At 35.5% G+C, this 72,089-nt stretch overlaps 1 long non-coding RNA gene across 1 annotated transcript; it reads left to right on the top strand.

Annotated features, from left to right (window-relative positions):
• The first annotated feature begins 40,792 nt into the window (after positions 1 to 40,792).
• On the top strand, positions 40,793 to 42,830 carry LOC131935772 (uncharacterized). The gene is made up of 3 exons (XR_009385978.1): positions 40,793 to 41,177; positions 41,667 to 41,813; positions 42,203 to 42,830. It is a non-coding gene; the product is annotated as an uncharacterized LOC131935772 (long non-coding RNA).
• The last annotated feature ends 29,259 nt before the right edge of the window (positions 42,831 to 72,089 follow it).

The raw sequence follows: 72,089 nt of genomic DNA, 5'->3' as shown, positions 1-72,089 counted from the left end.
CAGGAGGGACGACAGGCAAACCTAACCTAACCTAACCCAGTTGTGTTAAGGTTCTATGCAAGGTTAGATATAGGGGTCCATGAGATCCTCGTAATTGTAAGTATGTAAGGTGCCAATATGTGGCTACTTAAATTTCTTCGCCAAGCTGGTCATTTTTAAACATCTAACATAGCGAAACACATATAAGTGTGGCACGACACATAGAGGTATGATGACATATTACATACAGGTAAGACACGACACAACACATACTGTGATGACACGATACACACACAGGTATGATAAAAACATACACGTAACACACGACACATACAGGTATGATGACATATTACATACAGGTAAGACACGACACAACACATACTGTGATGACACGATACACACACAGGTATGATAAAAACATACACGTAACACACGACACATACAGGTATGATGACATATTACATACAGGTAAGACACGACACAACACATACTGTGATGACACGATACACACACAGGTATGATAAAAATATACACGTATGACACAATTCATACAGGTACGATAAAAACCATATACACATATAACACGACACATACAGGTATGATGACACAATACACAGGTATGACACGGTATAATTTAGTCAGCACACACCGACCCAATTTTCACAGTCGCCCTGTTTATAAGAGCGACCCAAATATTTCGCTCAGGCAGCCCTCCGTATTAAGTTTCCCGTGTTCATTTTGACATTACAATTACGTTTTAAAGCTGCAATTTAAAGACACATTATTTAAAAAAAAACGTTTTACGAAAACGTCAACGGAAGCCCATGGAAAGGATAATTGATCTCTACAACACAACAGCGCTTCGAAACAGCAATTTATAAAATTAAATCCCGTTTCAAATTTTAGCTTGTAGAAGGTAAATTAAGTAACGAAATTTGAAGGCGAAAATTGATATTCTTAAAATTCTAAGCTATGTGTTATACAAGTGTTCAAGAATGCCACAATAATCAAATAATCTTTTATAAGGGGAATTAGGTCATTGGAAGTTATTAATTCAACTTGCTAATATCAACGCTAACCTAGACCTACCGAAGCCGTTACTTTAATTTCCGACCATAACACGACACCTAAAATTAAATACTACTAACTCGCCTATTTCAGAAGAGTCTATTGTCGGACACCGATAGCACAAATACACCAAATTCCGGATTTACATACAAAAAGAAAAGCTCGCCCAAACCCTATCCCGTTCCTATAATTATTTCAAATTACCCTCAGACAGAAATTATAAATATAACGAGGCATTATTTTTTTCCTAATTTTGGAGTGTTTTTTTTCTTTTTTTTTCTTTTTTTTGGTTTTTTTTCCTTTCTTTTTTTTTTTTTTTTTTTTGACGATTCATATAAACTAAACCAAAACTCAAGCCGTTTATAAAGATAAATATCTGAAACAATTTTTTTTCTTAAATTAAGTACACTCAGGTCCATTTTAAATTTTGTTTATAAACAAGTGTATTTCATTCTTAAACTACAAGCCTTTGATGCAATGGATTGACCCATTATTGACAAAAAGGGGAGGAAGGTTTATCATGTTCGCCCACTTGTCTACTTAGTTGCACTATAAAACAGTTGCTCCCTCGCCCCCCCCCCCCCCCATAAAACAGTTGTTCTTTCAACTTTCACCGACTTCATGGCTACTAGGTTTTTATATCTTTTTTTTTTCAACCTTGTCCTTTCTACCTGGTGGCTTAATCTCGTCGCCTGTCTCTAAGTGTAATTTACAGGTGAAAATATTCCTATAAAGGTGTGCATAAATCTTAATTAGCATTATTTTTTATATCTTTTATTAGCGCCGCTGTTTATAGAAGAATAAAAATAGATATTTGTTCTCTATAGAATTATCTAATTAAAGTGTATTTAAATTTATAAATAGACGTATATCCTCTAACTTTGTTATTACTGACATTCTATTATATGCCATTGACTTGATACTTTGAAATTACTGACATTCTGTTTTATGCTATTGACTTGATAATTAGTAATTTTGATTTTGGACACTTTACATTGTGATACTGACGTTCATAATGCAAGTTACTGAAGGTAATTTTTTAACAAAAATTGCTGTGCACGTCAGCATCGCTACCAGACTGCCGCCATTACAGTTTCAAACAACGGTTGTCTTTGTTGCTCTGCGGTATGAAATGGGGTGCGGGGGTGGGGAAGTTGTGGGGGGGGGGGCATATATACACAGAAGGCGGCTCATTCAAAGTTGAATTTAAACAAGATTTTGAGCTTGTAAATAAACACAGGGAGCCCTAAAGATTACATTAATCACCGGCTCCGTGGCTCATTAATTTTAATGTGGTGTTGCGTCAAACGGGTAGTTCGGTTAGAGGCAAGGGCGGATAACTGCTGCATCAGATTATCGTAGTATATCGCTGGGGGTTAAGAATATATTAAATAATCTTTAAAATCGAAGCGTATAAATCCAATTAATTAACAAGATGTCTAATTAGTGTTGATCAGAAGTGAAATAGTTTTTAATTAAGAGTCAATCGGAGATTTAGCATGTGCATAGTTTCTTGGATAAAACCTATTCTAGGCGTTATTGAGATCCCTGAATTTGTGTGGCCCTTTTGTTCGGGGCTAGCTGGCTACAGCCCTATAAGTTAGACGCAAGTGGACGGAGCTAGAGCCAGATTGGCCAGACATATTTTGAATTGGCTATTAACATGGTCACATGTCTTTTTGGATGTATACCTTCACATTGTGTGTATAGATTATAGATGGCTGGGGCGCTAGTTGGATGGTTTAAAGACGGGATGTGTTGGGTTGGTTCGAATCCTAACTTAACAGCTATGGCATCAAGGTGAAATATATATATATATATATACATATACACACCTGTAGCTGTAACTTTTCATCAACAAAGACCTACATGTGCCACCATACCTGTAGGACCACGACCCACGCTCACCAAGACAAAGAACTGAAGAAATTGTTCCATTCCAGACATAATTAACCTCATCACGACACACCTGATGGTTTCATTTCCCACCCCCCGCCCAAAAACTGACAACAATACTCTCAGATATTCACGGCAACGGTGCCGATAACCAGGTAATAAAAGACGTTTTCTTGGGCCCCAGCAGCCGTTAACGTCACACGCGCATGCGCTGTGATGCCTGAGCCCAATGTACGTCATGACTGGAGTTTTTATCCACGGGCTAAGCAAAGGTACCAAATGTCAGAGTGAGTAGTTAACTGTCGACCGTCAAACAAACAAGCGCGAGCATTTTATGACACACGGCTCCAGACTTAGTCTCTTGTTTTACTTTGGTCCCGGGGAGAGGGAGGGGGGGGGGTGTCTGCGTGGGTGTGGCGACACCCCGGCCATTTACCGCGAAGACGCCAGAACTCTCCACCAAAAGAAACAACCCCGGGCGCTAAGGCCAGACAAAAAGTCGCGCGCCAATCGCCAAGTTGCGTTAGAGATTTCTGTAATGGGGGCTGAATGGGAATAGCCCAAGGGCCTTCAATTTGCCGGCACTGGTGGAATGTAAGGAGGTGTAACATCCACGGATAGATGTTTATGTCTGTTTGAAGATCATTTACGTTGAAGGTTTATGGACTTGTTAACCCTTTACTGACTCAAGTATTATGTTGTGTCTTGTTAGATGTGGCGATGTTGTGTGATGTAGGGTTAAAGAGCTGCATGTCTTAGCGGATGTAGAACTGAAGGTTTAGATGCCGTGTAATTGATGTCTTAGAAGCTTACGAATAAACGACTTAAATCTTGTAAAACAGAAATCTTAATGCTGTAAAATAGAAGTCTTAATGCTGTAAAATATATAAACACACTAGGCAACTGTTGTTTTTTTCTGTTTTTTTTAACTGTAGTTGTTTTATCGATCGAACCGTATTAGTTTAAGTCCCCTTTCGGCTTATGAAAGGATAGTGTGGTCAGCAATATGCCCTGCTGGATTTGCTTTCCCTGACGTGAGTTAGGTACCCACCAGTACCGACGGGTATCAAACTCAGAGAATTTCTACTGGCTTGAACTTGGATTCGAACTCGAGATTTTCGGGTTAGCAGTCTAGCGCTCTACCTCTAGGCCACGCCGCGTCGCAACCGTATAACTTGCTGTATTATAAAACTAACTGTCGCTTCAAGGACAAAGATCAAAAGTTAGAGGGGAAGTTTGAAGTGAGTTTATTTATTTTGTTTAAATGTTGAAGAAAGTATTACATTTCCGTCCGTCACATTTAAAAAGAAAGTCACCGCTGTTGCGATGTGGCTCTTTACAAACCGCTGTTGCGATGTGGCTCCCTACAACAAACATTCAATCTTTCACTTGGTGAGTACAGGCAGCATACGCGAGCTCTGGAAGTGGGTCACATAAACAAAAAGATGGACGGAGACGCGGAAGTACCAGAACAGGCGAGCGACGGGAAAAGTTGAACTTGAGATTCCGTCGAATAAGTAATTGACAAATGGCGGTATCGGTATGTTGTGTATTTGTGGGGTTACGTTTAGAAAATATAGTTCTACCAATTTTATTAGTATCGATTACAAGTTTTCGTATTTAAATTCATCCTAAATTTCGGTTATTTATTAAGTTATTCATTTATTTATCTAAACTATTGTCTTACATTTAAAAAGTTATCAAGATAATAAAATTAATTAGATGGTATCGATACTTGGTAAAGTCCCAGGTACCGCCCGTCATAATTTTGCCAACTTCTCCAGTTTCCAGTTGCGCATGGCAGGAAGTTGTTATGAAATCCAATATGGCTGATGAACCCCGAGCGCTTTCACACGGGAACATCAAGACTCAAGGCGGGGGCTCAGGGGGCGGAAAATATGAAAACATTTTTCTGAAGTTTCCATTCGTCTAACTCTTACACTATAACGGAGAATTATTTTTTTTGAGTCATATTTTTAATAGTTTTAACAGAGAAACAATTTTGAGCTTAAAAAAAAAAAGAAAAAAAAAAAGAAACTTCTAGAATTTGTTTTCTGGAATCTTCACGGTTCACGACTGCCGCGCCAGAGATTATCTGCCGCTACGGAAATTTGTTTTCGAATCGAGAAAGCTCAAACAATTTTTTTTTTGTAGCGAGGCAAGGGAAACTACTCAGATGTAACGTTAGCGAGAGTTAATGAAATCTTTGTCGAGACTCGCGCGCGCATTAAAAACAAATTAATGACATCACTGAGCTGAGGCTTATAACGGGGTTGTAATCTCGTTTAAAATAATAATAACACGTACACAATATTTCGGTGTATGATGTTGTTCTAGAAGAGGAGGTTGGATGCAGTTGAATGACCTGAGTCGTGAATAGGTGGGCCTCGGTACTGAGCAGTCAACTACTGAGCAGTCAACTACTGAGCAGTCAACTACTGAGCAGTCAACTACTGAGCAGTCAACTACTGAGAAGTCATGTCTCGCAGTAAACAGTCCAGTCAAGCTGTGTGCAGTCAAGTCAGGAATAAAAACGTTATATCAAACGACCTGAGTTATATCAGTGAATTTGAGACTTTAGTACAAGTAACAAGAAAAGGTTTACTGCTATTACCACTATAGGTTAGTTTTATCGAAATATTTATCAAATAAAGCGTTTGAATACAGTGGCCGAATTGCCCGTCCAATTGACCTAATTTCCCTTTCATTTGACTTGACCTCCCCACCATTTGACCTAACCTCCCCACCATTTGACCTCACCTCCCCACCATTTGACCTAACCTCCCCACTATTTGACCTAACCTCCCCACCATTTGACCTAACCTCCCCACAATTTGACCTAACCTCCCAACAATTTGACCTAACCTCCCCACCATTTGACCTTACCTCCCCTATATTTCACCTAACCTCCCCACCATTTGACCTAACCTCCCCACCTTTTGACCTAACCTCCCACCATTTGACCTAACCTCCCCACCATATGACCTAACCTCCCCACCATATGACCTAACCTCCCCACCATATGACCTAACCTCCCCACCATTTGACCTAACCTCCCCACCATTTGACCTAACCTCCCCACCATATGACCTAACCTCCCCACCATTTGACCTAACCTCCCCACCATTTGACCTAACCTCCCCACCATTTGACCTAACACTTTCTTCCCATATTCCCTAGCTACCCACTAGATTAGATCAACATCATCGCAACAATCAACTTCCCCTAAATACACACTAAGCAAGGCGCAGTCCTAATTAGACAGATACACGTGCTTTAACCGGTTGGTTTATTCTACACATTCATTAACGTCGAGAGATTATTAGGGGTAAAACAAATAAAATTTATAGGAGATTTAACTGAGCGTGACAGTCATGGGTAACTTTGGGTCGTCGAACAACAAAAACAATAACAAAAACAAAACAACACTATTTTCGATAAACAATGGCGTCCATAAAACAGTGATTACGTGTAATCGGGGATTCAAACATCAGCAAGACTAAAAGTTTTACATCATGAATATATGGTGAATGGGAAATAAATACAAACTTTACATATTAAAGTGTGAAACGGAAAATAAATAAGTATTTTGTTTGTCTGCCATCGTTATTATTGAGTATATTCGACCAAAATATTTCCAATTTTTTTTTAATCTTAAAATTTGAGGGAAACGCCACGTCACACAAACGACAAATCTGATCCTTGGCTTTAACTCTTCTTTCAAAGAAATTTCTAGCGCAGAAAATGAAATTTTTTTTAACTTAATAAAAATTACGCGCGCATTTGAAATTGACGCTAAATTTGCAACCAAATTGCGAAAACAAAGCCAAATGACTGCACGGTAATTTCACCCCGGAGGCGAAAAAATCTGACAAGTTTGTTAGAGCGAACATGACGGGATTATCCCGGTGTAATGTTTTAATGAGGCGTAATCTCCCTCTAAAACCTGTGGCAGTTCTCTAGTGCCCGTCGTAAGGAGTCCGCTAACAATTCTGACATTCTGTTTCACCTTGTGGAATGCAGGCCCAAATAATGGGATTCTAAATAAACACAGCACTTTAGAGTTGGTGTAGCAAAAGCAATAATGATAATGAAAATAAAGATATAGGTGCAGTTTTTAATTGTGACGTATTACTTCAAAAAATCCGAGGCAAATGAGGCTAATTAGCTGGTACAGCGACCTATCTAGGAGAGAAAACTCCAACTTCTGACTGGTAGTTTGTTCTTGGTTGGACAAAGGCTATGGAAGCAAATCTCAAAAGAAAAGCGGGCTGAAATCGGAGTCTACGGCCTATATGGCTCATAACAGGTTGAAATACTTGTGTAAAAGTAAATTTCCGTTCAACATTACGAATTAAGAAAAAAGAAAACTTCAAAAATGTGATTTTTTTTTGGTCAGTATAGTACAAGAAATTTTTTTTCTGAGCTAGGCCTAGGCTTAGGACAAGACCATACAACAAGGAAAGAAGGCCGCCAACCTAGCATGGAAGTAATAGAAATATTGTATATGGAGCCTCTTTACAAAATCTCTGGTTTCCCCATCTTTCTGCTGTGGTCATGTCAGCAATAATCACGTGATTAGAAGAAAGGTACAGGTAAATACCTGAAGTACACATTTCTATTGATGCCACTACAAGTAGATGCCACCAGCGGTACTGACGCCACTGTCAGTACTAATGCCACTAACATTAGTGACGCCACTAATGAAGCCACAACCATGTACTGATGCTACTACCATGCACTGATGCTACTACCAGTTGCAAAAATCAATATTTTAGGCTATATATGTAGCCTCTCTCTCTCTCTCTCTCTCTCTCTCTCTCTCTCTCTCTCTCTCTCTCTCTATATATATATATATATATATATATATATATATATATATATATATATATATATATATATGTGTGTGTGTGTGTGTGTGTGTGTATTTAAAAAAATATATTTATAAATAAATATACATGTGTATATATGTATGTATAGATGATAAACTGTTTTCTTGACGTCAGTTTGTAAAAATACCCATGAACATTTCGTTTATCTTCTCAAGAGACTTAATTATCACACAATTATTTTTCAACCTCCCCCCACACTCAGTAGATCCACCCCCCACCCCCACCGCCCCTCCCACCAGAAACTAATCCCAGACAGGTAGCCTATTCTTCTCCGTCCAGAACTTTCCACGTGCAGCCAGCTAACAGGATGACCCACTGACCTCCATTAACAGAACAGCTTCATCTATCTAACGACCAGCATCCCAGATGAGGTCAAGGTCATGTTTGTTAATTTTTTTTTCAACCCAGATCTTACAAAGCTATGGGTTTGCGTTATTTCAAGATTTAACGTTTTCAGGTATAATCCGATTTTAAAAAAAATGTATAATTCAATTTTCGCATGTCAAGAATGTTCGTTTGCTTCATCGGTATGTTGATTAAATTATCAATATTGTAAAGTAAAATAGTTTCGTGAGGAATGTGGACAAATGTTTTTAAAAAGCTGACTAATCTGTTTTATCAAGTGTTACCGAATATAAATTCTTTCAAGTAGCCTTTATTTAGTTCACAAAGCGGGAATTCATAAGGTTATTTTTAATTTTACAGGGACATAGGTTCGGGTCTTCCCGTTAACTTAATTTTATAACTTTAATAGTTGTAAAAAAAGTTTTTTTTTATTAATATTGTATGTAGTAGCTCTTTAAATGATATAGGCCCACAGGCTTTCATTCATTAACTTTTTAAAAAAGATTTTCAGAAATCATCTACATTATTATCGGTTGGGGACATTATTATCGGTTGGGGCCATCCACCCCCCCCCCCAAGCTGGCGTTTCACACGTGACTAAGGGGTGGGGGGATTTAAGAGTGCAAGGGGAAGTAAGAAAAGTCACAGGGGAAGTAAGAAAAGTCACAGGGGAAGTAAGAAAAGTCACAGGGGAAGTAAGAAAAGTCACAGGGGAAGTAAGAAAAGTGACAGGGGAAGTAAGAAAAGTCACAAGGGAAGTAAGAAAAGTGACAGGGGGAGTAAGAAAAGTCACAGGGGAGGTAAGAAAAGTCACAGGGGAGTAAGAACAGTAAAAATCCCCTAGAGACCTGGAAACAAAACTGTGAAATTATGGTCCTATATTTTAACAGCGTAAGAACTTTACCCAGTGTGGCGATACAAGTATACAACTATGAATATTCCGTGTTTTCATCGGGATGGGTAAAGGTGTGTGGGGTGGGGTATTTTAAGGGGGGTGTGGGGTAGTGTAAGGGTGTGTGGGGTAAGGTTAGGGTGTGTGGGGTGGGGAAAGGGTGTGTGGGGTGACACGATGTATCATTGGCTCCCCATCCCCCAGGATACATAATGTATCATTATCACCCTCCCCCAGGAGATACGATGTATCACTGCCCCTCCACCCCCAGGAGATACGATATATCTTAACATCCCCCACCCATAAGAAACACAATGTATCATTATCACCCCCCCCCCAGGAGATACGATGTATCACTGCCTCTCCACCTATCTTAACATCCTCCACCCTTAAGAGACACGATGTAACATTACATCCCACACCCCACCCCCACGAGATACAAAATATCCTTCCCTCTCTACCACAAGGATACACGATGTATCATTGACTCCTCCCGCCCCACTCACCCCAAGAAGACACGATGTATTATTACATCCCCATCCCACAGGATACACGATGTATCATTGTCTCCCCACCCCACAGGATGCACGATGTATCATTGACTCCCCCACCCCACAGGATACACGATGTATCATTGTCTCCCCACCCCCAGGGAACACGATGTATCATTGTCTCCCCACCCCACAGGATACTCGATGTATCATTGTCTCCCCACCCCACAGGATACACGATGTATCATTGTCTCCCCACCCCACAGGATACACGATGTATCATTGACTACCCACCTCCCAGGAGACACGGGGTTAACACCCCACAGACATGCGCAGACGTGCTCACGGGGCGACAAAACAATGCCAGGTACACCTCCAGCAGGGAGCTACAAATGCCAGACTGGCTCACAAAGGGTTAACCCAAAAAAAACTTCTGTCACAGAGGCAACAAAGCCGGCAACACAACAAACTTCAGGAGCTAACTTCTTGCAGGTACGCGGTGAACACCGAACACAAGTGTATTCAAACAAGTGTATCTCAGTAGATGCCCGCCGTATGATGTACTGGGTGACTTGCCACAACTTCAGAAGACGAGAACATAAGGTCTATGATCAAGAGAACGCGATGACTCTGTATTTTCGTACGTAGTAGTCTATATATATTACATACTTCTAACTACAAAAAGTAAGTTTGTAGCGGCTATGAGAAAATTATATATTTAGTGCGAAACTTAACAAGAAAACATGATTCTTAAGTACAAACTGATTTAAAATTAAAAAAAAAGATTTTTTTCCCCGTGTTATCTGTTTTGTTTCAGGTTGGTTGTGTAAGCCTTAATGAGAGCCGATGGAACTGTTCAAGCACTAATGAGGATTCATCAGTCTGGTTTAAGAATCTTAATTTTAACTGCAATTAGGAACATGTTCTACTAATTACACCTATTACACCAGTTCCAATTCACATATATATGGGACCTATCTTCAGCATCATGTTCCCCTACGTAAATCTATAAGGAACAAACATTTCAGAGCAAGTTCCCTACTTTGAGTATGTTCCTCTAATTTTATCTGTACATATTCCGAAACTTTGTGAGTGTTCACATCTAAACTAAAAGATTGGATAAATAATATAAAAATGTTTACAATTAATTTGCAATTAATTTGTAGATTATGCTGACAGGAAATACTAGCTGTGTATTTAATGAATCACTGACGGCTTGAGTTGACTGGTTATCTCTTCGATAAATCGTTGATTGCTTATAAATGTCGATAATCCTAACAATGTGAACGTGATAATCCTACCAATGTGAACGTGATAATCCTACCAATGTGAACGTGATAATCCTAACAATGTGAACGTGATAATCCTAACAATGTGAACGTGATAATCCTACCAACGTGAACGTGATAATCCTAACAATGTGAACGTGATAATCCTAACAATGTGAACGTGATAATCCTAACAATGTGAACGTGATAATCCTACCAATGTGAACGTGATAATCCTAACAATGTGAACGTGATAATCCTAACAATGTGAACGTGATAATCCTACCAATGTGAACGTGATAATCCTAACAATGTGAACGTGATAATCCTAACAATGTGAACGTGATAATCCTACCAACGTGAACGTGATAATCCTACCAACGTGAACGTGATAATCCTACCAATGTGAACGATGGTTTTAATACAGGAAGTATTTGCTATCGTGAGCGGCGTGCGGATATTAAGATTAAACATTTAAGCCGATGCTAATTAGATAAGATTCTGTTAACGAGCCCAGGTGTTGCTGGGGGGGGGGGGGGGGAAAGCGGTAGGTTATTAAACAAACCGATGCTGCATCGTGCGGTACGGCCGTCAAACGACATCGGTCTTATCTCGAGACGGCACTTGACCCCGGGGGTCGACCAATCCTAAACACCGCGATATCCGATCCCGGTCCTCTTAGCTGGCAGCTTCCTGGAACTCTTGTACAAGACGTAGTTCAGTTTTTGGTATTTAGACGGCCCGAGTTCGTCGTACAAACAGAGTGAGTTAAATCTGCTGGGTCAAATCTTGAAACTCTATGTTATGCGGGGGGGGGGGGGGGGGGGGGGGGGGGTTAGTAAATAATACAAATGAAATGCTATATTCAGACATGAATTGCAATATACAAACGCTCAAAAATTGAAATACATACACACAGTACACACACACATATATATACACAAACACACACACACACACACACACATATATATATATATATATATATATATATATATATATATATATATATATATATATATATATATATATATATATATATATTATATATATATATATATATATGTGTGTGTGTGTGTGTGTACATACTTAAATATCAGAAAAATATGCTTGTGTCGTTTGCTGGGCAACAAAGGGAATTAACACATTAACACACACACACGCACACGAATACTTGTGTCTCATATGAACCAGGCTTGAACCCCATTCGACGAGGTATGTGTCTTACGTATCTATCACCCCACCACGACAGTTCAAGTAATGTCATGTCTTTATTTCCCCCCTCTCTTAGCTGCCTTAAACAGACCAAACCCCCCCCCCCCCCTTCCGAAATTTGAAAGGGAAAAAAATCACAACAAAAGGGAGATAACTGATTGCATACAATGACAGAACTGATTACCACACAGCAAATATGATGAATTCGGGCATTAGGCGTCAGACTAGTTTTATTACATTATTATATTGCCCAATTTCTTAGGTGACAAGGGAATAGAGAGGTTCTGATGGGGAGTGGGTGTAGGGGGTCGGGTGGAGGGGGGGGGGGGGGACGGATTAACACTATATTTGTACAAAAAAACTTGGATATGACACGTTTTTTCTCGAAATTCGAACTTTTATTTAATCGAATGAAAGAAAAAAAAACAAATTCAAAGTTTGCTAAGTAACGTGTGTTAAGAATCGGTATATCCGGATCAAAATGTACTGTATTTCTCTAGGTTGTGTTAAAACGTAGATTTTAAAAAGACTATATACACAAGATTGTTCAAAACTAAGGTTTTATAATGACTTTACGGTTCCCAGAAAAATGCGCAATCGGAAAACTGCTCAACTGAAAGTTGCGTAAACAGAAAAAATGAGCAAATACAAAATATAATAATACGCTTAAATTTTTTCTTGTTTCGTGGAAATATGTATTATCATGTTACAATGTACTTGGTCAATCTTTGTTTATGGCTACAAAACCTCGACTTTAGAGAACGAAAATGCCCTTGCGTACTTTTTTTGTGCGTAGTTTTGCGTTGCGCTATTTTCGGGTGCGCATCTTTCCATTCACCGACTTTATTACCCTGGGTTGTATGAAAGCTATATTTACTTCATATGCCCCATGGACCTCAAGGCTCGAAAGGTAACTTCAACTTTATTATTTATGTGAGAGCATATTGGCAGTCTTTGAGCTTTATACATATTAGGGGTCGTCCATAAATGACGTCACACTCGTAGGGGGGAGGGGGGGTCCGTAATTTTGTGACGATGTGTGATGAGGAGGGGGGGGGGGGTTCAGATGGCGCGACGTCACATTTTTGCATTATAAAAAAGCAATGTTAGAAAACAAATTTTAGACGTTATTTTGCGTTTTAGAAAACTGTTTTAATAAATTGTAATAGGAATTGATTAAAATACTCTATTTTGACAGAGTTCAGGCAAGATTTTGGAAAAAATATCGATGTTTTAAGAAAAATTCAACTGCATGTTTGAGGGGGATTGTAGGCAGTGGCGGATTAAGGGGGGTGCTGAGGGGGCTGCAGCCAGGGGCCCCCGATTTTTAGGGGCCCCCAAATTCCCTTTTTCAATTATAGTAAATTTCCCTTTAAAGTGATATTTTTGGGGTTTTTGTTTTTTTGTTTTTAAAAACAGTTATAGGCCTTTACTTTTAGTGAACGTTAATATTGGGTGTACAGGCCAGGGATGACGTTCTTTAAATGGACGCCTATGGAAATCCATTTTTTTTGTGGGCCTCATAAATGGATGACACCTAAGGATGGAGGTGTGGTTTTTTACGCTTATACCGTGCTTTCTGTTTTAGTTGGGCCTAGTTTAACCTCTGTATGTTATTAATAATTTCATACGTAGAGTGGTTTGAAATTCTTTTTCTCTTTTGCGTTTGCAATCAAACAAGTGCCAACAGTCTTTATCGTCTGATCTATAACGACATAATATTCTCATGGACATTTATATTTGTTCAATGTTAGTCTGCATTTCCAGCTTTCTCATGCCCAATTAAAAATACTTGAATGACAGTTCAATAACTATCGTGACACGGATATACCGGCTCAGGAGGCTTTACTGCCCCCATAACCAGACGCGGGACATCGTCCCACCGTCTGGTACCGGGCTAGTTGATGATCAGAGGTCTTAAACTTCTACAGGCCTAATGTAAACAGTCATGCATTTAGTACTACTGACGTAGCGGATTGATCTCGCCTCTCTGTGTTCTGTTAGTGTGTGTGTCGTGGTAGTGGGTGGGGGCAACATATAATCATGCTAAAAATGTGTACATATTGGTTAGATGTTAGGGGATCGGCGTGGTCGAGTCGGTAAAGCTCGTGGATGCTTAACCGAAATTTCTCGAGTTTAAACCCTCGGGCAGATGAGGCTCGTTAGCTGGGAGTAGCCAAAATCAAACATCTGCTGTAGTTTGTTCTTGGTTGGACAAAGGCTATGGAAGCAAATTAAAAAAAAAAGCAGACTGAGATCGGAGTCAATTGTCTCAATGGCGCATAACCAGTTGACACGTATACTTAATTGTGTTGGAGGGGATCCGTTCCAACACTAAAATAAAGAACGTAGAAAAAGAGAACAAGAAGAAGAAGGCTAGATGTTTGTATCCAATTTACCGCTCATTGAACACAATTGACAGCTTATTTTAAATTAGCAGTTTTGTAAATATCGGTGTTGAATGTTCCTATAAGTTATAATTAATCCATTAATATCTTGAATAGTATGCTGATTAGGATATATATATATATATATATATATATATATATATATATATATATATATATATATATATATATATATATATAATCAGGGGCCCCCAAAAAGTTTTAGCTCGGGGCCCCGCCCAAGCTTAATCCGCCCCTGATTGTAGGCTTAGGTGAGACGTCATTTTAGGGGGGGGGGGGTGGTCTGGCTTTTTGTGACGACGTGTGACGGAGGGGAGGGGGGGAGGTAAAAATCGTCAAAAAAAAGCGCGACGTCATTTATGGATGACCCCTTCTCCATACCAACATATTCGTATCGCTGGGGTGGAACTTAACGTTTATTTTTAAAAATTAGGTTTAGATTTTCGGCTAAGTGTGGTTATATTTAAGACATACTCTCTCAATAAGCAGTGATACATACTACTTTTAAGTATAAGTGGGTACGGCTAACCCACAAGTTGTCCTACCGTGTTTATCTACTGGTCCCCCCAGGTAAGTAAGCTAAAATAATGCTACCAGCATCTCGAGCGCCCCCAGCTTATTTGTTCTGGGCTTCACGGATCAGCCCGAGGGGTGGTTCGTTGACGCTCGGTGTTTAAAATTTACCCCCAGGCTCGGGAAGTTTGTTGGAGTAGCGTCCCTTGGCCGAGTCTCGCGAGGGGCATTAGCAACGTGAGACCACAGCTCTAATTCGAGAGCTCAATCGAGAGGAAGTTTTGGGCCTCTTTCGCCAGTGGGATGAGACGGGAAGGCAAACAAGTGTTTTAATTAAACTACCTGGCGACAACGAATTTAACGGACCAGTGTAAACAGTGTAAATGTAATGTAGTTTAAACTACCAGTTTACGTCCTTAAAAATAACATGTTTTGGGGACAAGATTTAAATAATTGAAATAATTGAAATATAGGGCTTCACATACATTTTTTTGAGAAAAGGTAAAATATTTTTTTTTAAAGCTATAATTTAAGGGGATTTGCGAAAAGACAAACAGCAAAATAATTATAGCATAAGCGTATAGTTCATTATAAATTTTGAAAATTAACCAAAATATTTACGCTACATATAGATTAATGTAGTATACTTCTATATAGACACTTCTATATAAATACACCGACACTTAAACAATGCTAACAGAGGATTTCATTTATACTTATTTTAACTGAATTATATCACTACACTTCATGTTGGTGCACTATTTGATGAATTTTAAGAAAGTAATTTATTTTCTTCTCTTTAAGACAGAAATTAAAGCTTGATATAATAAACACAGTTATAACTTTACTTTTACTTTGTAGCATAGCGCTGGTAGACGATGGTGAAATTTTATTCGCATGGTTTCAGCCAAACATGTGGGATGACTATGAAAGAAGTTAAAAGTTTTTAACAATGTGCACAATTAATAAATATTGTAATGAATGTTGATTTACATATTTGCTCTTACTTTCGACTGCTGCACTAAGTCTGACAGTAAAAAAATGTGCAGACTAGATTTGTCTATATTCGTCTTCGTTATGAGATGAGATCTACCCATGTTAGATTTAAAAGTTTTAATATTTGCTCATCGACTGGTTATGTTAAATTATTCCAAAAATTATCTATGTGAACACATAAGAGACATAGATACGCTGAGCTAGAAATGGCAGAACAAAAAATATTTTACAGTCAATGCAAGTATTTTTGTTGAACACTAAACTTTAATCTAAACACTACGGCGTGAGAAGTTTGTAGCCGACATGTTATGTTGACATGTTAAGTCGCATCATGTAGGACCTGCATGGGACCTTATAGAGGACCTTTGGAGGACCTTTTACACCAGAGACCTTTTCTCCCGCGTGGCCCGGGGACGGGAGAGAGCCCCTGAGAGGAGCTTCAAAAAACAGATCCCCGGGGAGCGTCCCATTCACTGCTGGGGCTGGGTAGCGTGGCGATTCGTGGGGTGTATGCGGTTCAGCAGGAACTTCTTCAACCGCTGTGGTGGATTTGTACATAACTCTCTTATACAAGTCTGGTGGATTTGTATACAGCTCTCTCATACAAGTCTAGTGGATTTGTACACAGCTTTCTAAAGCAAGGCTGGTGGATTTGTACACAACTCTCTCATACAAGTCTAGTGGATTTGGACACAACTCTCTCATACAAGTCTGGTGGATTTGTACACAGCTTTCTAAAGCAAGGCTGGTGGATTTGTACATAACTCTCTCATACAAGGCTGGTGGATTTGTACATAACTCTCTCATACAAGGCTGGTGGATTTGTACACAGCTTTCTAAAGCAAGGCTGATGGATTTGTACATAACTCTCTCATACAAGTCTGGTGGATTTGTACACAGCTTTCTAAAGCAAGGCTGGTGGATTTGTACACAACTCTCTCATACAAGTCTAGTGGATTTGTACACAGCTTTCTAAAGCAAGGCTGGTGGATTTGTACACAACTCTCTCATACAAGTCTAGTGGATTTGTACACAGCTTTCTAAAGCAAGGCTGGTGGATTTGTACATAACTCTCTCATACAAGGCTGGTGGATTTGTACATAACTCTCTCATACAAGGCTGGTGGATTTGTACACAGCTTTCTAAAGCAAGGCTGATGGATTTGTACATAACTCTCTCATACAAGTCTGGTGGATTTGTACACAGCTTTCTAAAGCAAGGCTGGTGGATTTGTACACAACTCTCTCATACAAGTCTAGTGGATTTGTACACAGCTTTCTAAAGCAAGGCTGGTGGATTTGTACACAACTCTCTCATACAAGTCTAGTGGATTTGTACACAGCTTTCTAAAGCAAGGCTGGTGGATTTGTACACAACTCTCTCATACAAGTCTAGTGGATTTGTACACAGCTTTCTAAAGCAAGTCTGGTGGATTTGTAAACAACTCTCTCATACAAGTCTGGTGGATTTGTACACAGCTCTCTCATACAAGTCTGGTGGATTTGTACACAACTCTTTCATACAAGTATGGTGGATTTGTTCATAACTCTCTCATACAAGTCTGGTTGATTTGTATACAGCTCTCTCTTGCAAGGCTCGTGAATTTGTACATAACTCTCTCATGCAACACTTCAAAAACATGAATCGTGAAGCGAACTATACGTTTTGTGGTTATACTAAGGATTTTGATCGGCGTTTAGTATATCCTAACTCTAAACTAGTTATAGCTCAGACCAGAAATTAAACTTAAAAAAAAAGCAACACATTGAAACTGAAGCTAACTCACGCAACAATATAAATAAAACAATAATATAAAAACGAGTAGGCGAAATATACAATTTAAAAAAAAAATGTTTTTTTTTAAAGGTTATTCTTTCCAAAAAAAAAAAAAATTAAAAATAAAATGCTCCCCGAGAAACGAATTTTCGCACTTGTAGCTCTAAGGTACATTTTAGTACAACAGCAGTCTTAGGCTAGAGTGTGAGTTCAACGTTAGAGGCAGACACTGGTACAGAATAAAGGGAATTCAGAGACAGGACAGTTGAGTCAGGCGGGATTCGAACCCAGCACTCGACACCACACTTCACATGGTCTGATCAGGTCAGAAGTGTAAACACGTCGAGGTAACTCTACACAACATACTAAGTTCCTGACCCCCCCCCCCCCACTCCACCCACTCACTTTGTTTACATTCTTTTACTAACGGATGTTTTTAGCCAACCCGACAAAACGGTGTCCAAATCATGTACAATTATAGAACACGAGCCGGCCCGCGGCATATCATACGCCGCTATTTAGTTGTTGTTTTTTCTACTTTTCAGTAATTCATAATTTGTGAATTCGACGGTACCAACGCTGCCACTGAAAATATTTCTTTGAAACACTATAAGTAGCACGTTAAGGACCATAACCCCCCCCCCCCTTCCTTCCCCCCCTCCTACAATTAAAATAGTTTCAAACTAAAATATCTGCCCTAATAGTCGTCACTAAACCCGGCTCTGCTTGTAAACATTTAGAGTGAACCACAGCTCACTAAGACCATGTAGGGGTGGGCAGAGGCGTAGCGACCCTTCCCGGCGCCCGGGGACATACTTTCAATTTGGCGCCCCCCTCGGGAGCAAATTTTCGATTTGCACCCCCCCCTCGAACTTTTCATTTGCACCCCCCCCCTCGAACTTTTCATTTGCACCCCCCCCCTCAAACTTTCAATTTGGCGCCCCCCCTAAGGTCGGCGCCCGGGGACATATGTCCCCCCCCCCCCCTCGCTACGCCTCTGGGGGTGGGGGTGGTAGGGAGCGCGTTTACAGCTTGTTTTCTAGCGTCTCCCAGAAGAGAATTATATATATATAGATTTATGGAAGAAATACACTAACTTACAACACGTTTTATTGGATTTTTCTATAAAGAAAACAACTAATTTAAAACAGGCGTGGTCGGAAGGGAAAGAGTATGATTGCAACCCAAATGTCCGAAGTTCGAATCCCTTAGCAGAAAAGGTTCGTGAACTGGGGCCAGCAACCAATCCAGGAGAGAAAACTCCTTACTCAAACAACTGCTACCTTGTAGTTTGTTCTTGGTTGAACTAAGGCCATGGAGGCCCACAAGGAAAGTGATACAGGCCTGTAGCCCGATATGTCGCATAGCGAGTTGGCTCGTAATGCTTAATTATGTTGTAGGAAATCAGTTCTAATAATATAATTAAGAACGAAGAAGATTTCGTCAAATCCAAACTTTAACTCTCACATTAGTTCTGGATCTTGATCTAAATCTAAACTTAACCCTAATTATATTTTTATTTATTAATAAGAACCCGTGTTTCTCTACAATATCCAAGGAATAAAAGACGTCTGATAATTTTCTCACAATGCTACAAAACCATGCTGGAACATAATTAAGCTGAGAGTTATTGTAGCGTCCGTCTCTTTTGTGGCACAGGCTGTGTTCGCGAGAGAGGAATTTCCGGTAAAATGGCGACCAGTTCCAGAGCAAGCACAGCGCTGATTAGCTCGTTTAATGAACCACATAACTAGACCCAGAGGCGTAATTAGAATGAAGCCGTTCTTTAGACAGCCGCCCAATTAAATACTGGCCGGTCAGTTGGTCGGGGTCACTGTCTGCGTAAGGGGGGGGGGGGGTGTCTAGACGGGGCTATCACGTGATGGAAGAGGGGGGGGGGTTAGTTCTGGAATTGTGATAACAATCCATGTCGTTAACTAGTTGACCTAATAGCGCAGGTCGTTAATTATCTGATCTAAAAGCAAAGGTCATTAACTACCTGACCTAAAAGTCCAGATAATGAACCGGTTGACCTCTCGTCAGAGTTCATTAGGTAGTTAACTAAAAGAAGACAAGACCGCTGGACAAACAGGCTAGGTCATCGCCAGGTGACCAGATCAGGACACCGATATTTCAAATGTAGAACATCCACGGCTATACAAATCTTCCTTCACAAACAATCGCAACAAAAAATTTCAGTTTTAACAGAAAATTTCAGCCTCAATAAATTACATTGATTCCGAAATTTTACTTTTAAAAATAAATTAATCGGTACAAAATAATTTATATAATTTGCTACTTAGAAAAGAAAGGTCTTTTAAAGTTACGATTAATTAAATTAAAGGTAATATGGAAATATCGAGCGTAATTATTCTTAACACGGTGGTGAAAAAAAATAGACAAAACTACAGTTGCAAGTAGTTTTGTAATAACGTTATAAGAAGTAAAAATAAAAGTAAGCAAAAACAACAGGGGAATACATATTTCAAACAATAAAATGTACTTCAATTGGAAAAACAAATGTGCCATGCAAATGATAAGTCATAACCTAAATTGTGTGATAGTTTTAGATCACATGTAGCGTAGCGAATTTAATTTTTTAAAGTGCATAACAACAAATTTAAAGGTTAATTTAAAATTATGCCCTAAAATATACAATCTGTGCACTACTTTAAAAATCAATATAAATATAGTAATTAAACCATTTTATTTAAATAAATTGAAATAAAAGTAAGTGTTGAATGTTTGTATTTTATACACTCATAATGTTGAACATGTACAGTCATTTAGTATCTTATTTAATATATTATAACTAACAAAAATGATGTCTTGTAAGAAATTAAACCAATCAAAAAATGTAATTCATATATTGCCGTTTAAAGAATTGTTTAAAATATGTATGCAATGTATTATAATAATAATAATTGATTAATTAGATGAATTGTGTTTCGAAAATTAGCCGACATTCGTAACAAGTTTAGTAAATATTTTAATGACCTTAACTAGTAGATGACCACGATAACACTGTAATTGATTACAGATGTTATCTAGACATGAATACAATCGGTTTCTTTATTTTTTTATTTGAGATATTGTAATATAATTTCCTAGTGTATTTTTGCTGATTTTTAAAATATGGACAACATTTTAAATTAACACATAGACCTGTTTAAGCGATATCGGCAAATTGTTTGGTTACATTGCGAAAGTAATTGTGAAATAATGACAAACAGTTGTAACGATTGAGTTTCTTTTTTCAAATCTCATAAAGATTAAATTGACAGTCTATTCATTTAGAAATTAATATCTGATTAGGAAAGTTTAAGCTAAGATTAGTTATCAAAATGTTAAAATTTAGATAGTAAAAATACAATTTAAACATTAGATTTTAAAAATTAGAATTTCGTAATTTGGAATCAGATATGCAATTTAAAAATTAGAAATCAAAATGAGATATAGAATTTAGACATTAGAAATGGAATTCCGACATAGCAAATTAGAAAAAACTCATTAGATGTTAGACAAAATTTTTCGGAACACATAGCTGCACAAAATAAAAATAAAAGTAGTTGTAAGAATAATGTGTAGGTCTAATTTTAAAATACCGAAATGTTTGTGATAAATTAATTGTTCATAAACTAATCCATACGGCTGTAAAAACGTATTGTGAACTCTGTTAGTTATCTTAAGTTAATTCATACATTAATTTTAATTACTATAAAACTTGTAAACTGTATTAGTTATCTTTAATCAATTAATTAATTTTAATTACTTACGAAGATTGACTGGAATAAAAATGTCTAACCGTGTAAGAAAAGTGGAGGGAAAATTGTGAACAACGTATTTAAAAATCCCACCTCAACGAAATCAGAATTTATTCTAAAGTAGTTGGAAATTAAATCCGCACAAATGAGTTTTAGCTCACAGAACCACGGAGAGTTGGTGGTAAAATGGTTGGTGTATGGGAACTGTCAAATGTTGTTGTCGTTAGGGTTTAGCTCGAGCTTAGCACGAGGGTGTTGAATGCGTTAGGTACACACGGGAGTGGTTGTTTCATAGGTGTACACAGAGTTTAGTGTACAAGTGAAGACGGGCTATTTATGCACACTAGATGCCTGCAAAGTTTGTTAGAATGTTTTGTACACAAAATGTAATATACATGTTTTTCATACAGCATGTATGTGTAGGCTTACAATAATTAGTTTCACGAGCAAAATACATTGTCAAAATTGATTAATGTAGGGTGTAATATTTTACTACAATTCGTGTGTACAAGTTTGGAGTACACAATTAAAGAATTGATGTACATATTAATATACACGGTATTTATGTATAATTACTAATGTACACATAAATATAAATATCGATGTGTAACTTGGTATATAAAAGAAGTATGTACAAGTACAAGACATGTGTACAGTAATGAGTACAGAAAATTACAGATGATGTGCCACGTAAAATTTGATGCTATTTTAGGACGCATCAACCTGTGTTAAAAATACGACAGGAACCTACTCAAACCCATCTCGTCGGTTGTAGTCTAGTAATGAACTGTGTTCGAATTTCGCGCCCGTTTTATTGATTGATTTTATCGATCGAATTTCTCTTCAAATTTACAGCCGGAAAAATGTTTCGGAACAGCGTGTGGTTTAAACTTCAATCAAACACACGTCAAAGACGTTAATTTACGTCAGAGCGACAGCTTTAGTATTTAGCCGCTTAAACCTGCCTAATTAAGTTATGATAATTAATTAATAAATTACATCTATACCTTAACAAGAATATATAGCACTAATTACAATTACAGTGATGTGTAATAAGCCTGATTATTATTTTTATTGGAGATCTAATACAGAAATACGGCTGCAAAAATGAAAACATTAGTACATTTATCCGTCGATAATTTAATTACTAATTAGTATTTTTTTAATTAGACATGTTGGATATTTCTATACAGTAATGCCAAAATTCTTAGATAACTGCCCCAATTAAAAATTTATATAAATATAAGTAAACTCAAATTATTTTTGAAAATGTAATATATTAATTTGCGCTTTGCAATTTTTAAAAGACTGAATGCGATTTGTTTAGAAATAAAACCTTACTTACTATACATTGTCACACGATGATTAAATATTATTTCTTGATATTTTTAAAATATTTTAAATTTGTAAAATAAGATAAAAAAAGTTTTTATTTTTTAATAATTGTTTTTATTTTTTTTTTTGTAATCGTGAAACTATTGTTACATTTAAAAAAATTCAACTTAAAATAATGCATACAGCACTAATATTTTTAGTAAGTTAAAATATCTTCCTTAATTTTTAGGATTTATTACATTAAATTTTTAAAGCATGCAAATTGTTATGTAATACACAGATTTTAAAAAACAACAACGAGCCAGTGAATAGGTTGGAGAAGTGTGAACCTACCTTGAACACGCTCTTAATCCGAGCAGCGAATCATCAATGAAGCGACCCTTCTCTCTCTCCCTAGACCGGTACAAGCGTACACCAGCTAGCCCGTCTCACACAGGCGACACAAACTCGTTCAGTCATACCAGACTCTTCTCTCTCTCATACATCTTTTCATCCCCCCTTCTCTCCCTTGAATTTTTTTTTTTCATAAGTTTAATTTTTTTCCCCCTTGCCTTCTCCACGAGGGGAACACGAGCGAGCGAGTCGGTGTGTGCTGCAACACGCTCGGCCAGACGAAGGTACGTCACGGTAGCCGGCCCTAGCAGCCTCCCAGCCCGCGTACACACACACACACCACCACCACCAAGATGGTTTTTTTTTTAGTTCTTTGTAATTTATCTTCACTAGCCCCCCCATCTCTCACTCTCGTATACACCCTCGCCCGACCCTTCGCCGATTCGCCAATGACCTTTGAACTAACGCGTTTCGTTTGCCTCACCCATCCCCTGACGCCGTTCCACCAAGTATTGCTTTACCTTACCAGATTTCTTCCCCTTAGCAGGCCAACTTAAAAAAATAAAAATAAAACACCGTTATCCTGATTGGGTAGCATTATGTTTCCCGCTAAATGTTTTTCAGCTGACATATATTTTTTTAAAGTGAGTTTTATTAATTAATAAAACTATGCATTTACACATTAAAAAAAATTTCATTTGAAGTCGTAGAGGTATATATTTTTTAAACTTATAAAAAGAAAAGTTTATGGAGTTTGTGTTCGTTTCATGTTCCCAGCGTTCAGTTCAAGTCTAGATTATATGCTTTATTGCTCCCCCCCCCCCACCCCAACACGACCTGAACGTGTTTTAGCACCAAGATGTGTTAAAACATAATAAACACAACGAGTTACTTCCCTCGAATGGGTGCCAGTGCTTGGCCTTTGTACGCGTAGGCTGGTTCATACATACATTCATCGCGATTTCGCTTTACCGACCGACGCGGCAATATTTTCTTTAATAGCCAAATTACGGTTTCAAAACAATACACACGGCCACTCTTCCTAGCCCCCCCCCCCCTGGGGCGCCGGGCGGCGCTGAGTGTACTTATTCATACACCTTTCTTCCTCCGCGTTTTTTTTTTAATATTTAAAAAATGAAAACGGGATCCGTTAGATAAACTGTACAACTGTACAACCCAAACACCTCTCAAGCAGAAAGGCACAGCGGATTTAAAAAAAAAAAATTCCACGCCAACCCTAACAGACACCACGGCATCGCATGACAGGCACAGGGGAAGCGGTGTGTAGCCTAGTACAACACCGGTTACGGCCCCTACAACAGACGCCTTCTCTCCCCTTCCTCTAGCGGGAAGCGGCTCGTGCAGGCTTCACCTCAGGTGTGTTACGTACAGGATTATCCCATAACCCACCGCTCTGTTCTAGTTTTTTTTTTTTAAAGTAAACAGAACAATACTCGGTACTTATATCTTACACGGCATGGTTACACACCCGCACATTGAATTTTTTTTCTTTCTTCCGGCAACGCTGGGTTAGGTTTAAGGTCTGGGTTAGGATAATATTAATAATATACACAAAAATAACTTTTGGAACACATTACATTTAAATATAATTTTAAATTCGACCCTCGTGACCCTACACACACCACACCGACATAGATTCTAGTAAATAAAACATTATGGTACCCTTTAAAGCCTACATGTAAAGTTGCCTAATCATTTAAACAAAATACTAGAACTACTATCCCTATCCCACTTGACACATTCTAGCCTAAGCTATGGTTAACCCCCCCCCCCCCCCCCCCCCCGCCATTTATTTAAAGTTGGCCAAGGCTAGCTCCACACAATGTGTAAGACCGTACACACCCCAGCGTTAGAAATAACACATCGGGCCGATGGTTTTTCTCAATTTCATGCACCAGAAACTCCCCGGACTAAATGGGGTGTGCGGCGTCGACCTATCGCTTCTGCTTCCGTGGCCCCGGCTTGTCGGGTGGGTGTGATACCGCTCCTGCTCGCTCGCTACTTTTTCAGGGCCGTCTCCGGAACGGAGGGGGGGGGGGGATTTTTTTCCATCAGGGGGTCGCTTATAAATGAATTCAAACTTTTAAAGCTTATTTGACCCCCTATCACTGCCCAGGTAGCTTTAAAAAATCATCAGTTGTCCCGAAAGCCAGACCCCCCCCCCCCACCGTTAATTGGCGCCACACAGTTCTACCACACCCACCTTCACATATAACCACAGCTATAACCAATCGCGATACGGTACTCATCATTTCCTTTTTGTCCTTATAAACGCATTTGGTTACACACTCTCTCCCTCGTCACAATAGTCCGACCCCCCCCCCCCACCCCATTTCCCATAATACAGTATTAACCATTGGCATTGCTGTTGTTTATCTATTTGTAGTAGGCGTGGCGTATCTCATCTAGCAAAATCACCGGTAACGACGCTTTAACACATATACTGACATACAGCTAAACTCATGAAAGGCGAAACTTTTGTAGATGAAGCTTAATGATAAATAATTAAAGACAAAAATTCGTTTGGGTATTTTCACTCCTTATTGAAAGTATAAGTTAATGTTTCTTGTCTTTTAAAGATAATCTAATTGGTTACTCAGTTCTCACTGAATATCGTCTGCTTTCCCATCCTTAAGCATGTGTGTAACCGAGAATGGACACTACCTGACGCGGTTGTCCAAGATCTGCTACCTTCCCCCTCCCCCACCCCACAACAAGATGGACATGACGAAAGCCTCACTATGATCTTCTATCCCCCCCCCCCCCCCCCACAAGCTTGTGTCCAGGACAAGATGGACATAACGCCTCACTATCTGATGTGGTTGTCCACCACTCCACGGTGTTATCGCACATGGATTAGTGACAAGCATGATCAGGAGCTTGGGGGGGGGGGGGGGGGTTGCCGGGACGATTATTTGACAAACACTAAAACTATGAATGCTGTAAAATATCACATTGTCCTCCCCCCCCCCCCATCCCGATTTGTCAATAGGCAAGCCCCTCCACCTCATCCCCCCCACTCCATCGTATGTTGTCACCCTCAGTATAAATCTGCACCCACTCCGTTCTAGAAAATGCTCCCCCCTCTTTCTCCAGTGTATAACGGCCACACTTTTAGTGTCTATTGCTCCCGTAGGTCTATAGTCACACACCCCCCCTCCCCCGGGTCTGTAGCTACCCTCTTGTCGCGTCTATCCCCCCCCCCCCCCCATCTATAGCTAGGACCCTCCCATTCAAGGCTATTTCTATAACCCAGGCCAGCGATGTGAACTCGCATCACGGTTAGATAAACAGCCGCCCCGCCTCGGTGAACAGGGGGGTTCGTCCGTTGCTTTGACGTTCTGTTCAGGACCGTCACTGAGGGGCTCGGCCATTGCTTTGGCATTCTGTACAGGACCGTCGTCTAAAAGATGGGGGGGGGTGGGGGTCTAGGAGTGGGGGCAGGAGGGGTGTCTTGTATTGAAAGTCGGCAAACAGAGAAGAGAATATTGAGCATGATTTCCATCAAGTTTGTGTTGGAGTGTTTAAAAAGGCTGTGGGATGCTGCATACGGTGCCATGTTTGTTCGGTCTACCAGTTGAATGCCGGGGCCCTGGACCTCGGTGTATTAGCATTGTCAGACGGCATGCTTTAGTTCATTAAGTTGCCAAGACCTGTGGACTAACCTCGTCTGGGGAATTCTATTTTGTATTTTCATTTTGTCTGACGAAGGCCGAATGTCGAAACATTTTTTTTTTTTTGCTTATTTCTTGAGGCACTTTAATTTTTTTTTTTAAATTTAGTTTTTCGTTATTACAGAATAGTGAATGAATGTTACTTGAGTTTCAAGTTGTGTTATTTTGAGGTAAAAAATATCTAAGGTTTTAGTGTGGTGTTGCCTGGAAACATACTGAGAAAATGGCCGAAGATGTGCGGTCTCTACTCCTGCAGCGGTAGTGAATAAATAAATGAAGGTATAAGATGATGTTTAGGGTTGAGTTTTGTGTTATGGATATGGTTGTGCTAAGGTTATGAAAATATTCAAAATATAAAGTACTGATATTGTTATGTTAGCGTGCAGGGTGGATAGGTAGGGTTATGGGCAGAGCTATGCTAGGGTTATGGCTAGTTATTTATTAAAATTCTGGATTGTGGGATGACGTGGTTGGTGTTTAGCAGGGGCGTAGCGAGGGGAGGGGGCGGAGGGGCGGACCGCACCGGGTGACCACATTTAGGGGGTGACACCAAGGCAAAAAATAGCAAAATATATAGAGAAAAACTTGAGGGGGGGGGGGGTGCAAATCGAAAGTTTGAAAGAAGGGGGGGGGGGGGTGCAAATCCAAAATTTGAAAGTTTGTCCCCGGGAAGGGTCGCTACGCCTCTGGGGGGGGGGGGGGTTGACACCATTGAGTGCCGCACCGGGTGACACCCGACCTCGCTACGCCACTGGGGTTTAGATCCCAGATTCAGCAGAACGGGTATCAACCCAGGTGAGATGGGCTCCTGGCGTTAGGGAGAGCATCTGTGGCTGGGCATAGAACTGACCACACTATCACCTCATATGCCTAGGTGAAGAAACTGAAAAAGGTGGACTCAAATTCATGTACCATTTTGTCCGTTAGAACAGAAAACATCCCTGTAGTATATATTCGAAAGAAAGCTTTATGGGTAGGCTATTGGTGACTGGATTACAAACAAAGAATGCGGGACTTGTCACTGATTTACTTACTTGACTTATCCTCTTTGATCCTTGTGAAGCATAAGGCTCCAACCATACCCTTCCATTTTGTCCGGTCCCCGGATGTCGATTTTTCAGCCTCCCAAGACATCCCTGTTGTCTTGAGTTCTTCAAGAAGACTCCGCCTCCAGTTCTGTCTTAGGTAAGGATAATCTGGTACTCTCTAACGGAAAAGAACCATTTAAACTTGGAGATTACCTAACATCAGCGCCAATTTTTCGAAAAACCAACAAACCGAGTTCTGATCCACAATGAAACAACAACCGTTTTTATCCGTTAGCCAATAGATCAAAAGCGTACTTTCGTGCCGCACAAAGACGCACACTCTGCACTGACAGACGTGTGCAGCTGTTTAATTTTTTTTCCGTCTGCACTTGTTCATTAAAAATGTAAAAAAAAAATAAAACAACAACCCAAAAACACTTTATGTGGTAAGCGAATATGAGGGAATGTTTACTACATCCAGATGACTTCAGGTGAACACTAGGTCTAGATGACTTCAGGTGAACACTAGATCTAGATGACTTTAGGTGAGCACTACATCTATATGACTTTAGGTGAGCAATACATCTATATGACTTTAGGTTAACACTAGATCTAGATGACTTTAGGTGAACACTAGATCTAGATGACTTTAGGTGAACACTGAACACTAGATCTAGATGACTTTAGGTGAACACTAGATCTAGATGACTTTAGGTGAACACTAGATCTAGATGACTTTAGGTGAACACTAGATCTAGATGACTTTAGGTGAGCAATACATCTATATGACTTTAGGTTAACACTAGATCTAGATGAATTTAGGTGAACACTAGATCTAGATGACTTTAGGTGAGCAATACATCTATATGACTTTAGGTTAACACTAGATCTAGATGACTTTAGGTGAACACTAGATCTAGATGACTTTAGGTGAGCAATACATCTATATGACTTTAGGTTAACACTAGATCTAGATGACTTTAGGTGAACACTAGATCTAGATGACTTTAGGTGAGCAATACATCTATATGACTTTAGGTTAACACTAGATCTAGATGACTTTAGGTGAACACTAGATCTAGATGACTTCAGGTGAACACTAGATCTAGATGACTTTAGGTGAACACTGAACACTAGATCTAGATGACTTTAGGTGAACAGTCTGAACAGACCACCAAATGTGGGGGAGTGTATAGTACATTTAGATGACTTCACTTGTAGTGAATACCAAAATGCCTTACGTGAACCGGTTTAAGGTTTAGGTTAGGTCTGTTGAGCTTAGAGAAAAAACGAAACTTGTTTAATGGTTAACGAATTATGGTTAGAGTTTTAGGTTAGAAGTTTAGGGTTGCGATTTTAAAGTTAGTGTAAGAGAAAGGTTTATGATTTTTAGGATTGGAGTGTGTGTTTAAGACATGAGGTCAGAAGGAGGGTTAGAATTAAAAGTAAATATTGTGTGGTGTCACCCATCCCTCTCACAAATGAGTCATTCCAATGCCATTCATTTTTACAGGTCAACCTTAATATTAAAGTTTGGCGGTGTCTCTCGGTCTATGGACTTTATAGCTAGGGGGGGGGGGGGTCGTCCATAAATGACGTTACACTCGTAGGGTGGGGTCCGTAATTTTGTGGGGGGGGGGGGGGGGGGGGCGCGGGCCGAATGCGGCCTCTCAGCCGGCCCGCGGAGATTGGTTTGTCCACGGAAAAAAATGTTCATGGAGGTTGCTGATGAAACATTCAAAACAAATTGAAAATGTAGCATTGAGTGCAAAAACGTAAATGTAGCCAGCAAATGACCTCATTAAAAACAAGTTCAAATAAGGGCGGGTGGGTTTTATAAGTATTTGCCCAAGGAAGACTTTCCTAATATTAAAACTTTTTTATTAAAGTATTTTTAAGAAACGTTCTTGGGGGAGGGCGGAGGGGGTGGGAAGGGCTCCGCCACCTCTAAAAGATGTTGGAGTAGAGATGCCTGGAAGAAACTCTGGCCCCCGAACTTATATTTGACAGTTAATGCGGCCCTCGGGCTGAAAAGTTTAGAGACCCCTGAGCTAAACTAAAGTTAGCTGCATCCCCTACCTAAAACTACCCTTTGTCTAATAGACCGGCCATTAGCTAAAACTACCCGTCTAGTTGGCTCGGTCATACCAAATGTCTCTCTTTTGCTGAAAACATTCACAAATGCCCAAATCCCGTTTCACTTTTAATATTTTAATGGACATGTTGCACACAGACACGGCTTACAGTATAAGGTCGTGTTTCTCTTTCAGACCGCAGTATACAACGTACAATTTTAGTCCAAGGGGGATGACCGAATGTTTGTTTCACAAAAACATGCAAGACTTATCCCGCTTAAAATGTTTACACTAGATCATTTCTGTACATAAAATACGAATTGTTGCGATCAGTCCAAAGCTTATATCCCGGGTTGTGGGATAAATAATGTAGTATAAACTTATTTTATTTAATATAAAGAGGGATATAAGTGTTTTTGTTAATACCGATATTGATATTGTACAAATGTAGTATCTTTAACTTAAACTTTAAGTTAAAGACTGCATATTTTTTTTAAAAAAAAAAAGGACGGCTACTCGTTCATTTTTTTCAACAACGGTTAGGCAATTTAACAGTTATCTATCTTATATTCTTAAAGAATTTCGCATAGTTAAATACTTGCAAATTTATTTTTAAAAAATATTAAAAAATAGATCAAGAGTCTTTTACTTAAAAAAAATTACTTATATTAAAATCTTTTATTTTTCAAAGCTTATGTTAAGAAAAGAGAACCAAATATGAATTCTTCATTATTTCATTGGTGTTCGTTCCCTACGTACTTTGTTAATTATGACGACGTTTAGTAAAATAGATGAAATATTACAAGTACAATCTACAAAGGTAATAATTTAAATATGCATGTACTTTAAGTATTTTATTTATCCCCCCCCCCCCCCCCCCTTCAAAACCAAACAACAAACAAAAAACCCGTGAAAATTGCTAAAATTTACAAGTGTTTAAGAGCGAAATTTAATTTAAAATGCCAACCCTTCCCCCGAGAATCATATATGAAGTCCATACTAAATGTCATATTAATGGTGCTATAAAATTTATTGATATCAGGTTAGTAGGTTACATCTGCATATTTTATTTTAGCTTGCCAGCTTCCTAAACGATTTTTTGGAAGGCAAGCCTTCTAGATCTACAAAGACAACTGTATTGGCAGTTTTGAAGAAAGGACACAATTTATTTGCGACATCCGGTTCAAACCCCAATTTTTTTTTAAAATAAAAGAATAAAAGGTAGATTCTAGACCCGTTGTTCACCCCAAAGAAACTTTAATAAATTACACTATCACATTAGATCTAAAGAAGAAAGCAATTTTGTTTTCCACCAAGCTGGTTTTAATTATAAAAAAAAAAAAAACGTAATGTGGAATTCTTGTCATTTTGTATGCAGGGTAGAATCTACACGCAATCAGAATTTAATAACAGAAAAACTCAGCCCCTTAGGCCTTAATTTACTTGGCAGATGTTCAGGAGCTTAAACGTTATAATTTGTAAACTCATTAATTAATCCCCCAGAAATCGGACCACCAAACTAATAAAGGTATCTAGAATCTAGATTTTCTAGATCTAAATCTAGATCCATAAATAAACACGGATCCAATTCTTCAACCGTTCTTTTAATTCGACTACACACAGATTTACTGTGCGGACAAATGTACATTTATACTAGAATCTAGATCTAGGCCTAAAGAATATAGACTAGATAGACGCACCGTGAAACATCACACTTGAACGCAGACGAGTGCACTGTGACGTCACAACAGTCGGTTGATTTTCTGATTCATAACAACAACAAGTAACAAGGGTTGAACAAATCCGTATGAAGTAACTATGAAGATGGACTTCCCAGAAAAGATTTCTAGATCTAGATCTACTAGATCTAGATTTAAATCTAGGAAAAATAGATCTAGTCTTTCAAGAACTCTATTTAGTATTTAGATCCTACAGATTGGAACGTTTTATTGAAATTTTATTCACATTCAGGTGGTATATCACTCTTCTTCCAGTCTTCTACTCCTGTCTTTACCACCACTCACTCTGTGACTCTAGCTTAGCTAGCTAGACTAGGCACTCTAATCACTCTCTTAGTGACGTCTTAGGTCTTAGTCAGTCTTTGTACTTTGTACTAGTCTTAGTGACTCCAAGTCAAGGCTTACTCTTAGCCTTACTTAACTCTTACTGTCTCTTAGGGTTTAGGATCTAGACTCTAGATATTTAGATCTAGATTTCTAGATCTAACTTAATAAATTAAAGTTTAAATTTTAAAAATTAAAGACGAGTGCAGCTGTGCTAGTGAATTCAATCAACGTCATCAAATTGAAAATTAGCTATAGAATCTAGATTCTATATATTGACATATTGAAATTAATTAATTAATTAAAGCTTAATGATTATATATAGATACCTGTGTCAGATAATAGACTCTCCCCTCTTCCATAAAATAGGTGTGTTGGGTTGTTAGTAGTATTGTAATCTCGACTAATTTTATGGTTAGAAATTAAAATAATTAGGGTTAGGCGTATGGTAGGACCAGGGTTGGGGTTAGGGACAAGGTTAGCATTGACATTAGCCAGCCATGTGTGTATTTAGTTAACTACCAGTAACCTAACACCCCTTTTTTAAAGAAGATTCCATTATCGGACACCGGTGTAAAAATTCTCCCGTTAGGCCTAACTGTAGGAGTAAGTAGTACTAGTAACTGGCATGTTTAAAATTGTTTTGGATATTTTAAGTCGACCCTTTATATCCCTCGAGTCTATATTCTATAAGAGTTATATTACTTATAGGAGTATAATCTAGATTACCTACAACTTACAATAACGTAGCTAATCTAGGGGAGGGTGGATAGGGCGTCCGAAACCCTTTGGGAGCGCAGAACGGGGTAGAAAAAAAGTAAAAACTCAATCTGAGCTTCAATTGCAATATAATTCTAATTCTATTTATATATATAGAATACATCTAAAGTTGAGAAAAATAGACTGATACATGGCTTCTCAGAATGATTTTATTGTTTTCTACATCAATTGTGAGACACCTAAACAAAAACTGTTAAGTAACAGTGGCTAGTAAAAAAAAAAGCAGTCCCAGACAGGGAGGGAGGAAGAACTTTTTAAAAATGTAAATATCTAAATCTAAATCCAGGGGGGGGGGGGGGGGGGGGGGGCAACATTGATAGTTTGCCAGCGCAATACAATTTTATTTAATCTAGTAATTAAGTTTAAGTAGCCTCATTCAGTAATTCTTCTTTGTTTTTAATTAGATTTAGGGCCTGTTCTATACTGTTGGTTTAGGATTTTCTCACACATAATTAAAAAGAAAAGCATTAGGTTAACATGACAACTTTTTATCATTTTTATGCCACATATAGTAGATCTAGATCTCTATTCTTAGGCTTAGAGTTTTAATCTGTCTAGATCTATCATATTCTAGAGCTCTTTCATCTCCACGACTGAACTAGACATAAGATCTTTAATTCTAGATCTGTCAGTTTTCAATGAAGGTCAGAATTTAGTAATAACAATGATAACTCATGTCAACTCAATGCTGAGTTCAACTTGACAATTAAAATACATTTATCATTTATATAACCTCAATAATGCATATTGAATGGCACAGTAATTACAACTAGACTAGCCTTTAGTTATAAGACAATTACAGTAAGTCATTTTTTAATGAAATAAGTGTTCATCATAGTTCATGCATATTTAGGCTACCATCCTACTGGCATAAAAGCAGATGCAATTTGTCAATTTACTATCAAGACCAATTAAGATTTATTTATATTGTAATCTATATTAAAGATTATCTACTATTATTTTTTATTAACCCACACTAATTGTAAAGTTTTTATTTTAATATTAAATATTAATTTACATATATAACATTATTCACATAGTCCTTATTTATTGTAATCCTTCCACTCTAACTCTAACAGAAAATTTGCTATTTAATTAAAATTAAAATAGCCACTTTATTTATGAAGCAATTTTCAATAATCTTTTAAAGCTATTTTTACCAGGAAATAAGATTGTATCTGGTATCTAACAAAAAAGTCTCGCATTGAACATTACTTTTAAAAGAATCCTAAACTTTTGAACAGGTTTAAACAATATAAGCCCTTACTAGAAGTTAATTTTATTTATATATAATGCATTTTTATGTAGGCCTGTAAAGTAATGTGTTGAAGTAACTTAAATCTTTTAAATTCTAAATTCTTTTAAAAGCCCTTGCCTTTAGTTAATTGAAGTTTTTAGACTCATTTTGCTACAATATAGGTGATAACTGTAATCAGCTAATTTTGTCTAATTTCAAAGTTATGTCCCTTTTAAAAAAATCAACAAAATGCTAATGCTTACATTAACAATGTTAATACTATTACTAATAATATAATAGAATCTACATCATATTTACCAGTATAACATAGATATTCTTTAAAAAATTAATTTAATTTTGAATATATTTGTCTTTTTATTCAGACATTATTTATTTAGGTCTCCATTATACCCACATTAATATATAGACCTAGCTTTTACTCTTAAAGGAATTAATTAGTGCACCTATTCTGTCTTCTATTTTTGTTAAATATTATATAATATTAAAATAAGTGCATATAATTAATTCCCCAACCTATTCATTAAATACAGTGATGTAGGAAGTTTTCTGCTTTTTTAGCGCAATTTCCATTCTGGAGAATTGCGTTTATTAACTCGTCTTTTATGGGAATGGATGGATGGATGTGTGTCCGCAGCTTTAAGTCGTATCTCCTCCTCAACGAAGCAATATCGAGGACTAGTTCCAAAGCAATTATGTTAAGCAAGTTACGAGGATGAACATAGGCTATAAAAATTCCGGGTTTCTTTCATGGATTTCCCGGAAAAGCCAAAAAACCTCGAAAAAATGCAGTTTTTGGACCATATCTCGGCAACCAGACCACTTAGCGACTTGAAACATGTAACAATCGATTCCTGCCATAATTTAGAACAATATTGCCGAAGAAAGTTTTCAAAAATATCCTTTCGTTCGGTCACAAAAATTTTTTTGAATTAATTAAAATTTGGACCGAATTAGTAGGCATTTTATGCAACCACACCACACGCGTCATCACGTTCAATAGCTGCGCCATCACGTTCAATGGCTGCGACGTCACGTTCGGTAGCTGGGCGCGCAATGGTTTTTAGTCATGTTACTGTATTGTAAATAAAACATGTAAAATACTGAATTTTTTTTTAATAAAAAACGTTTTAATAACTAACCAATGGTTTTACTAACCCTGCTCTTGATTTACGCTACGACAGAGCTATTTTTAGATAACACAAGGAAATTGCGCTAAAATTGTCACTAGACTTTTTTTAATTACTTGTTTTAACCAAAATCACTTTTTTCTTATTGAAAAAGAATCCAATATTTTTTTGCAAACCATTTCCAAAAAAATAAGATAGAAAGCTAAAACACATGTTTCTATTTTGTATTTAAAAAATAAAAAGGAAAAGTGAAATTTATTGGCAAGACTAATTTGTGTATGAAACAAAAGTGGTGAAACATGGACAATTTTCATTATGTTATTTTGACACAACTTATACACGCTTCTCTGTAACCCAACCTTCCGTCATTCTTTTCTCATGGTTGTGCTAGTGACAAGACCAAGTTCTAGTATACTGACCACATGAGTACAGTCATCTTTGGACAGTCTCAATTCTACTAGCACTTCTTGAAATTTCTAAGTTTCATGAGATTGTTTCTGGATAAATTATTAATTTATTATACTTGACCCTTTTTGAGTTAATTAGTAACTCTAAGACTGTACAAAACCAAGATGCAGCACATACATTCTTTCAACAAATTGAACAAGTAAAATGAGATTAACCTTTTTATTTTCCTGAAATATTAATGAAAAAATGCTCTAGTCAAGGTTGTGACTTTATACCCCATGCTTGGGCAAGTTGACACAAGGCATAGGACATAGGTTTGGAATGGGAACTTAACTTCTTTTATAAAGCTTTATTAATTTGGATAAGTAACTAGTTCATGTAACAGTTTAAATAGATTTTTAAAGCACCACCATACATTACACCACAAGGTGACCCCTCCCCCCCCCCCCATCTCATGCAGTGACACCGCTGGGTACAAAGAGAATTCCTTGTGAACTATAAGTGTACTGTCCTTAAGCCTTCACATTATGTTAAAGAAACTACTGATAAATAGACCTATTGCTAACAGTTGCTAATAAAACCAGCAATTATGATCTTTACAAATAATTTTCAGGGTTTATTATATTAATGATAACCAATGGAATGATCAAAATAGTTTCAAAATTCTGTTTGGTATTTTTAAACCTTAGTTTCTTTATCTACTTGTGTAGCAGCGTCTTATTACTCTACACATAAAAATGATTTCTTTAGTTAACTAGCTGCCCAGGTAATCGAAATATATATCCTATGTCTTTAGCCTAATTATATATAGTTGTCTTTGAGATGGGCAATCTGTTCTCCATCATGTGCTAAATAGTCCATTAAAAAAATCAACCAAAAACAGTTAGTTTGGTAAAAAAATTAAGTTATATTGTGCATTGTTAGTTTATTATTATAATATATTTGATACTAAAAATTGCATAATACATGTAGGCCCTGTTGCATAAAGAACAATTAATTTAAAAGATAATAAAACTCATTAAAATTCATAACAGTGAGTTATAAATTGTAATCAATTTAATTTTTAAACTTTGAGTTATACTTATACATCACTGTATTATTTAGTGCACTTGTAGCCAGTTTATTAGTAAAATGTTTTCCCTCTAGTCTATAAAGCCGTAATAGTAAACTGTTCGGCCTACTGTTAATTATTGCTTGCAGGGACCTAGATCTATCAGTCTTCTTGGATATGACACTCAGTTTGTCCCTAACCATAATTTGTAACCTGATTATATCTATTGCCCTAACAGTGACAGTTGTAGGCTGCAAACAAACAACCCCAACGGGGCTTACTCTGTTTCTATACCATTTGTAATGTGTGATGGCATAAATAAACTTACAACAAGCAATGCATGGTAGGCAACTTCAAGAACTTTAATATTTAACTAATTTTACTGGGGGTCACATTTTATATGTGCCTGTAACAATGATTTTACGATATTGCTTTTTCTTTAAATTTATGTGATCTTAACTGTAACTGTAAGTGTAAATGATAAATTCTCTGCTCTTTATTGACATCTGGGGCTGGCTATTGTGTGTGAAAAAATCAGTACACCCAACTTACCTTAATCACCTTGCTGGTGGAAGGAGTGTTATTTAAATACATAATTTTGTCGTCTCACTTTTTGTTACTGAATACAATTTTTTAATGACTAATTTAATTGGATTGAAAATGAGATATTCTTGTGTTATCATCATAAACAAATGGATCTGCCTGCAGAGCTTTTAGTAGAAGTTGGTCAAAATTGTTGTATTACAAGATTTGACCACACACAGATTGTCAAACATAAGCTAAGAAAAAACTTGTCAATATAAAATCATTTTTTTTGCCAAGTATATAGATCTAATTTCGGTGCTGTATAGTGGTTTCAGCTTAAATTAATCACCAGTAAGAGAGAAACACCAACAATGATCATTAACTAGACACCAACAATGATAATTAACTGCATAAGCTGTTTCCATACTTAAATAACAGCTTTTAGTAATTTAGTTATTGCTGTGATGTCACTTTTTTAATAACTTATTTCAAATTGAAACATGTTATAGTAAATGACAAAAATGTTTGTGTACAAAAAACTCAGTCACAACCATCCCTAACCAATGTCATAGTTCTCCTACTCAGATCAGCTGTTCCTTTTCAAAATGGCATAGACAAAAAGAGCTCCGTCTAATTGTCCCGACAAAAGGACTCAGTCTGAGTCATATAGGTTCCTGTCATTTAGGCTGCTATAGTAGGACCCCATCATCCATGCTGTTCAGTGTTAGCTTGGCAAACATCCTTAAATAATACACATGTAGCTCTTGTTTGGCTGGCCTTATTTTTACGTTATTTAATTTAATTTGAGAAATAGTTTGTTTTCTCATTTTAAGGGTTATCTAGTTATGACATTAATTTAACTAGTTCGATTGTGTGCTATTCCAACTCAGTATGTGATGGGAGTCGTCCATGAGGTACATTCAACTTTAGTGTTTATAGGTTATCAAAACAAAACATCTTGTTTATACTGAAAGAATAATATATACTAGATCTAGGCATGTCATACATTTAAACTACAGATCTTCACTGGCACTTTACTATTAAGAGATCCATTTGGTTGTGAATGCTGTTGATTCATGAAGAAGTTTTTCATTCCGGTATTTAAAAGAGGTTATGGTTGTAGTACTGGTAGTGGGGGCAGGCAGTGTGTGTGGTTGGTAAAAAGTAAAGTTCCCTTTTCAAACCTGACGGTCTAAAGGGCAATTGTGATGTAGAGTTCACTTGTTTATGTGACCTTGGCATATGAAAAGATAGTGTGATCAACAGCCGCCTTTACTTTCCTTAACGTGAGTTAGGTACCCATCAGAGTTGGGTCGTGGACTCAGGGACGGTCTACTGATTTGAACCCGGTTTCGAACTTGAGACTCACGGGTTAGCAGTCCAGCTCTCTACTGCTAGCCCACTCCGTCATGTGGTTGGTGGGTTGGATACAAATAAAATGTTTATTTGTCAAGAGCCAATATGTCGTGACCCCATCGGGTAATAAACACATATAATATATCGGAAGCCCATTTGACTGGAGCCAATATGGCGGGGCTATTTCAACTGCGTAGTTTTGTCGGGGCCGTTTTGATGGTACACTGAAGTTTCCATATTTTCCGATGTCTTAGTAAAGCACCGTCAAAAAGGCCCATGGCAATGGACCTATTTTTGTGTGCCCGCCGGTCACCTTTAAAAAAAACCCCGACAAACCAGCACCCTACAAAACGACCCAGTAAAAAAAGGGCTTCCGACAAAAATATTCGCGACTATTAGGCTCCTATCAACATGGCTCTTGTGTTCCCGATGTGCTGGCAACATACTGGCTCCGGACATATTGGACAAATGGGCCCTGACAAAATGATTACAAAATGATTGTGTCTAGACTAGTTTTGGTATAGATCTAGACGTCACCAATTCACCTAACCCTCCAACTATACAAGCAGTTTCGGCCTCCTGCTGTTTTAAATACAGTTGCAATAAGTTGAATTCGGATACTCATCAGTATCAGTTAATTAAAACGTATGCCCATCTGTTTAAAATCAAATGTTATAGTCTTTACACATTAAGCCTAAACAGAATAGTTTATTTTATCAAGTAGGCCTATTTATTAAGATTATATTCTGTGTATAACTAACAGAATAGTTTATTTTATCAAGTAGGCCTAGTTATTAAGATAATATTCTGTGTATAACTAACAGAATAGTTTTAAATTTTATCAAGTAGGCCTATAGTTATTAAGAAAATATTCTGTGTATAACTAACAGAATAGTTTATTTTATCAAGTAGGCCTAGTTATTAAGATAATATTCTGTGTATAACTAACAGAATAGTTTATTTTATCAAGTAGGCCTAGTTATTAAGATAATATTCTGTGTATAACTAACAGAATAGTTTATTTTATCAAGTAGGCCTATAGTTATTAAGAAAATATTCTGTGTATAACTAACAGAATAGTTTATTTTATCAAGTAGGCCTAGTTATTAAGATCATATTCTGTGTATAACTAACAGAATAGTTTATTTTATCAAGTAGGCCTAGTTATTAAGATAATATTCTGTGTATAACTAACAGAATAGTTTATTTTATCAAGTAGGCCTAGTAATTAAGAAAACATTCTGTGTATAACTAACAGAATAGTTTATTTTATCAAGTAGGCCTAGTTATTAAGATAATATTCTGTGTATAACTAACAGAATAGTTTATTTTATCAAGTAGGCCTAGTTATTAAAATAATATTCTGTGTATAACTAACAGAATAGTTTATTTTATCAAGTAGGCCTAGTTATTAATATAATATTCTGTGTATAACTATAACGTTATCAAAGATGAGTCCCGTAACAATAAATAAATAAGGCCTAGATTTTATATTTTTATGAGCTATATCACTTTCCATGTCTATGTAACTATGTGTAATGTGTGTTGTGGTTTCATTCCTGTTTAATTTCTAAGAAGTCTGTGTAATTCGGTAAAATCAGTTGGAATAAAGGGTGGTTATATTTAGAACTACGATGGCGGTGTTGACTGTTTACAACAGAGACGGTTTCTATCCGGAAAAAACTGGTTTTGTTAGGCCGTTGGCAAAGGCGTATCTTTATATTATGCACTGGTGGAGTGATTCTAAAAGTGACCATTAACTCTCTGTTCCTGTATTTTCAATATACTTCAGTAAAACTTTCAACATAAATAAAGTTTTCAGTCGCTACATTTATTGGTTGAAGACAAAAAACTGTAAAAACGTATTAAAATTGCGCACTCGTTTTTCTACGCATGTACGCCTCTGGAAAACTTCCTGGTAAATTTCCAATACTGCTACGTGGAGCTGAGTCAGGTCATAACGTTACTTGTGCGTTTTGGCTGACGCATATTCTAAAAATAGGGCTGAGGTTCTGTATAGGAAAATAGTTTTTAAAATCTTATTAGATATTATTTGTATAGTTTATTTTGTATGTGATATTAAAAAAAATAATAAATTTCAACATAATTTTTAATCAAATATCATAAATACTTAATTTAAAAAAAAGAAAAAAGATAAAGTTTGTAAAATGGAACCTCAACGACACCAGGTTCCGGTTTTTATGTTAATGATGGAAACGTCTGGACGGCTGCGAGGGTATATAAAGACCTTTGGGCGGTCGGCAGCGTTACTTTGCCTCCACAATTTCATCGAAGCCGAAGATATGCCAACAGTTGTGTTAAGATAGCTAGTTGATAGCTTTTATAAAATAAGCTTTAAAATGTATTATGATACGATCAGTGGCCAACTCATGGTTGGCCACGAAAATGCTAATGTGGCAAGTCCACAAAACCCACTAAAGTCGGGTTTATTTGGCGAAGCAGAATTTAATTTAGACTTAGTATGAGCTTTAAAAGTTTTTCATTAAGACAGAAATGTCGCTTAACTACAAATTAGTCGTCAAAAGTTAGCCTAGATCTAGAATCTAGATCAAATAGTTGAGGCATCAAGATCATAATCAGAATTGATCTGAAGACCACAAGGCCAGGTAATGGCATAAGGTAAGTGTGTAAGACCATTCTTGCAATAATATTCAATCAACAGTAGATGTATAATTTTTGTTCTTGATTAATTAAAGGAGCCACTTAACTCTTTTTGCCGAGAATGTCTTTACCGTTTAATTGTACTCTGATACTGCATGTCGCCTTTACTTCAAATTCAAACTTGTATACCCTTAACTCTCTAACTGAAATATAAATCCAAACTTTGCCTATAAAATTATAATTATAGTCTAGTAGTCAAAAAAAAACCATTAGAAAAACTTAGGCCTATTACTTGTTTATCAGTGAAATATATTTATATAATAGGCCTACTCTACTAATACAATCTTACTAGCAAACTTATTCTGATAAAGATAATTTGCTAGGGCCTATTTAACCAATAATACTTATTTTCTGTTGTTACTCTAGTCTAAGAGCTACTTATAAAAATGCATATTAATTGAATGACCATGTACAGTAAAACTTTCAATCATTCATCATTTGTTTCAGAATTAAGTGTATGTCTAGACCTATCTCAGCGTGCTTAAATTTCTCCTAAGTGATCGGGCTGGGTAACCATGATATCTTGTCTACCTGATGTACACAAAGATTGTTGCTAGATCAGCATCAATCAATCACAGTATTTTAAAGTCAAAGGTGCATATTCCCTATATTAGTGTAACTCTTAAACAAAATTCTGTTTTTTCAGGTGGATATAAACTAATTTGTTTTATAAAGCGTAAAATTTTGAATAGAAAGATTTAAGATGTATTATGTCCACCGTAAATAATTAAAAAATTTATAGATCTATCATGTATATTGCCGGAGACTGATTTAAAGCAGGAGTGACTGGATGCTTTACCTTTTGCCACATTTTTTGTGGCATCAAAGAAATGTGCTTTTTTGAGCTACCTATGTAAATAGTTTATTTCCCTTAAAATGGACTGTTCACTTAAGTAGACAACTTTTATCTCAGTCACTCCTGTTATAAACATAACATGAATAAATATTTTTGTAATATTCTTCCCCCCATGCTGGGTATACAGGTTAATGGCGCGATGACAGTAGCGAGGTATAGCGTGACATCGCCGATTTCCTGTTTATTGTGGCTACAAGCCACAAATAAGCTCGTTTAACGTGGCGTCGGCTTAAGTAAGACGTTGCATCAACTTAAATTGGTTCGAAGTCACAGAAACAGTCTTTCAACTCCCAGTTGCACATTTACCAGCTTATTGTGTAGGAATGTCCTCTTCCTTTCAAGCCTGATTGCTGTATGGAATTCTGTTTTCAAAACAAACTGTATTATACTTCACAGACTGTTTTAGAAATATTAGGTTTCATTAAAATATAGCTTCACCACATTTTTACATGTCCTGTTGACAAATAGTTGATCATAATACCTGCATTCTACCTTCTGAAATCATTCACTTAATCATCTTGGAAACAAGTTTTTGTAATTGTCAATTTGTAACCACAAATAGCACATTACAGCAGCTCCAACAAACCAACTTACACACTTATCAGTTACACAGGCATCAGTTTACAAAAATGTACATATAAATTTGTATTGTGGTTTTGTAAAAAAAAAAACATGACTCTGCGGTTTATTGTATGCCGTTAGTTGTATCCCTGTACCCCTGAAGGTTAACAGAATAAAAGAATTTTGAAATGTTATACTTTGCCGTACATATTTCACTTTCACATCATGTTTAGTGTTGTGGTCTAAGGTTGTCTCATGGGCTGTTGTTATTCTTAGTTCTCTCTGAACAGAAATATTGATTACAATAAATTTATCTATCACTTGGCAAAATATTAGTTCCAGAAAGTAAGGAAAAAAAACCACTTCTTAAACCATTTGTTATTACATAGTATAGTTTGCAAGTGTTAGATAAGTTTAAAGTCTTGATAATAGCAAAACTGCTGTACTTGTTGAATCAGTACTAGTTGTTTCCTAGGGTAAAGTAAATAGCTTTCACTTTAATTCAGTGCATTATCTGCCTGTAATAAAAATAATTACAGTACATGGTTTCTTAGTGTATAGAAACTATTACAATAGATGTTAAGAAAGAGTTAAGTTTCCAAAAGAGAAGAATCTGCACAAATCTTTCATTGTTAATGAATATTAGGTGGGGATCCTATCCTTGCTTCTTTAATGGCTAGAAGTTTAATAAAATTATTTAATAAAATTATAATGAATCTGTATAGCATTAGTAGTTAACATAGCTACACATTATTTATTAATAAATAAAAATAGGAATTTTGAAAGTAATAATACATTAAATGAATCTAGTCAAAACATGAGCAAGCTGGCTACATAATCTAATCCTATTTATACACAACAAATTTTTTAAAATCTGTTAGAGAAATATAAAACTGTTGACCATTTACCATGACTCCCCTGAGCTCATGCAAAAATTGATTTTAAATCTTTTCTTGTTATTTTAAAAATTAAAATAATCCATAAAATTAAAATAATCCATAAGATTCTAGATTAAAAATGCTGCAGTAATAAATATAGGTATTCTTTATAGTAGCTTCTGATCTCTTTAAATTAGTGTGTAATAAGTTTAAAGAAATAATAGACTAAAATTTAATGTTCAATTCACTTAAGATTTATTTTTAAAAAGTAAATAATTATTAAATGCTAAGAAAATCGTATAAATTAAAATAATTGGGAAAGCCTTAAGTAATAAGGGTGCAAGCCTACCTAAGCCAGTTACTGGGCCCTGCTCTTCACTGACACGTAGAGAAATCTGGTCCTGATCTACTACTAGTGGGGTGAAAAGAGAGCTTGTTGTCGACTTAAGAAAACCATTCTGCTGCCTGTTCTGATGGGACCTTTCCTGTTTTGAGGGTAACATTCTTCTTGTTCCAGGTTAAGTACCCCACTTGTAAGTAGTTTTCATTTGAAAACAAGACCTTAACATCCGTTTTTTTTAGAAATTATTACATTCTTGGCTCATTTTTAAGTTAGTATAGTTAGTTTTTTGCGTGGAAAAATAACTTTGTTTTCAGCCTGAAAAAGTTTCTTGCAAGACAAGTGTAGCCGATGTCTGGATCCCCATCCAATCTCATGAGTGTCCTTAAATTGGCTTCTTCATTTCCTTTGCTGAAGTTCTTCCATCAATATAGTGGGTAATGGGAAACATGCAATGGTTCATGATTGAGAAATATCCTAACTTTAATGACTTTCATGTAGGACTTTCTCCAGGTAAATTCTGTATAAAAATTTAAGGTAACTTGCCATTTCCTGAAGTGCATGTTTGTAGTTTTAGTCACCCATAATTTGGTCTCGTGTTCCCGTTCTACTATGCAAACTAAAAACTTTGTTGCAGGTGTACATCAGAATTTTTGTTTCTCTTTACTTTTACGGTCTTGTATATCAGCGAACTTGTGGTACCGAAATACTGACTGTTTTGACTGGAAGACTTAGTGTAGACCATTGCACATGAAAGATTCAAGAAAAAGTTGTATGGTTAAAGGTGTGGTTTTGTTATTTTCACGTTTATTCAACTTGTCTAATTAATATTTTAATAATGAACATTAATAATTTTCAGTGACTAAAAATATTTAAAGGTTTGATCTTCATTATTTCTTTCTATAGACCTCTAAACCTCCCAATGAACAATTTATTTTTATGTATGCATTAATGAATCTATTGTTGGGCTATTTACTAATTTAGCTTTAATTATAAAAATTGCTTTGTGTATGAACATTATATTTACAGAAATCTTCGCTCGCAGGGCCAAACTTTTGCTGTTAAGAACATTCTCTGCGATTTCTACGACCTACAGCTTCGTTAGCTTATCATCTGAATATGAAATGTTTATTTTTGGGTTGTACACAGGGTTAAATTTATTTATGAAAAGGAAATTACTAATGTTTCACTGTTTGTCCTGTCAAAACCGTTGGTTTGCATTTGAAAAAGAGTACTTCTGATAATGAAAAACTATGCATTTATGATTCTATATACTGGTTTATTGATTTATTTATACACTGGATATTTGTAAATGCCAAACTGTTGCTGGGTAATATTTGTGTGGTGTCATCAAACTATATGGGTATACATGTGCTGTTGCTCAAACACCCGCCCCATTTTTGTATATCATGAACAATGCATTGAAATACTTTTTTAATGAAGTGTTTTTTTTAAATCAATTATTACAAATACTTGCATTTGAAATTTTTTTGTCTGGTTAATTTGACATTTTCTTATTCAAATACTTGCTGTATAGACTTATTCTTTTCTACAGTCTGCAAATTGCTTGCTACATGAACTAAATTTAACTCATATTTGCGCTAAAGGTGTATTGACAGAACTATTTCTGTTCCCCTGTCAACTTTACCTTAGGATGACTACTAGGTATAGAACACAATGAAATAGTTTGAACCCCCTGCCCCTGAATATTTACTAAAAAACTTTGTGTGTTGCTTTAATTAAGATCGTAGAAGGTTGCCTCTGGTTACTAAAATGATGCCCAACGTTTACTTGCGCTACTTTGTAACTACTATGATATTTAGATTGGACTGCACTGTTATACCATTTTTATATTACCCAGAAACGATGGTTGATAGCTCCACTTGCTGCTTTGTTGCCCCTTTGGACCAGTTTATCTATTTTTGTGAGAAAGCTTAACAATATAATGTGCATCTCTAGCCTGAAATAGCTGTAAAAATATACTTCGTCAACAGTAGTCAAAGCTGCTTGCTTGACTATATAATTGGATGGTCTCTCTGTTATGCAGCTATTGTCTGCACATGTAAAAGGGGTGTGTTAATTAGATGAATAAAATGGTTTCACTAGAAATGATTACTATTTAGGTAATATATACGCAAATAAATTTTATAGAATTTGTGGAACAAGAGCTTGATAAAAGACTTGTGAAGAAATAAATCTTATAATTGCCCACTAACAAATTTAGTATATGGTTTAAGAAATGTGGTTGATGGTGTTAGTACATAGATATCCAGGATTTATAAGTAAAGTAATGCCATTAAAAAAATATATTTAGAGAATATAATGTTTATGCATGGATGAAGTTTTTATACTTGCTGTATCAATGGTAAACAAATTAGCATGTATTCTTCACAAATTTAACATAAATGTGCCTTTAGTTGCTTAGCGTTTTTCCGTAAATACTTATTCTAATTTGATCATAAATCTTCTCTACAGTCTGGTGTTTAAATAATTAACATCTGAAATGCATTCTTAAGATAACAATCATTATTTTAAAAAACTAACAAAGAAATCATACAGGTGTTACTTCTTACACAATTTTTTTTTTATCTAACTTTGTTAAATTTAATTGAATTGCACTAAACCAGTCAATTTATAAATTACACAAGTACTAAGTACTAAATAATTATTGGTTGGATGTCCTAAAATCTTAATTGCTGTTATCTTTATTAAGCTAATGAATTTAATAAGGTTACCTTCAATAAAGGTTAACATAAGTTAGCTTATCCTTTCATAACTGTTTATATTTATATAATGAAGAAAAACATTAACATATATTTATATAATGAAGAAAAACATTTATATAATGAAGAAAAACATTAACATATATTTATATAATGAAGAAAAACATTACCATGGTATAGAAAATACTAAAGGTTATGTGAGGTGCATTTTAAAACTGTCCGGCATCTTGGTTGTTACTCTTATAAAGAAAAGAAACTGGGCATCTACCATGTTATTATGGTTCAATATACTTACAAAATTGTTTTTAATTGTCTAGTGACACATATTTCCCAAATTGACATTTCCCCAATTTAGGATACATAAAAGGTTTTATCTGAGTAACCATGTTAGGTAGAGTTAATATTACAATATTCATTATTCCAAATGTTTAGAATATGGTACAAATAAATAATTCCCCAAGGTTTTATAATGGTTAAGACAAAAGATAAATAGTTCTTCTAGAGGTTTTGAGAATCCATAATGTTAGGTAGTGAACAAGTGTATGTGATTTACCGTATCTATTATTCTGATGTTGCAGAGTCCACATTCTATTAGAAAGTTTGATTTATGATTACAAAAATATAAAAGTAAACATTCACCAAGTTACATCATCAAATGTTAGGTGAGAAAAAAATGAGGTTCTGAGCATCCTCAATGTTAGTAATGAGCTAATGTTAGGTAAGGAAAAATGTAATCTTGTTTCAGAGGTTCTGAGCATCCTCAATGTTAGTAATGAGCTAATGTTAGGTAAGGAAAAATGTAATCTTGTTTCAGAGGTTCTGAGCATCCTCATTGTTAGTAATGAGCTAATGTTAGGTAAGGAAAAATGTAATCTTGTTTCAGAGGTTCTGAGCATCCTCAATGTTAGTAATGAGCTAATGTTAGGTAAGGAAAAATGTAATCTTGTTTCAGAGGTTCTGAGCATCCTCAATGTTAGTAATGAGCTAATGTTAGGTAAGGAAAAATGTAATCTTGTTTCAGAGGTTCTGAGCATTAATGTTAGAAGTGAGTTAATTTTAGGTAAGGAAAAATGTAATGTTTCAGAGGTTCTGAGTATCCTCTATGTTAGGCAGTGTATAATTTATAATATTGGTAATAATTATTCTAATGTTGCCAAAAAGAGGTTTTATTTTAATTTTGCTGACAAATCTCAATGTTAAATTAGGTAGTACAGGTGTTATGATTTATGGTATCTAATATTTCAGCAAAGCCTATGGTAAACTGCAAAAAATATTTATTTTAAAAGTAGAAATATAATTTATAGTAACCATAATTCCATATTTACTAATAGTGACCAATTTTGGTATAACCTAAGACCAATGTAAATGAGGTTCTGAGTATCCTCATTCTTGAATTAGAGTTACGTAAGGAAAAAATTAGTATGAATTTATGTAAAGAGCTTCTGAGTAACACCGCAAAGAACTAGTGTATACAATTTTTGGTATCCATTATTCCAATATTATTACAGAGTATAACCAATTTTGATTCCTATTATTTCAAAAGTTATGATTATAATAAGTGAATGTTAGTAAAATATCCCCCCATGGTTTTTATCCTAATATCAATGTTAGGTAAATATAAATTAGAGGTCTGAGCATCCTCAAGGTTAAGTAAGGAAAAGAGTGATTTTATTATTAATTATATATTTGTCCAATTTTCTTACAAATGTTACTTAAGAAAGAAATCTTTCAATTAGGATGTCATGTAAAATTGAAATGAAGAGGTTCTGAGGATCCTCAATGATAGGTAGACAACTTGTGTCCATTTACATTTATATATATATATAACAAATAATAACACCTACTAACGTAACAATCTTAAGTAAGTGTAATGAATTCCCATGGTTTATATTGAACATCATTCCTATTTTCCTGAGTATGACCAATGTTTGGTATGGAAAAAATTACCAGGTTCTGAGTATCCTCAATGTTAGGTAGAGATTTAGTGTCTATAATTTATGGTAATTTTATTATAGGTAGTGTACTAAGGTCAACAATTTGTTTCTATGCATCATTCCAGTTTCTGATTGTAATCTATAATCATTGTTAGGTAGTGAACTAGTTTAATATGATATATGGTATCCATCATTCCTATTTTACTGAATGACGGTTAGGTATAGAAAAACATTAAGATTTTCAGCATCCTCAATGTTAGGTGGTGATTTAGTGTATAATTTATGGTAATCATTCCAAATTTGCTGACTTAACCATCAGAGTTTCTTCCAGGCATCTCTTCGGGGGGGCTTTGCCCCCCCGAAAATTTTTTACCGCCCCCCCCCGAACGAAATGAAATTTATATAATTTATATAGAAAATATATACTTTTAACAGTGTCCGCCCCCCCGAAGAAAGTTTACCGCCCCCCCGAAGATTTCAAGTGCCCCCCCGGAGAAAAAAGTCTGGAAGAAACACTGTTAACCATTAAGAATTCTGAATAAAACAAGTTTGTGAGTAAAAAATTAAAATAAAGAGGTTCTGAGCATCCTCTGTTTGGTAGTCATCCAGTGTTTCAGAGTATTACCTATAACCAATGTTAGGTAGTGAATTATGGTATATTATTTATGGTATCAATCATTCCAAAGAGTATGACAAATGTGATAGAGGTTCTGAGTATCCTCATTCTTGAATTAGAGTTACGTAAGGAAAAAATTAGTATGAATTTATGTAAAGAGCTTCTGAGTAACACCGCAAAGAACTAGTGTATACAATTTTTGGTATCCATTATTCCAATATTATTACAGAGTATAACCAATTTTGATTCCTATTATTTCAAAAGTTATGATTATAATAAGTGAATGTTAGTAAAATATCCCCCCATGGTTTTTATCCTAATATCAATGTTAGGTAAATATAAATTAGAGGTCTGAGCATCCTCAAGGTTAAGTAAGGAAAAGAGTGATTTTATTATTAATTATATATTTGTCCAATTTTCTTACAAATGTTACTTAAGAAAGAAATCTTTCAATTAGGATGTCATGTAAAATTGAAATGAAGAGGTTCTGAGGATCCTCAATGATAGGTAGACAACTTGTGTCCATTTACATTTATATATATATATAACAAATAATAACACCTACTAACGTAACAATCTTAAGTAAGTGTAATGAATTCCCATGGTTTATATTGAACATCATTCCTATTTTCCTGAGTATGACCAATGTTTGGTATGGAAAAAATTACCAGGTTCTGAGTATCCTCAATGTTAGGTAGAGATTTAGTGTCTATAATTTATGGTAATTTTATTATAGGTAGTGTACTAAGGTCAACAATTTGTTTCTATGCATCATTCCAGTTTCTGATTGTAATCTATAATCATTGTTAGGTAGTGAACTAGTTTAATATGATATATGGTATCCATCATTCCTATTTTACTGAATGACGGTTAGGTATAGAAAAACATTAAGATTTTCAGCATCCTCAATGTTAGGTGGTGATTTAGTGTATAATTTATGGTAATCATTCCAAATTTGCTGACTTAACCATCAGAGTTTCTTCCAGGCATCTCTTCGGGGGGGCTTTGCCCCCCCGAAAATTTTTTACCGCCCCCCCCCCGAACGAAATGAAATTTATATAATTTATATAGAAAATATATACTTTTAACAGTGTCCGCCCCCCCGAAGAAAGTTTACCGCCCCCCCGAAGATTTCAAGTGCCCCCCCGGAGAAAAAAGTCTGGAAGAAACACTGTTAACCATTAAGAATTCTGAATAAAACAAGTTTGTGAGTAAAAAATTAAAATAAAGAGGTTCTGAGCATCCTCTGTTTGGTAGTCATCCAGTGTTTCAGAGTATTACCTATAACCAATGTTAGGTAGTGAATTATGGTATATTATTTATGGTATCAATCATTCCAAAGAGTATGACAAATGTGATAGAGGTTCTGAGTATCCTCAAACTTAAGGTAGACAACTAGTGTTAGGTAAGGAGGACAGTAATTTGAAGTTACATTAAAATCTGAGCAAATCAATGTAGTGTGACCCATGTTAGGTAGAAAAAAAAGACTGCAAACATCTCTACTTCTCATAGGTTCTGGTTAAAAACAATTTAGGGTTTGTTGTCATATGCTAGGTAATGAAAAAATAGAGGTTCAGAGTATCCTCAAATGTTATGTAGGTAACACAAGTTACTGAGTATGACCAATGTTAGAAAAAAATAAGGTTCTTGAGTATAATCAAACTAAGGTATTAGTGTAGTAGTGTCTAAAATTTATGGAAATAACTATTTCAATTTTACTGACTTCAACAAAACTTAAAATATTCTGAATGTAACAATACATGTTTATTTAGCAAAATGAAAATGAAGAGGTTCTTAACATCCTCTGTTAGGTCGTGAACTAGAGTGTATGATTTATAGCATTAGTATCCATTGTTCTAATAAAGATAAGTATAACATTTTATTTGGTAAATGCCTGTAAAGTATGATTTCGAAAGATAACACCACAAGGTTCTACCCTTCGAGAACGATAAAGTAAAAGAGGATCTGAGCATCCTCAATTGTGTTAGCTAAATTATAAATACAATAAATAAAAGTGAACATATTTCCCCAAGGTTTATTCATGAATGTTAGGTAAGGAATAAATAAAATGAGGTTCTGAGTATCCTCAATGTTAAGACGTTAACTATTGTTAGGTAAGAAACAATGAAAAATTATTTTAAGAGGTTCTGAGTATCCTAAATGATAGGTCAACTATTGTTAGGTAAGAAACCCTAGAAACAAACATTTTTTAAGTGGTTCTGAGTATTTACAATGTTAAAAAGTTTAAAAAAAATTATTTAAGAGGTTCTGAGTATCCTCTATGTTAGGTAGTGTAGAATTTGTATAATTTATGTTAACCATTAATCTACTAATGCATTAATCAATGGTTTGGTTAGGAAAAAATTAAAATGAGGTTCTGAGCATCCTCTGTTTGGTAGTCAACTAGCGTTTCAGAGTATAACCTAGAACCAATGTTAAGTAGTGAATTAGGGTATATTATTTATGGTATCAATCATTCCAATAAGTATGACAAATGTGATAGAGGTTCTGAGTATCCTCAAACTTAAGGTAGACAACTAGTGTTAGGTAAGGAGGACAGTAATTTGAATTTGTTGAAATCTGTGCAACATCAATTTAGTGTGACCCATGTTAGGTAGAAAAAAAAGACTGTAAACATCTATTCTTCTCATAGGTTCTGGTTAAAAAGAATGTAAGGGTTTGTTGTCATATGCTAGGTAATGAAAAAAAATAGAGGTTCAGAGTATCCTCAAATGTTATGTAGGTAACATAAGTTACTGAGTATGACCAATGTTAGAAAAAAATAAGGTTCTTGAGTATCTTCAAACTAAGGTATTAGTGTAGTAGTGTTTAAAATTTATGGAAATAACCATTTCAATTTTACTGACTTCAACAAAACTTCATAAATTCTGAATGAAACATGTTTATTAAGCAAAATTTAAATGAAGAGGTTCTCATACAGAGGTTCTCAGCATCCTCTGTTAAGTCATGAACTAGGGTGTATGATTTATAGTATTAGTATCCATTGTTCTAATAAAGATGAGTATAACAAATTTTATTTGGTAAATGCCTGTAAAGGTTCTAGCCTTCGATAAGGATAAAGTAAAATAGAGGATCTGAGCATCCTCAGTTGTGTTAGCGAAATTATAAATACAATAAATAAAAGTGAACATATTTCCACAAGGTTTATTCATCAATGTTAGGTAAGGAAAAAATAAAATGAGGTTTCTGAGTCTCCTTAATGCTAGAAAGTCTACCATAGTTAGGCAACAAAAAAAAATTAGTTTAAAGTGGTTCTGTTAGGAAGTCTACTATAGTTAGGTAAGAAACTAAGAAAAATTATTTAAGAGGTTCTGAGTATCCTCTATGTTAGGTAGTGTAGAATTTGTATAATTTATGCTACACCATTAATCTACTAATGCAGATTATAATCAATGGTTTGGTTAAGAAAAAATTAAAATAAAGAGGTTCTGACCAATGTTAGGTAGTGAATTAGGGTATATTATTTATGGTATCAATCATTCCAATAAGTATGACAAATGTGATAGAGGTTCTGAGTATCCTCAAACTTAAGGTAGACAACTAGTGTTAGGTAAGGAAGACAGTAATTTGAAGTTATATTGCTATCTCAGCAATATCATGTAGTGAGACCCATGTTAGGTAGAAAAAAAACATCTGCTAGCATCTATTCTTCTTCTCATAGGTTCTGGTTAAAATGAATTTAATGTAGTTTTAAATGAGGTTCTTGATTATCCTCATACTATGGTATCGGTGTAGTATTTGGTAAATGCCTGTAAATTATGATTTCTAAAGATATCACCACAAGGTTCTACCCTTCGAGAACGATAAAGTAAAATAGAGGATCAGAGCATCCTCAATTATGTTAGCGAAATTATAAATATATTAAATGAAAGTGAGCAAATTTCCCCAGGGTTTATTCATGAATGTTAGGTAAGGAATAAATAAAATGAGGTTCTGAGTATCCTCAATGTTAGGAAGTTAACTATTGTTAGGTAAGAAACTAAGAAAAATTATTTTAAGAGGTTCTGAGTATCCTCTATATTTGTGTAAAATTAATGTAATTTATGTTAATCATTAATCTACTGTTGCAGAGTATAATCGATGATTTGGTTAGGAAAAAATTAAAATGAAGAGGTTCTGAGCATCCTCAATGTTAAGTAAATTAGCATTAATGATTCATAACAGCCAATATCCAGTCTCTGAGTCAAACCTACCAATGTTGGGTACTAAAAAATACTTGCAAATTACTAATTATTAACCTACCAATGCCTGGTGCTAAAAAATACTTGCAAATAACTAATTATTTAAAAAATTCTGATTTTTAGAAGTTGAAGATAGTAAAACAATTATCCCAGGGTTTGATCATTGATAGCAAGCAAAAATTAAAATAGAGGTTTTGTAATGAACGAGTGTCTGATTTATGAACTTGTTAGCTTTAAATTATGAAATCATTGACTTTAAAAGTAAAAGTTCTGAATAAAACAAAACTTAGGTAAGGAAAAAGAAATGAAGTACTGATTACATTACATTCACAGGCATATGTAGAGTAGTAGTGTCAATAATTTATGGTAACCATGAACTATATTTACTAACTGTAACCTATATTAGTTGGTGTACTAAAATCCACAATAAATCCACAATAAATCCTCAATGTTAGGTGGTGATTTGTGTTAGCATCCTCAATGTTTGGTGGTGATTTGTGTATAATTTATGGTAATCATTATTTCGAATTTGCAGACTTAACCAGTGGTTAAGAATCTTGAATACAATAAAAGTTTGTAAGGAATAAATTAAAATGAAGAGGATCTAAGTATCCTGTATGTTAGGTACTCTGTTACGTAGTCAATCTAGTGTTTCTGAGTATAACCTAGAACCAATGTTAGGTAGTGAATGAGGGTATATTATGGTATCGATCATTCTAATGTTATTGAGTATGGCAAATATGATTGAGGTTCTGAGTATCCTCAAACTTAAGGTAGACAACTAGTGTTAGGTAAGGAAGACAGTAATTTTTTTTTAAGTTACATTAAAAAATCTGAGCAACATCAATACACTGTTACGTTGAGAAAAAAACTGCTAACATCCATCTATTCATAGGTTCTGGTTAAAAAGAAATTAATGTAGTAAAACTATCGCCCTAAGGGTTTATTAGAGGTTCAGAGTATCCTCAAATGTTAAGTAGGTAACAATAGCTACTGAGTATGACCAATGTTAGAAAAAAATAAGGTTCTTGAGTATCTTCAAACTAAGGTACTAGTATGGTAGTGTATAAAATTTATGGAAATCTCTATTTCAATTTTACTAACGTCAACAAAACTTTAAAAATTCTAAATGAAAAGTGTTTATTAAGCAAAATTAAAATGAAGAGGTTCTCAGCATCCTCTTTTAGGTTGTGAACTAGGGTGAATAATTTATAGTATCTATTGTTCTAATACAGTTGTGTATAACATTTTATTTGGTAAATGCCTGTATATTATGATTTCTAAAGATATGACCCCAAGGTTCTAACCTTCGATAAGGATAAAGTAAAATAGAGGATCTGAGCATCCTCAATTGTGTATAGCGAATTATAATAAATGAAAGTGAACTAATTCCCCAAGGTTGTTCATCAATGTTAGGTAAGAAAAAATAAAATGAGGTTCTGAGTATCCTCAATGTTAGGAAGTCAACTAATCTAGTATTAGGTAAGAAACTAAGTAAAATTATTTTAAGAGGTTCTGAGTATCCTCAATAGTAGGAATTCAACTATTGTTAGGTAAAAAAGTAAGAAAATTTGGTCTAAGAGGTTCTGAGTTTCCTCAATGTTATGTAATGAATTAGTGTCTGATTTATGGTAATGATTATTCCAACTTGTTAGTTTAAACCCAACGCATGTTAGGTAGCAAACAATGTTTAAATTATGGAATCATTGACTTTAAATATAAAAGTTCTGAAAAAAATGAAAATTGGTTACGGAAAAAAGAAATGAAGTACTGATTATATTATATTCTCTCAGGAATAGGTAAATAACTAGTATGTCATTAATTTATGGTAACCATATTCTATATTTACTAACTTATCTTAGATGGTGTATTAAAATCCTCAATTTACTTAAAGCATTACTCCATTTTTTCTGAGTGTAACATAACTATTGTTAGGTAGTGAATATCTGTTCGTAAATTATTCCACCTTATCTTAGCCGACCTAACCAATGTTTGGTAGTGAAATAGTGTACATATCATGATTTATGGTATCCATCATTCCAATGTTACTGAGTATGAACAGTTTTAATTATTAAAAAAAATGAAGTTCTGAGTATTCTCAATGTTAGGTAGTTGACCAATGTTAGGTATGAAAAACAGGTACTGATTATCGCAAAATTTAGGTATTCAACTAGTGTTAATTAAGAAGTTTTTAAGAGCTTCTGAACATCAATGTTAGATAGTGTGGCCAATATTTAAAAAACAAACAAATGCAAATTAAAAATCTTATTTTTTTCATAGGTAATGGTTAAAATGAATTTTTATATATTTTTCCTAGGTTTTATCCTCAAGTTAATTATTAAAAAATAAAATGAGGTTCAGAGTATCCTCAACTTTATGTAAGTAACTACAATTATGTAAGGAAATAAGTACAAGAAGTTAGAGTGAGCAACATTCATCAATGTATAATTCCACTGATTCTAAGCCTAACCTTAAACAATGTCAGGTGGTCATAGTGTTGATTTATTAATGTATCTATCCTAATGTTTCTCAATAAGACCAATGTTGGGTAGAAAACAATCAACTGAATTAAATGAATTGTGAGGTAGAGAACTAGTGTATCTGAATTATGCAATCATTCCCTTATTTCTGAGTACATCCCATAACCAATATGAGGTAAAAAAAAAAACTTGTGTTTATGATTTAAGGTATCTATCATTCCAATGTTACTGAGTATAACCAATTTTAGGTGGTATGTCTGCAAATTATGATTTGTATTGTTTCATAAGTTCTGATCACAATGAATGTATGCTAGTTAAAGATATAACCCCAAGGTTTTTTATGTTGCATCAAGCAAAATAAGTAAAATAAAGAGGTTCTGAGCATCCTCAATGTTAGGTTGAGTATAATTTATCGTAATATTTTAAAATTGCTCTTTATAACCGATGTTCCAAAATTAAGAATTATATCTAAATTATATTATTTACATAAGGTACTGAGTAAAATGAAATATAGGTAAAAGTAAAATGATGTTTTGAGTTTTCTCAATGATAGGTAGGGAACTTGTGTCTAATTTATGGCAACCAAAATCTATATTTACTAACTGTTAACCAATCATAGGTAGTGTACTAAAATCCTCAGTTTGTTTCTATGCATTATTCCCTTGTGTCTGAGTGTAATCTATAACCAATGTTAGGTAGTGAACTAGTTTATTTGATTTATGGTATCCATCATACCTATTTTACTGAGTGACCAATGTTAGGTATGGAAAAATAATGAGGTTCTGAGCATCCTCTATGTTCTGTAGTGATTGTCTATTAATTTATGTTAATCATTATTCCAATTTTGTTGACTTTAACCAATGTTAGAAACTTCTGAAACTGTATTTAGGGAAAAAATTAGAGGTTCTGAGCATCCTCTATGTTCTATAGTGATTGTCTATAATTTATGTTTATCATTATTCCAATTTTGTTGACTTTAACCAATGTTAGAAACTGAATGTTATTAGGGAAAAAATTAAAGAGGTTCTGGGCATCCTCTATGTTAGGTAGTGATTGTCTATAATTTATGATTATCATTATTCCAATTTTGTTGACTTTAACCAATGTAAGAAACTTCAGATAAACTGAATGTTTATAGGGAAAAAATTAAAGAGGTTCTGAGCATCCTCTATGTTCTGTAGTGATTGTCTATAATTTATGTTTATCATTATTCCTATTTTGTTGTATAACCTAATACCATTGTAAGGTAGTATACTATTGTAATATACTTATAGTATCCATTATTTCAATGTTACAGAGTATGACCAATGTTTTGAAATGAAACAATAAAATAAGGTTCTGAGGATCCTTAATGTTAGGTATTGAATAGTAATGAATATAATTTATGGTAAATATTATTCTAATCTTGCTGATTATGTTAGGTAGTAAACAATATTATGAGGTTTCAAGGATCCTTAATGATATTTAGTGAACTGTCTATAATATATGGAAACCATTATTCCAAATTCACTGACTATAACCCTTGTTGAGTAGTGTAATAGAATCCTACAACTTATGTAAAGTAATGAATGAGTGTTGATGATTTATGGTTTCAATTGTTCCAATATTATTGAGTAAATCCAATTTTAGGAGGTAAACACATTTATGCAAATAACTATTTCTATTATTTTAAAGGTTATGATTATAATGTATAAAATTTAAACATTTTTACCCAAGGTTTTAACCTTTATGTTAGGTAAAGATAAATTAAAATATGATGTTCTGAGCATCCTCAGTAGTGAGTACAAGTATGTTTTATGGTAATGATTATTATTCCAAATTTTTGGTAACCATTAATTTGACTTTACTGGCTATAACCAATGTTAGGTAGTGAATGAACATCCTCAATTTGTTATCCATTATTCCAGTTTCTTAGTAACCTTTAAGCAATGTTACGTAGTGAAGTAGTGTATAGGTCAAGGTTTATGGGTTAATGGTATACATCATTCCTATGTGTCTGAATATGACCAAGGTTATGTATGAAAAAACATGAGGTTCTGAGTATCCTCTAGTCTAAGTCATCCAGTGTATCTAATATATTGTACTGATTATTCAACTATTTCTGGGTATAACATACAACCAATGTTAGGTAGTGAACTAGTGTAAAAATTATGGTATCCATTATTCCAATTTCAGTGACAAAATGCGATGTAGGTATTTAACAATCATCTCTAAATTGTGACAATGTAGGTTAGCAAGATTAAAATGAAGAGGATCTGAGCATCCTCGAAGTAGTGAACTAGTATCTTATGATCTTATATAATCTGTTGATCAAATTTTAGGTGGTAAATAAATACCTGAAAAAATTATTTTTCAAAGGCTCTGATAGATATTACCCCAAGGTTTTATTCTTGATATTAACAAAGTTAGAGGTTCTAAGCATCCTCATATTATGTTATTTTATCATCAAATGTTAGGTAAGGAAAAATGAGGTTCTGAGTATCCTCTGTTAGGTAGTGAACTAGTGATAGGTAAGCAAAAATAGTTATTTTTAGAGGTTCTGAGCATCCTCAATTTTAAGGTAGTGAACTGGTATATATGATTGATGGTGTTCACTATTCTTCTGTTTCTGAGTATAACCTATAAACAGTGTAGTTAGTGTTGATTTATTATGGTATCCATCATTCTTATGTTTCCAAGTATGACCAATGTTAGGTAGAAAACAAATATGAAACAAATATAATAAAACAAATATAATGCTAATATCTGTCTTCAAAGGTTCTGGTTAAAATGAACTAGTGTTTATGATTTATGGTTTTCACGGTTTCAATATTAGAGTATAACCAATTTTAGTTTGTAAACAAGTATTTACATATGATTTGTATTACTTCAAAGGTTCTAATTATATTAAATGTGAAGTAGTAAATATACTTCCCCAAGGTTTTACCCTTTATGTTAGGTAAGGATAAAGTACAATAGAGATTATGAGCATCCTCAACGTTAACTGTTGTACATTAAATGGTATCTGTAATTCTACTGTTTCTGAGGTATGGACTCCGAGCACTTAATGTTGGGTAGTGAACTAGTGTTTATAATTTGGTATGTGTTGTTGCAATGTTTCTGATTATATATGAGTATATCCTAAAACCAATTTTAGGTAGTGAACTAGATGTTACGTAGAAAGCAAATAACCACTAATATCTGTTATTTCTATGGTACTGGTTAAAAAAATGTTAAGGTAGTAAAGTTCAATTTCCTGAAGGTTTTAACCTCATGGTTAGATAATGAAAAATAAAATGAGTTTGAGATTTCCTCAGTGTTACGTAGGATAAGGAAAAAAGTAACATAAATAAGTAGCCTACCCCACTGTTAATTTGTGTTGATGACTATAATTTATGGGTAACCATTATTTCCAAGTTACTGACTATCTAGTATTAGTTAACTTTATTATATCTTTGATTCCTGGCATCCATAATTTAATTGGTTCTGCGTATGACTTGAAAATCCATGTAGGAACATAAATTATCATAGGAACATAATTTAAATAGAGACTATATCGTGAGACTATAAGTAACCGTCCAATGGAGGAATATAGATAACCATCCTTAGAAAATGTTTGCATAGACAAAGGAACATATACCAACTGTTGGGCATCGTAGGAATATAAAGAATTGTACAAAATAAGAAATAAATACTGTTGGAGAAATGTAGAAACATAAAGACAGCTGTGGGATATATATATAATCAACCATTGGATAATTGTAGGAATATGAACGGAGGACAAACTTATGACTATATATAATATATATCATAGCAACATGACTGTTGTGTGGACTAAAGTAGGAACATAAGCAACCGTAGGAACATAAGCAACCGTAGGAACATAAGCAACCGTAGGAACATAAGCAACCGTAGGAACATAAGCAACCGTAGGAACATAAGCAACCGTAGGAACATAAGCAACCGTAGGAACATAAGCAACCGTAGGAACATAAGCAACCGTAGGAACATAAGCAACCGTAGGAACATAAGCAACCGTGGTCGCATAAGCAACCGTAGGAACATAAGCAACCGTAGGAACATAAGCAACCGTAGGAACATAAGCAACCGTAGGAACATAAGCAACCGTAGGAACATTGTAGGAACTGTAGGAACATAAGCAACCTTAGGAACATAAGCAACTGTAGGAACATAAGCAACCTTAGGAACATAAGTAACTGTAGGAACATAAGCAACCGTAGGAACATAAGTAACTGTAGGAACTGTAGGAACATAAGCAACCTTAGGAACATAAGTAACTGTAGGAACTGTAGGAACATAAGCAACCGTAGGAACATAAGTAACTGTAGGAACTGTAGGAACATAAGCAACCGTAGGAACATAAGTAACCGTAGGAACTGTAGGAACATAAGCAACCGTAGGAACATAAGTAACCGTAGGAACTGTAGGAACATAAGCAACCGTAGGAACATAAGCAACCGTAGGGACATTGTAGGAACTGTAGGAACATAAGCAACCTTAGGAACATAAGCAACTGTAGGAACATAAGCAACCGTAGGAACATAAGCATAAGCAACCGTAGGAACATAAGTAACCGTAGGAACTGTAGGAACATAAGCAACCGTAGGAACATAAGTAACCGTAGGAACTGTAGGAACATAAGCAACCGTAGGAACATAAGCAGCCGTAGGAACAGAACATAAGCAACCGTAGGAATATTGTAGTAACTGTAGGAACATAAGCAACATAAGCAACCATAGGAACATAAGTAAATGTTGGAACATAAGCAACCATAGGAACTTAAGCAACCGTTGGAACATAAGCAGCCGTAGGAACAGAACATAAGCAACCGTAGGAACATAAGCAATAAAATGTATGGACATAGGAAGATTGTCACCAATAGGATTATGAATAAAGAGGAATCGCTAGTTATAGAATTATGCGATAAAGCATTTCATTGATTAACAGTAGTGTCAGTATGCGTGCCTATTAGTATTAGTTTTCAAAATTAAGTTACATTTACTGTCTCAACTTATGGGTTTTGAAGTACTGTACCGTATACTAAGACAGCTCTACTCATTAAATTGACTGAACCTGCCCTGCGTGAGAGTCATTTACTCACCCTAACAAAAAAGCATTGTCAGTGACAGGAGAGATTCACATACCCAACATAGCTTTGTCAATAACTAGATAAATTACACGTCAATGACTGGACAGATTCACCCACCCAACATGCCAACGACTGGACAGATTCACCCACCCATCATACCAATGACTGGATAGATTCACCCACCCAACATGCCAATGACTGGACAGATTCACCCACCCAACATGCCAACGACTGGACAGATTCACCCACCCATCATACCAATGACTGGATAGATTCACCCACCCAACATGCCAATGACTGGATAGATTTACCCACCCAACAGCATTAATGACTGGATAGATTCACCCACCCAACATACCAACGACTGGATTCACCCAACAGCATTAATGACTGGATAGATTCACCCACCCAAAACAGCGTCGTCAATGACTGGATAGATTCACCCACCCAAAACTGCGTCGTCCACGACTGGATAGATTCACCCACCCAAAACTGCGTCGTCCACGACTGGATAGATTCACCCACCCAAAACTGCGTCGTCCACGACTGGATAGATTCACCCACCCAAAACAGCGTTGTCCACGACTGGATAGATTCACCCACCCAAAACCACGTCGTGCACTACTGGATAGATTCACCCACCCAAAATAACATTGTCAATGACTGGGTAGATTCACTCACCCAACATGTCTACAATAACTGGATAGATTCACCCACCTAACATAGCGTCGTCAGTTAATGGGTATATTCAATAATCCAACAGCTTTGTCAGTGACTGAATAGACTCGCTCACCCAACATAGCTTCGGCAGTGACATGATAGATTTAACCACCTTGTGAAATTAGCTCTTAACAGCTTTGTCAATGACTGAACATAGTGTTGTCAATGACTGAATGGACTCAACCACCCAACATGGCATTGTTAATGACTTGATGAATAAATTGATTTATTAAAATTGACCCAAAACCCGCCATAGAAACAATTATTCAGCAGTTATCTCTCTAATATGTGTAGTTTCGTGTGTTACATAATGGTCATTAAGAAATGATTACGGTATAAGGTTGTCAAAACGATGTTAATAATAATTGGTATCTGTTAGACATTGCTTATGCAAAAAATGTATGGCCTAATAAAGAGGAAATGAAATGTGGAACCGGAAAATAGTGAGGAAAAATGTGACGAATTTGAAATATGTAGGAACATGAGAATTAGGTAATGTGGTAAAATGTCAAAAATAAAATTAAAATGGCCCCCAATTGCAACATACTTGTGCGTTATAAATTGCGTCAAAATACTGGCATTGTAATTGGAATAAAGTATGGACTTGACACAAAGTTTAAAAATTGTAGAAAAAAAATCTTAAAAGAATATTATTCTAAAGTTATGAATAAAATAAATGTATAAATTAATCAGGCCAAGGTTATGATGTTGGGTTAGGAAAAGATGAAATGAAAAGGTTCTGAGCATCCTCAATGTGAGTGATTTAGTGTCTACAATTTATGGTTATCATTATTCAAATGATACTATTACCAGTGTTAGGAATTTCTGAATGAAATGAATGTTGGTAAGGAATAAGTATAATGAAGTAGCTCTTTATGAGCATCCTTAATATTAGGTAGTAAACTAGTGTGTTTTATGATATCCTTTGTTCCACTGGTTCTGAGTATAACCTCTAACCATTGCTAAATTGTGAACTAGTGTATATGATTTATGGTATTCATTATTCCATTGCTAATAAGATAAGGTAGTAAACATACATTAAATTATATCTGTTATTTCAAAGGTTTTGATTGAAATGAATGTAAGGTAGTAACATTATTTTCCCCAAGGTTTTTTCTCAATGTAACTAGTAAGTAAGGAAAAAGTAAAATAGAGGTTCTGAGCATCCTCAATGTTAGGTAGTGAACTAGTCTATTATTATTGCCAATCTTTGATTCAGTATTGTCTAGCCTTTAGTATCCATTACTCCAATGTTTCTGAGTATGTTAGGTAGTGACAAAAATCTGCTCAATGATGACCATTATGATTAAGAATATAAATAGATTGTAAAAAATATTTCGCCAAGGTTTTGGTCTCAATGTTATGTTAAGAGTAAAATGAAGAGGTTCTGAGTAACCTCAATGTATGGTAGTTAGGTAGTGACTAACTTTTGGTGATTTTCATTCTTTTTTTGCTGACAACCAATTTTAGGTAGTAAATCTCTTGGAACATAATTTTTAGCCAAATTAACAACTTATTTGTAGTTGGACAATGTAGGACAAACATTCGAACATAACCTAAGGTTAACTATAAACTTGAACCACCGTAGGGACTTGAACAACTGTATTGCGTAGGGACTTGAACAACTGTATTGCGTAGGGACTTGAACAACTGTATTGCGTAGGGACTTGAACAACTGTATTGCGTAGGGACTTGAACAACTGTATTGCGTAGGGACCTGAACAACTGTATTGCGTAGGGACCTGAACAACTGTATTGCGTAGGGACCTGAACAACTGTATTGCGTAGGGACCTGAACAACTGTAGTGCGTAGGGACCTGAACAACTGTATTGCGTAGGGACCTGAACAACTGTATTGCGTAGGGACTTGAACAGCTGTCTGGGATTTAAATGTTATCATAAGGAATTTAATGTAATAAAACAATTTCTCCAAGGTTTTATCCTCATTCTTAGGTTTGAATTAAAATGATAGGGGTGCTGAGCATCCCCTAAGGGGTGATTAGTAAATATGATTTATGAATTTATGGTATCCATAATTCATTTATTACTAAGTATAACCATTATACCAATGCTAGGTAGTACACAAATTGTATTTATCATTTCAAAAGTTCTGATTATAATAATGAAAATATTTCCCAAGGTTTTATCCTCTGTTTAGGTTAGGAACAAATATTAGATAGGGAACTACTACTTGTGATAGTTAAGATATGTTATGAAGTTCTAAGCATTTTCAGTGTTTGTAGTGATGAAGCGTCTATAAATTTTGGTTTTCGTTATTCCTATTTTGCTGATTATCACTTAAACTTACAAAGTTCTAAATGAATGTTTGTCAAGAAAAATAAAATAAATAGGTTCTTAGTAACCTCAATGGTAGATAGTGAACATGTGTATGATTTATGGTATCCATCAATCTAATTCTGCTGAGAACTGTTAGTGAAAAAAATGTGCTAATTATGTCTATTATTCTCTAATGTTATGGTTTTATGGTGTAAGGACTATTTTCTAATTTATCGCCAATATTAGGTTAGCAGTAAAATGAAGAGGTTCTAAGCAACCTCAATGTTAGGTAGTGTAGTCAACTCAATTATTGGTACCATATAAATATAACATTCATAGAAAGAAAAAATAATCATAGGTAATGGTACTAGGAATATAAACAACCATTGGACAAACTTATAGGAACCTAAAATCGTTGGACAAAGTTGGGAACATAAAATGTTGGACTAATCTAAGAACATAAATAGCCTTCAGACAAATGTACGAACATAAATTTTCAATTGGATAAATGTACAAACAAAAGGCCGTTTCACTATCATAACATAAAATATTGTAGAAGCAAAGATACTGCTGGAAAATCAATGGCATATACACTACTTCGGAAAATAAATTGGAACTAAATCTACCATTGAAAAAATATCAGTAAACAATTGTAAGAACAACAAAACAAAATATTGGACAAGTAGACGTAACAAACCGTAGGAACATGCATGACTCTAGGAACATAAGCTATGCAACCGTAGGAACATATATAGCCGTAACCGTAGGAACTTTGGCTACCGTAGGAACTTTTGCAACCATAGGAACATGCAACTGTAGGAATGTTGAATGCAACCGTAGGAACATGAATGCAACCGTAGGAACATGAATGCAACCGTAGGAAATGTATGCAACCGTAAGAACATGTATGCAACCGTAAGAACACGTATGCAATGGTAGGAACACGTATGCCACCGTATGCAACCGTAGGAACATGTATGCAACCGTATGCAACCGTAGGAACATGTATGCCACTGTAGGAACATGTATGCCACCGTATGCAACCTAGGAACATGTATGCCACCGTATGCAACCGTAGGAACATCACCACCGTATGCAACCGTAGGAACATGTATGCCACCGTATGCAACCGTAGGAACATGTATGCCACCGTATGCAACGTAGGAACATGTATGCCACCGTATGCAACCGTAGGAACATGTATGCCACCGTATGCAACGTAGGAACATGTATGCCACCGTATGCAACCGTAGGAACATGTATGCCACCGTATGCAACCTTAGGAACATGTATGTTACCGTATGCAACGTAGGAACATGTATGCAACCGTATGCAACCGTAGGAACATCACCACCGTATGCAACCGTAGGAACATGTATGCCACCGTATGCAACCGTAGGAACATGTATGCCACCGTATGCAACGTAGGAACATGTATGCCACCGTATGCAACGTAGGAACATGTATGCCACCGTATGCAACCGTAGGAACATGTATGCCACCGTATGCAACCGTAGGAACATGTATGCCACCGTATGCAACCGTAGGAACATGTATGCCACCGTATGCAACCGTAGGAACATGTATGCCACCGTATGCAACCGTAGGAACATGTATGCCACCGTATGCAACCGTAGGAACATCAATTTGCGGGGAAAATAATGCAATTAAAATGAACATGGTTATTAATAACAACATTGGAAAAATGTTACAAACTGTTACTGCTGTTAGAAAGAAATGAGAGGAAACACTTAAACATGCTTAAGCAGAAAAATTATGTACTGCACGTCATGCATGTAAGGAAAAAAATGTGAGGAATTTAAGGAATTCAAAATACTTACGAACATGTCCTTGTGGAAGAATTGCGTACTATGGTAACAAATTCTGAATAGAAAATAAAGAATGGCCCCCCACATTATTATTTGAAGGAAAAGCGTTGGCGATGCACTAACAGCTAAAAAGATTAGTGGGACAGATTTGGAAAATTGTTAAATTAGGGATTCACTTATGCGAAGATCAATTTGCCTCTAAGTACTGTAGTGGATACAATCAGTATGGACTTGATTCAAAATTTGAAATGTGTAGCATATCCTGTTTCAGCATAATAATGCGTACAGTGATAAAATTACAACCTTGAGTTAGAATGAAACTCTCAGGTACTTGATAAGATATATTTTTACTTTAAGGTTCTGACAATACTGAGTTCAGTTTTACATGTGGCTTTGCATATTTAGTATTAGTCCATAAGAACACAAGTTAATCAGTTTCGAATTGTGATAAACTAAGATACATAGCTTGAGCACTAAGTTTGCATTTATATTGGCAGTTTACTCACTGTCTAGATGTACTTTTCAGCCTGACTAATTTTTACAACCACTAAAATTAAATGAAGCATTGACCAAATAGACCCATCCACCCATCGACATCAGTGTCATTGATAGGACAGAATCATCCACTCTTGATAGCTTGTCAGTAACTGATTATAACCGTATACCCACCCAAAACATTAATGACTGGATAGACTTGCCCTCCTGAATATCCTCAATGACTGGATAGATTCACCCACCCAATATAGCATAGTAGCATTCTCACTAACTGGATAAAACCATACACCCACCTAATATGGCGTATTACTGGATATACCCATACACAGACTAAAAGTGTCCACATCAAATTACATACACCAAATAAACATAGTGTCTACCCATCATAGCATCTTAAATGACTGGAAAACCCACTTAACATACTGTCTACTTGACTGGATAGATTCATCCACCCATGATGATTTTGTCAATAACTGGATATAGTCATATACCAACCCACTCACCCAACATATCAGTAACTGGATATACTCATCCCCCCACCTAGCATAACATTGGCAATGACCGGATAGGCTTGCCCACCCACCATTACGTAATTAACTGGATATGCTCATCCACCCAACCAACATAATATCGCTAATAACTGGATATACCCTGTCGCTAATAACTTGATATACCCATTCACCCACCCAGCGTAATATTGCAATGATTGGATAGGCTCGCCCATCAACTGGATATACCTATACCTATCGACCCTTAACGTCAATAACTGGATATACTCCTCCACCCACCCAACGTCCCAATGACTGGATAGACTGCTCACCCACTATTCTGTAATCAATAACTGGATATACCTATCAACACACCCAACATAACGTCGCTAATAATGCTAATAACTGGATATACCCATCCACCCACCCAGCATAATATTGCAATGATTGGATAGGCTCGCCCATCAACTGGATATACCTATCGACCCTTAACGCCAATAACTGGATATACTCATCCACCCACCCAACATAACATCTATTTCTGGATAGGCTCGGGCACCCACTAAAGTACACCCATCCACCCACTCACCATAAACACTCACCATAAAATCGTTAATAACAGGATATACCCATCTACCCAACATAACATCTTAAACAACTGGATACCCATCCACCCACCCAACACCGTCAATGAGTGAATAGGCTCGCACACTCACCATAACATCAACTAAATTCTCATCCATCCATAACTTCAACAACTGGATATACCCATCCATCCACCCACCCAAAGTCAATGACCAGACAGGCTCGCCCACTCACCATAACATCAACTAAATTCCTGTCCACCCATAACTTCAACAACTGGATATACCCATTCATCCACCCAACATATCAATGACTGGATAGGCTCGCCCACTCACCATAACATCAACTGAATTCTCATCCACCCATCAACTGGATATACCCATCCACCTACCCAACGTCAATGACCGGATAGGCTCGCTCAATCACCATAACGCCAACTAAATTCTCGTTCAACCATAACTTCAACAACTGGATATACCCATCCACCTTCCAACATCGGCAATGACACAGGATATACTCAACAACCCACTGTCTCTGACTGGATCGACTCCCTTCCCCCCCTCAGCGCCACCCATCCACCCACCCAACATTAGCAATGGCTGGATAGTCTTGCCCACTCACCATATCAACTCATCCCACCTATAACTTCAACAACTGGATATACTCAACAACCCACTAAATGTCTCAATGACTGGATCAACTCCTCCCCCCCCTCAGTTATGTCAATTAATGCATGTATGTATCCACCCTCCCAACATGTCTCAGTTAGTGGATAAACTTGCCCACCCACCCAACATAACATTGGATAGGCTCGTCCACCCACCATAGTCAAAAACTGGATATACCCACCCACCTAACATCTCAATGAATAGAATAGACTTACCCACCCACAACAGTTATGTCAACTGGATATACGCATCCAATCCTTCGTCTCAATGACTGGATAGACTGGCCCACCCACTGTAGCGTTGTCAATAACTGGATGTACTCATCCACCCATCGTTGTCAATAACTGGATATACCTACCTACCCACCTAAATAAGCGTCTTCAATGACTGGACTAATCCACTCAACATAACGTGGTTAATTACTAGCTTAACTTGCCAAATATAACGTTGTCAATAAAAGACTTACCAACCCTAACACCATGAGCAATGATTCAATAGGAGTGGGAAATTTATAAAAATTTAAAATATTACAATGATTTACTGTTGCAGTTGGAAAATAGATAGGGAGATGGTTGGATTATTGGGATCAAAAGGAACTAGCTTATGGTTAATATTGTCGGTGTAAAACCATTTTAAAAATCTACCAAATAGACGGTATGAATATGCTTGTGGAAAAAAAAATTGTTGATTAAACAAAAAAAATCAATATTCAGATGGTTGGAAATTGAGTGGTAGGAACATGCTTCTGTGAAAATAATGAACTGTAAAATAATAGGAAATATTTGAAATTGTCAAGACAGAGAGGTTAATATGAAGAAAATGGTTGCAAATGAAATTTAGAAACATTTTTAAAATGATTATATGAATATGGTTGCAAAAAAAATTATGTCCGTTTATTATGATCGAATAATCAAAATCAAGATGGTTGCAAAATTGTTATGTAGCATCATGTTTGTATGAAAAATATTACATCATATGTATAATTCATTATTATAATGGTAAAATATGAAGATGATTGCAAAATGATTATCAGGATCAAGCTTGTCTTATAACAACTGCATTGATGATGCGTCAATGTTGGTATTTAAACAATCAGTTAAAACATGTTTGCCAAATGATTTAGGATCATGCTTGTGCGAAAACAATTGCATCAAAGTATAATAAAATGAAAAAAAGATGGTTGCAAAAGAATTATTTAAGGTCATACTTTTCATGTAAATAAGCATATTGTCTATGGTAATATTTAGGAGCATACTTGTGCGAAAACAATTGCGTCAGTGTAAAACGTTAAAATAATAGCTGATGGTTGTAAAAAAAAACATTAAAATAATAGCAGATGGTTGTAAAAGGAATAAGGTCATGCTTGTGCAAAAACAATTGCGTCAGTGTAAAACGTTAAAATAATAGCAGAAGGTTGTAAAAGGTATTAGGTCATGCTTGTGCAAAAAACAATTGCGTCAGTGTAAAACATTCAAATAATAGCAGATGGTTGTAAAATTAATAAGATCATGCTTGTGCGAAAACAATTGCGTCAGTGTAAAACGTTAAAATAACAGAAGATGGTTGTAAAATGAATAAGGTCATGCTTGTGCGAAAACAATTGCGTCAGTGTAAAAGGTTAAAATAATAGGAGATGGTTGTAAAAGGAATAAGGTCATGCTTGTGCGAAAACAATTGCGTCAGTGTAAAACGTTAAAATAACAGCAGATGGTTGTAAAAGGAATAAGGTCATGCTTGTGCGAAAACAATTGCGTCAGTGTAAAAGGTTAAAATAACAGCAGATGGTTGTAAAATGAATAAGGTCATGCTTGTGCGAAAACAATTGCGTCAGTGTAAAAGGTTAAAATAATAGCAGATGGTTGTAAAAAAAACGTTAAAATAATAGCAGATGGTTGTAAAAGGAATAAGGTCATGCTTGTGCGAAAACAATTGCGTCAGTGTAAAACGTTAAAATACTAGCAGATGGTTGTAAAAGGTATTAGGTCATGCTTGTGCAAAAAACAATTGCGTCAGTGTAAAACATTCAAATAATAGCAGATGGTTGTAAAAAAACGTTAAAATAATAGCAGATGGTTGTAAAATGAATAAGGTCATGCTTGTGCAAAAACAATTGCGTCAGTGTAAAACGTTAAAATAATAGCAGATGGTTGTAAAAGGAATAAGGTCATGCTTGTGCGAAAACAATTGCGTCAGTGTAAAACGTTAAAATAACAGCAGATGGTTGTAAAAGGAATAATGTCATGCTTGTGCGAAAACAATTGCGTCAGTGTAAAACGTTAAAATAACAGCAGATGGTTGTAAAATGAATAAGGTCATGCTTGTGCGAAAACAATTGCGTCAGTGTAAAAGGTTAAAATAATAGCAGATGGTTGTAAAAGGAATAAGGTCATGCTTGTGCGAAAACAATTGCGTCAGTGTAAAAGGTTAAAATAATAGCAGATGGTTGTAAAAGGAATAAGGTCATGCTTGTGCAAAAACAATTGCGTCAGTGTAAAACATTTAAATAATAGCAGATGGTTGTAAAAAAAAACGTTAAAATAATAGCAGATGGTTGTAAAAGGAATAAGGTCATGCTTGTGCAAAAACAATTGCGTCAGTGTAAAACGTTAAAATACTAGCAGATGGTTGTAAAAGGTATTAGGTCATGCTTGTGCAAAAAACAATTGCGTCAGTGTAAAACATTCAAATAATAGCAGATGGTTGTAAAAAAACGTTAAAATAATAGCAGATGGTTGTAAAATGAATAAGGTCATGCTTGTGCAAAAACAATTGCGTCAGTGTAAAACGTTTAAATAATAGCAGATGGTTGTAAAAGGTATTAGGTCATGCTGTGCAAAAAACAATTGCGTCAGTGTAAAACATTCAAATAATAGCAGATGGTTGTAAAAAAAACGTTAGAATAATAGCAGATGGTTGTAAAAGGAATAAGGTCATGCTTGTGCGAAAACAATTGCGTCAGTGTAAAACGTTAAAATAACAGCAGATGGTTGTAAAAGGAATAAGGTCATGCTTGTGCGAAAACAATTGCATCAGTGTAAAACATTAAAATAACAGAAGATGGTTGTTAAATGAATATGGTCATGCTTGTGCGAAAACAATTGCGTCAGTGTAAAAGGTTAAAATAATAGCAGATGGTTGTAAAAGGAATAAGGTCATGCTTGTGCGAAAACAATTGCGTCAGTGTAAAAGGTTAAAATAATAGCAGATGGTTGTAAAAGGAATAAGGTCATGCTTGTGCGAAAACAATTGCGTCAGTGTAAAATTTTAAAATAATAGCTGATGGTTGTAAAAAAAACGTTAAAATAATAGCAGATGGTTGTAAAAGGAATAAGGTCATGCTTGTGCGAAAACAATTGCGTCAGTGTAAAAGGTTAAAATAATAGCAGATGGTTGTAAAAGGAATAAGGTCATGCTTGTGCAAAAACAATTGCGTCAGTGTAAAACATTTAAATAATAGCAGATGGTTGTAAAAAAAAACGTAAAAATAATAGCAGATGGTTGTAAAAGGAATAAGGTCATGCTTGTGCAAAAACAGTTGCGTCAGTGTAAAACATTCAAATAATAGCAGATGGTTGTAAAAGGAATGAGGTCAGATGGTTGTAAAAGGAATAAGGTCATGCTTGTGCGAAAACAATTGCGTCAGTGTAAAACATTCAAATAATAGCAGATGGTTGTAAAAGGATTAAGGTCATGCTTGTGCAAAAACAATAGTCAAAGTAGCATCAATGTATTTTGTAAATAACCAACCATTATAAATTTTTTTCCAAAATGAAATTTGTGTCATGGGTAATATAATAGAAAGTAATTGCAAACAATTTCTTAACAAGTTTATGCGAAAATTGTGTCAATGTTGAACATGCTTGTTCCAAAACGATTGTGGCAATGTACTCTATGTATAATGTTAATAAAACAGATGGTTCTAAAAGAATTATTTAAGGCCATGCTTGTGCGAAAACAATTGCGTAGAATTTATTGTCAGTTTATTTTGGTAAATAATCAATGATTATAAAAAGGATGAACTAATATTTAGGAACATTCTTGTTCTAAAACCATTTTTTTAATATATTGTTAAAATTATAGAGGATGGTTCTTAAAGAATCATTTAAGGTCATACTTGTGCGAAAATGAT

Source organism: Physella acuta, unplaced genomic scaffold (assembly GCF_028476545.2).
Source record: "Physella acuta isolate Inbredline_101_S28 unplaced genomic scaffold, ASM2847654v3 ptg000158l, whole genome shotgun sequence".
NCBI classification, from domain to species: domain Eukaryota; kingdom Metazoa; phylum Mollusca; class Gastropoda; family Physidae; genus Physella; species Physella acuta.
Note: the sequence above shows the minus strand (reverse complement) of the source record. Positions and strands in the feature narration are given on the sequence as shown.